The sequence below is a fragment of the Liolophura sinensis genome, chromosome 8 (assembly GCF_032854445.1).
Source record: "Liolophura sinensis isolate JHLJ2023 chromosome 8, CUHK_Ljap_v2, whole genome shotgun sequence".
Classification (NCBI taxonomy): domain Eukaryota; kingdom Metazoa; phylum Mollusca; class Polyplacophora; order Chitonida; family Chitonidae; genus Liolophura; species Liolophura sinensis.
The window spans coordinates 58,315,533-58,387,621 of NC_088302.1; the positions used below are offsets into that span (position 1 = coordinate 58,315,533).

The 72,089-nt window shown below is 41.8% G+C and overlaps 1 protein-coding gene across 1 annotated transcript; it reads left to right on the forward strand.

Moving 5' to 3' along the window:
• Positions 1-51,652: 51,652 nt before the first annotated feature.
• On the forward strand, positions 51,653-56,002 carry LOC135472230 (uncharacterized). The gene is made up of 5 exons (XM_064751626.1): positions 51,653-51,677; positions 52,074-52,271; positions 52,801-52,972; positions 54,310-54,403; positions 55,855-56,002. Coding segments are annotated over exons 1-4 (465 nt in total). The 5' UTR covers positions 51,653-51,675; the 3' UTR covers position 54,403; positions 55,855-56,002.
• The last annotated feature ends 16,087 nt before the right edge of the window (positions 56,003-72,089 follow it).

Consider the following 72,089-nt stretch of genomic DNA (forward strand, 5'->3'; position numbering starts at 1 on the left):
GATGACCGTGAACGTATGAGTTATCTTGAGCAATTTACCACTGGTGAAGCTAACAGGGTAGTGAGTGGTTTCAGCTATTTACCTGCCGAGATTGGGTGCAAGTCAGCCGTACAAAAACTTGAAGAAAGATATGGCGAACAAGTTATTCCCAATGTATACATTAACAAGGCGATAAATTGGCCACATATCAAACCTGATAATTCTAAAGCTCTGGATGACTTTTGTATTTTTCTGACAGAATGCCAAAACGCAGTTAAGAGCATTGAAGCTGTCAGAATTCTTGAGTACTCGGCAAACTTGAAACGGTTGGTGGCCAAGCTTCCCATATATTACCACGACAAATGGCGAAACATCGTGGACCAAACAAAGGCAAGAAAACAGGTGGTACAGTTTGATCAGCTGGTACAGTTTGTCAAACAAGAAGCAAGAAAAGCTGACCCAACATACGGTCGAGAAGCCATGAAATGCCTACCGGAAAACCACAAAACGGAAAGAGTAACCGACCTAGGGGTACATTCCACACCAAGATTACAGATGAAAACCAGGACAAACAAGACAAGACGTCTGCTTGCCTGGAGAGTGGGAATTGTCAACCTCATGGTACAAAAAACGAAGAAAGGCCTGAACCAAGCGGCACCGTCCTTTCCAAGCCATGTTTGTATTGTCGTCATGACAGTCATTGTTTGGAAATTGCCAGAAGATAAAAGCACTTTCATATCAAGGCAGAATTAATTTTCTGAAAACTAAGGGTATGTGCTTTGGATTTTTAATTAAAAGACACCAAAGGAAAGACTGTCACCGCAAAGCTACCTGTGGCATATGTCAAGGACAGCATCCCACCATATGCCATGCAGAGGACAAAGGTTCAAAACCAGACACTCCAGCATCCCCGGAAGTTAAAGGTCCAAGTGCATTTGCAACCCTTCCTGAAAGTCTGGGTACATATTTGGGGGCCAGTGATCGCTCTTGAAGAATGGCCATTATACCAGTTAAGCCAAGATGAAGAACGGCTTCAAGGCAGTGAATACGTATGCGTTTCTTGACCCAGGCAGCAGTGTGTCCTATTACACAGAAAGTTTCATGCAACAGATCGGCGGCAGTGGGAGAAAAATGAACATTACTCTTGACACGGTGGGTACTCCCCACTCCATGGGAACTTAAGCAGTTAGTGGCGTGCAGATATGTGACCTTCAGCTGAACACTGCAATCGAACTTCCTAAGGTTTACACCAAAGATAAGATGCCAGTATCTAAAGAGCATATCCCTACTCACAAATATTCTTATCTGCATGGTTGCACTTGAGAGACCTGCCTATCTCAAAGATTAATGCTAATGTGGGAATCCTCATTGATAATAATGTACCTGACGTATATACTGCATTTGATGTCAACACAGGCCCTAGTGCCACCAAATCACTTGGGTGGATACTGTGGAATGTGATTTGTAACAACCAAGAAAACACTGACTCGACAAATCACTGTAGCCAGACTGTGAATAGAGCTGCCATCATAGCCATTCGAGAATCCGAGCAGCTCAAGCAGTTAGACAATTTGGTCAGACATTCCATTAATCGGGACTTTCCTGAAAAGATGATAGACGATAACAAGGAGAACTCAGTCGAAGATGAACAGTTTCTGCAAAAGATGGAAAAATCCATGACTTTGGATAAAGGACATTACCAAATAGGTCTGCCTCTTAAAGAAGACAAGGTTCGGCTTCCAGATAATTATTGTTAAGCACTACAGCGGCTGAGCAATCTTGAGAAGATTAAACGTAACAAGAAGTTTCAAGAAGACTACAAAAGCTTTATGTCAAACATGCTTGATAAAGGTAGAACAGAATGAGATTGATCGTCAAGATGGCCGAATGTGGTACCTGTCACACCACGTTTTATCACCCGAAGAAGCCTGACAAGATTAGGGTGGTGTTTGACTGTTCAGCAGTGTTCGACGGTGTTTCATTGAACAGCCTTTTACTCCAGGGACAAGACCTGACAAATAGTCTGATTGGTGTTCTAAGATTTCGCAAAGAACGCATCGCCATTATGGGTGATATCGAAGCCATGTTCCACCAGAAAATTCCTAAAGAAGATCAAGATCTTCAAAGATTTCTGTGGTGGCCGAATGGAGATACATTTCTACATCCAAGGATCTACAAGATGGTTGTCCACTTATTTGGCGCTGTATCCTCGCCAAGCTGTGCTAATGCCGCTTTACGACAAACAGCTATTGACAACCGCTCAACATTTGAAGCAGTAATTGCTGAAACAGTCATGAACAATTTCTATGTGGACGACTGTTTGACTTCCGTTCAGGCGGAAGAGAAAGCCATTCACCTGATCAACAAGACAAGTGAGAAGTGTTCTAAGGGAGGGTTCAACTAAATGGGTGAGTAACATCCCACAAGTTCTGGAGTCAGTGCCCATTACTGACAGAGCTAAAGAAGTAAAATTACTGGACTTAGACAAGGACAGCCTTCCAACCGAAAGAGCTCTTGGTGTGTTCTGGGAGACCGACCATCTTGGATTCAGGATTGTGAGTGGTAATCGTTGTCCTACTAGACGACAGGTGTTGTCTGTAGTGAGTTCTGTCTATGATCCTCTGGATTTAGCAGCTCCATTTGTGTTTCCAGCAAGACAAATCTACAGGACGTCTGCCGTCAGCATCTTGACTGGGACGGAGAACTCTCTGGTGCCAGCTTACAAAAATGGAACCAACAGCTAAGTGAGTTGCCATGCTTAGAAAGTTTGACACTGCCGAGATGTTACAAACCGGAACACATTGGTCCAGTGGCTTCCTGCCAACTCCACAACTTTTCCGACACCAGTGACATTGGATATGGTACAGCATCGTATATGGTACAGCATCGTATCTTCGCTTGACCAACGTTGAGGGCAAGGTGCACTGCACTCTGTTGATGGGCAAATCAAGGGTTGCTCCATTAAAGACTGTCACAATTCCTCGTATGGAACTGACTGCTGCCACATTCTCAGTTCGTGTTAATCACATGATCCTGAAAAAGCTGCAGTATCTAGTGAACAAGGTATTTTATTGGACAGATAGCATGTGTGTACTTCGCTACATCGCCATCGAGAAAAGTCGCTTTCATACCTTTGTGGCCAACAGAGTGACACTCATTAGGGAAGCGTCCGACTTAAGCCAGTGGGGTTATGCGGATTCCAAGAACAATCCAGCAGACTCTGCTTCAAGAGGATCAAACATGGCAGATTCATTGAAAGTGAAACCTGGTTGAATGGACCCACATTCCTGTGGAAAGAACATGAATGGCCTCAGTGTCAAGAATTACAGTTAGCCCTCTCATCCACAGATCCAGAGGTACAGAAACCCGTGATGGCGGCAGTGTCTGATCGTAAATACGCTACGATGGACAGACTTCTGAATTATTTTTCCCCATGGCCGAAAGTGAAAGCAACAGTGGGCTGGGTTCTAGTTGCCATCAAAAACTTGCAAAGCACTGTGCAATTGCCCAAGGACATTGAGAAAGAAGCTCGCCTCAAAGAGACCAATCCTGTTAGACAGAAGGAGTTAATCGATGGTGAGTTAAATTCCTTAAAGATGGCCATGTTGTCAGCTTCCAAAGACGGCATCAAAGAAAACTTTTCATCAGATATTCTACAAAAGGCAGAGAACGCCATTATCAAGTATGTCCAGCGATAGAGTTTCTCCGAAGAGATGACAGCATTACAATCTGACCCACAAAAAGGTCACGCTATAATCAAGAAGTCCAGTGCCATGTACAAGATGGACCGGTTCGTGGAGGAACAGTTTCTTAGAGTTGGCGAACGGTTGAGGCGCGCCATCATTCCCTACGAGGAAAAGCATCCGCTCCTGTTACCGAAATCCTCTCCTGTGTCTCAGCTCCTTGTGCGCCACGCACACGAGACAGTTGGACATTTTGGAAAGAATGCCATACTCACCTCGCTCCGACAAAATTATTGGATCCTTAGTGTCAATTCTCTGATCAAGAGACTAGTTTCTAAATGTGTTGTGTGTCGCAAGTACCAAGATCGACCATGCCAATAAAAAATGGCGGATCTTCCCCGTGACAGGGTATCTGCTGGTGATCCTCCATTTACCCAAGTAGGAGTTGACTACTTCGGCCTATTCCAGATCAATCAAGGACGAAGCATCCATAAGCGTTATGGAGTGATTTTCACTTGCCTGGCAGTGCGAGCAGTCCACCTGGAAATTGCTGTTTCATTGGATACAGACTTGATGCAGTTTGGAGGTTCCTGTAAAGAAGAGGGCCCGTTAAGGTCATGAGATCTGACAATGGCAGTAACCTCGTAGGATCCGAACGGGAATTCCAAGAAGAAATCATCAAGTAGAACCAAAGTAAAATTGGGAAAACTTTGGCTCAGAAAGGTATTCACTGGGAATTCAACCCTCCTGCAAGCTCCCACCGGAGGTGTTTAAGAGAGAATTATCCGTTGTGTAAGGAAAGTGCTTTATTCTTTGCTGCATCAGCAGACAATCAAGATGAACGATGAAGGTCTTCAGACCCTATTTTGTGAGATCGAAGCAATCCTGAACAGCAGACCTATCAGTGTGACCTCTAGTAATCCAAGTGACATTGACGCTCTGACACCAAATCACCTCTTGGTGCTTATACCAGGAGAACAGATGCCTCCATCTGCGAAATATTCGTGTCAACGACGTGGTCCTGATTGCCAAGGATTCACCGAGGAACTCGTGGAACCTTGGACGTGTTCTCAGTGTTGTCCAGGATCAGAAGGGGTTCGTAAGGAGTGTGGAGGTCAGAGCCAAGGCAGGGACTCTGCGACGTCCAGTTGTGCTTGGTTCTTGAGATGGACTGTAGCCAGAAAAAATCTTCCTCGAATTAACATTCTGACATTCTGTGGATTTTTGTGTTTAATTGGCTTTTAATGACAAGACCGTGTAATTGTGGCCCGAAACTGACACAACTGGGGGCCGGTGTGTAAAGGCCAAAGAACATTTGTTGGCTCTCAATTATATGTTAATGTGGTCATGTATTATAGCGTGCAATGAGTCCGTTGTTTCGCTTTTATGGTTTTACATCAACCGGGAAGGTGTTGCGGCGCGATGTGAACTTTGACACTGACAGACAACATGTGGTCGACTTGTTGACATTATGAAAGCGGTGTAATGGTCTACAAAACGGTATTTCAAATGTACTGACATTCTATATGTTTCGTAAAGATATGTTCTCTCCTCACCTGTGATATTTGCACGCGAAAAACAACTATGTTCACTGAAAATTAAATAATGACCGCCTGGCGCCTACATTCTATGGCATATGTCAAAAGCGCGTACTAAGTGAAGACATCTTATGCAGATTTATGTTTGTTTTTTTGCAGTCAATCGAAAGTTTCCGAGCTATATGTGATCACAACAATATACGGGTTCAAGTCTTGTTCAACTGCTGTACCACGGTTCAAGCTTGTTCATTAAGATCGGTGATATTCTTGGAACAACGAATTGGCGTTAAGCTGTTACGTACAATACATACATACATACATACATACATACTTACTTACACACACATACATACATACACACACATAAATAAATATGTGTGTACACCCACACGCACACACATACACACCTACACATACATATACGTACACATACATACATATACGTGCACATACATACATACACAGACACATACGTACACATACACATACACACACATACATACATATAAGTACGCATACATACATACATACATATACGTACATATACATACATACACACATACATACATACGTACATACTTACGTGCACATACATATACATATACACATACGTACACATACATATACAAACACATACCACAAACATACATACATACCGTACACAAACATACATACATACATACACACACAAAAATAAATACGTACACACATATACCCCCGTGGGGTTTCCGGGGTGATAGGAATAGGACCTCAGCCCTCTAGGCAATCTTGTCGTAAAAGCAACCTAGAGCTCTCCTGTGTGCGCCCAGTCAATATAATAGGCTCACATCTTCTCGGTTGTGTGAGAGGCAACCGGAGAGCGACCTGCTTGCCGTGGGTTGCGGCTTGTAATCTATGAGGACAGGATCCTGGTGGCTGAGGGCGTGTAGGTCTTACGAGATCCTCACGTCCAACACGTCACTTTGGCCCTTTCTGATATATCTGTTTACACGTCCCCTCACCATTCCCTGAACAGCTGTCATGGAATCATTCGTGATATGGATGGTAATATAACTGCCTGACTGAGGAAGAAATTTGCCAAGAACGAAATTCACAGGGTGTTACCAGAGTGAAACCCTTTATTACGAAGAAATCTGGTAATCTGCTTAAACTTAATACATACCTACTCACCTTTACCTTCCGTCGTATATCTACATTGGCCCGTATAGGGTTAATGTGGATTTATATATCCCTAATCCTACACGTTGTTTTAATTCCCAAAGATTTGGTCAGGGCAAGGGATAGTGTAAGAATAAATTGATTTGTTTCAGATGCGGCAGTGAAGGGTATGATGGTTTCCACTGCAGTAACACAGTTAAGTGTTGCAACTGCAGTGAAGATCATATGGCCTCCTCAAGGGACTGTCCGCTTTTCGTTAAGGAAAAACAAATTATCCAGACACTTGAAAGTTGAAAACAATATCTCCTATAAGGACGCCCGGAAATTAGCTTCACTTTCTAATACTTCTCTACCGACTTCGTTTGCCAATGTGGTCAAGCGAGTAGCAACTGTTGCTACTCAAACCTCTTGGACTTGGCCCATTGGAAACGACAAATCTAGTTATGTTTCTGTGCGTTTTTTGTCTCACCCTTCGTTTAATTCTTCTTCAACTCAGGCTACTTCAAAAGAACAAATAAAAACAGTAAATAGTACTGTGCGCCCTGGTAAACCAGCTCAGCCAAATTGCCCTAAAAATAATGACAAAACAAGTCCAAAAACAAATCTCAAAATAATAATAAAATAATAACTAATGAACCTAGTTGCCCCACAAAGCGTCCCTCTAAGGCCACTTAGGATCCTATCTAAACTTTCAATAAGTTTGGATCGTTGGAGGACGTTTGTCTTTCAACATCAGATGCGGATGTGATGGATGTATCACCCGCACCAGGGAGATCTTCCAGCCGATCTCCATGGAAGGGCCGTCCTCGGCCCAAAAATAAAGAAAAATCTCCTATACGTCTTCCTCCAATTTCCGTCGGTGTTTCATTGTCTAAAACGATCACATTCTGTTCCGTGTATATTCCTCCTAGCATTTCGTTGTCAGCTTTGCAGTTACATAATTTAAAAGAACAATTGCCAATACCGTTTACACTAATGGGAGGTTTTAATTTCCATAACCCCCTACGGGGCAATAATAACATAAATAATAATGGCAAGGCAGTGGAAGACTTATTATCGAAGGAGGAACTGTTGTAGTTCAATGATGGTTCTGATACCTATTTACATCCGGGTAATGGCACTTATTCTGCTATCGATCTCACTATCACAGATCCATCTCTTCTTCTTGATTTTTCTTGTAAGGTTCATGATGATCTTTGTGGTAGTGATCATTTTCCTATAATCCTAGAGCATATCACTTCTAATTCTTTAGAGCGTGTAGCTAGATGGAAGTTCGACAAAGCAGACTGGATCGCATTTGAGATGTTCTGTGAGGTTGATATCTTTCCAGAGACTCTCAGTGCAGCAGATGATCCTATATTAAAATTTAATCAGCTTGTATTACGAGCTGCCGATAGAACTATACTTAAGACCTCGACAAATCCAAAACCCAAAAGTAAACCCTGTTACCACAATGACTGTCGTAAAGCCATCAAGGACCGTAAAAAGGGTGAACGTAGATTTAATCATTGTCCTACGAATAATGATTTAAACCAGGTTCGTATTTTTCCAGCTAAGGCGCGTCGATTACTCAAGTCTAAGAGACGATCCTCTTGGCGGAACTTTTTGTTTCGGGCATTACCTCAAAAACACACATGCGAAAGGTCTGGAACATGGTCCAGAAGATTAAAGGCAAAAATAACAAATCAAAATTCCAGCATTTGAAAGATGGAGATAATATATATGCATCTCCATCCGATATAGCTAATAAACTAGCTGAGACAATTTCCAAGAAAAGAATTCCAGCATATTAAAACGCAGAAGGAGAAAATTAAATTCCCTTTTTCTTCTAAAAATTTTGAAGATTATAATTGTCCTTTTAATATCGAGGAACTTAAAACTGCATTAAGAAAGGCCATGATATTTGGATAACTGGTAATTTTCCACCGTCATGGAGGGAGGCGTGTATTATCCTAGTTCCCAAACCGGGTAAGGGGCATACTGATCCAAATAATTACCGCCCCATGGCTCTTACCAGCTGCGTCTGTAAGAGTATGGAAAGGATGATTAATGATAGACTTGTTTGGTTTCTTGAAACCAACAATTTACTTTCTAATACTCAGTGTGGTTTTCGGCAAGGTCGATCTACCATGGATCACCTTGTTCGATTCGAAACTTTTCTTCGCGATGGCTTCATCAATAACGAACATGTGGTGTCGATTTCTTTAACCTTGAAAAGGCTTACTACACCACATGAAAATATGGTATTTTAAAAGACCTCGCGGATATGGGATTAAAGGTCGCTTTCCTTTACTCAAATCTGAATTTTTAAATGATCGTTAGTGTAAGGTGCGGGTTGGGTCCACTCTTTCTGACTCTTACGAGCAGGAGATGGGTGTACCTCAGGGCAGCATTCTATCACCAACTCTGTTTAGCATAAAAATAAATAGCCTAGCAAAAACATTAACATCTGCCTCAGAGGCTTCTTTATATGTTGATGACTTCCTTATATACTACCGGGCTCAGATTATAAATAATATCGAACGTCTGTTGCAGCTTTGTCTCAATGAAATCTAGAAATGGGCAACGTCTAAAACCGTCGGTATGCATTTTTGTAATAAACGGAAACTTCATCTTGACCCTGGGCTCAATTTTTGAGGTGAACAGATTAAATGTGTAGGAGAAACAAAATTTTAGGTATAATATTTGATAGTAAGCTATCTTATATACCTCATATAAAAATGCTTAAAGCTAAATGTACAAAGGCTCTCGATATAATTATGGTCGTGTCTAGCACCGATTGGGGTGCTGACCCATCTGTTTTACCTAACTTATATCGTTCTCTGGTGAGGTCTAAATTGGATTATGGATCCATCATTTACGGTTCCGCTAGAACGTCATATATTAAAATGTTGGATTCTGTTCATCACCAATGTTTGAGGCTCAGCCTTGGTGCTTTTAGAACCTCCCCAGTAGAGAGTTTATACGTAGAGGGTAACAAACCGCCTTTACATCACAGGCGTATAAAACTGAGCCTTCAAAATGGTACAAAGCTTAAAGCACATCCATCAAACCCTGCCTACGACTGTGTTTTCAATCCACTTTATGTAGACAAATATACTAAGTATCCTTCCTTCGGTGTTCGTGTTAGTGACCATATTGTGGAAGACACCATTAAACTGCGGGACATAGCTCCGGTTTCAATTCCGGAGTCCACGCCATGGCTTCTTCCACAACCCAAACTGATATTCGATCTACGTAAGTATAATAAATCCAGTATAAATCCTCTCATAATTCAGCAAGGTTTTGGACGGGGACAGCGTTGCGACTGTGGCTGTCATGGAGCAGCGAGTTTCTTCCTTTCGTATTTCAGTATTTCCTCTTCTTCAGTATTCTCTGCCGAGTCCAGAACTATACTCCTGGCCTTATCCTATGTTTCTTCTGGGCGTGCCCAGAGGGCAATGATATGTAGGGACTCGCTCTCTTGCCTTTTGGCATTACAGAATAATAAATTTTAAAATCCGTTGATCCTTTAAATTTTAGCCATACATTGGGAACAAATTAGAAGTAAAGATATTACCTTCTGTTGGATACCAAGTCATTCTGGTATCCATGGAAACACAGTCGAAGACAGGAAGGCGAAAATTCCCCTCAATAAACCTATATATCAGATTAAAATCCCTTATACTGATATGAAGTCCAATATTCTTAATTATATTCGTCGCCTTTGGCAGGGTGAATGGGAGTTGCAGGTTTATAATAAACTGTATGCTATTCATCCGGTCACTGGCTACAATAATTACACTAGCGAAAAGTCTCGTAGAGATCAAGTAGTTTTAACAAGGTGTGGTATTGGGCATTCTCATCTGACACACAATTTCATACTAGATGGGAGCAGTGCTCCCGAGTGTGTTGGATGTGATGTCCAATATGGCATCAAACATATCTTAGTTGACTGTGTAGACTTTCCCCGTGTTTGGGAGAGATTCTACACAGTCAATTCTATATATGATTTATTTGACAGCATCGCTGGCGATGTTGTCATCAATTATTTGAAGGCCATTAGCCTCTATCATAAAACATCATTTTAATTGTCATAAATATTTACAGATAAAAAGTTATATACAAAAAGTTCTCTAGTTGTACTATTTTTAAGATATGTTGGTTTTCGAGTTTTAACTGTTTTGGGGTTTTTGTTATCTGATTTTAAACATGTCTGAACTTTTTGTTTTATTTTTGATGTTCTCACTATCGTGTCAAAAGCCTTAACCTTGCTCTCGCCACGATATGGCTAAAATATTGCCGATGTGGCGTTAAGCCATAATCATTCATTCATTCATTCACATACACATACGGAATAAGAGATAGAGACTGGAGAGAGGTCGGACGTTTTGTTTAGTCGCTCAGTCTGTCTCAGTTAAATGTCAGCTGAAATTTAGCGAATTTATCGTTGCTTTTGCAATCAACAGTTGCGTCTAGGTGCGAGTATTAGTCTCGTACACTTTTCGTTGAGGCATTTCTTATTTTTGACCAGTTTATTGACATTTTTGTCTTAGATTCGTGTGGCTGTTTGGCCGGCCTGCGTGGCTTGGCTCAGACACCAGTTGTCGTGTGTCCTGTGTTACAGCAACTATACAGGTTAAAAGGACTATACGGGTTAAGGCATAGGACAGTGAACGAGGTCAGCCTGCCCAGTCGTAGTTTATTCAATCCTGGGTTAGCATAGCAGACAAAGAAAAGCGTTTAAGCTGCTGGTTGTAGGTTCGTGCATCCTTGCACGAAGTTTAGTTGTTCTCTAGACTAGTGGGTGAGGGGGGTTGTAAATAGAGTTAGTCCTTGGCTGGCCGTGGTGCTCTGTGCTCTCAGCTTTTGCTTAGTGGTCACCCAGTCTGAGCGTGGTGCGACATTACGTTCTGTCGCTCTTAGCGGCAGGACGTATTCACTAGCCTCTCTGTAAATAGCCTGTACATAGTTTAGTGCATTTCCACTTTGTAATATCGTATCTATTTTGCACTCGGCATCCACACTGTTCCAAAGGCATAGTTTTGGTCATCTCTTTAGGGTAGCAGTTCTCCCCCTGGCCCACAATGTTGTGGGCAGGACGAGTAAATAGACCCTTAAGCCTTAAGCTTGTAATACAGGGAGGTGTACAACCGGTTGATGTATACAAACGGCTAAAGGAGTTAGTGGAAATTGGGCCTAATGTCTTAAAGGGACTAATCAATGTCTCTAGGAAATGTCTGGAATGTTACAGTGGCTACACAAACTGTGAAGGAACAGCTGTTGGCTAGCGGCTTCACATTCAAAGGGGTAGATTGTCCAATATATGATATGGAGGAGCAAAGGCTCCTGGTTAGATCTCGATGACCGATCGAAATGCCTGATGACACTATTGGAGGTTTGATGTCCCGGTATGGCACGCTCCATCACGTCAGCCGGGAACATTACTTTTTGATAGGTCACTTGAGAATGGTATGCGCCGTATTTACATGAGTGGTGTGACGGAGATCATTCCACAATCAATTGCGGTTGGGAATTTTAGAATTCCTTTGTGGTACAGAGGTCAGGTCCGTGCCTGTCACATCTGTGATAGCACAGAACATTTCAATATAAGCGTCAAGTCCGACATTCCTATATCATTCGTAGTCCGTAAAGGGCGTTCCAGGTCGATAATCGCAAGATCCATTTCCACAACAACGTTTAACACGAACTCCCGAAGACTCTCCTTTAAAGGATAAATGCCTCAAGTGTATACAGACAGACCACTTTCAAAAGGACTGCCCGTTGAGCGATGAAAATGACAAAGGCGATAATGACGATAACGATTGCAGTGATGATGATGATAAAGATAGCAATGATTATTAAGTTGAAGGTGACAATAAAGATGAGAACGAAGGTCGAGGAGACGATGATGGTAATTATAGTGAGGGACGTGGGGATGATATGGAAATAGGGGTTTCTGGCGAGTCTGTTCCCCCCAGTCAACAAAATAAAGGGACTTTGGATAATTCTGCTGCTGACAACGAGGAAGCTGGAGAGTGGCAAGTTGTCACAAACTCCATGTCTTCCAGCAAAAAGATTCGAAATAAGCGCATTGATGCTACAAAAATAAGGTCCGGATGTTAAGCGAATCGCCAGTAATAGGTGGGCCCCAGAGCCTTTGCGAGGCATCTCAGGCGTCAAATAGCTCGGAGTGGGATGTCAGCATGAGTCAAATCTCGAATACCTCCTCACCACCTAGATCGTCAGAAATTTCGAATACTACGCCATCCTGCATTATGGAGACGCAATCCAGTGGCGTGACGCCCTCCAAAGGTGCACTTGGTAAGAGCCCGTCCTTATGGGGTAGCACGTTCAGCCCTAACCCGTCTACAATGTCACAGACACTAGAGATATAGCAGATTGTCTTGATTCTCAGGGCAGCTCTCAGCAATCTGATATGTCTAGGGCTGGTGGAGAATCCAATATGGAGGAATCTCTTTCGGAAATGGATGCACCCGAAGACTTGCCTGCCCATACCAATGGCAAAAGTGAGGTCTTGGTACCTGTCTCAACATCCCTGGGGTCGTATTATCGCACATTGCGACGTGATTGTAAAGTTGACAAGGTTAAAAAGAATAGGAAGTTGATAACGTTGTCACAGGAGGATTTTAAAGAGCGTAGGGCAGCGATGTATAAAAAGTCCAGAAAAAATATTAATAATGGCTACAACAAAGATCTACAGTGGAACTGTACAGGATTGAGGTGTAACCTCAATGATCTACAGTGGAACTGTACAGGATTGAGGTGTAACCTATAGCTTTTAGCTTGCAGGAAACTCTAATGACTGATACTAGTTATCAATGTCGAGGTTATGCATCTCATCACGCTGTTGCCACGTCTACGAATGGAAAGGCATCAAGCGGTTCTTCTCTTTTGATCAGGCAGAGTGTAATACACAATACACTAGCACTGAAAACCAGCTTGCAGGCGTTGGCGGTGCGTATCACACTGGGTATAGTATTAACAATCTGCTCTATTTATATACCTTTTTCTTCTACTCTTCACCAATAAGACCTGCAAAATTTATATGACCAATTACCTAAAGCGTGTCTTATTTTGGGTGACTCTGAACGTAACCAGAAGGGCTCTGTATTGGAGGATTTTATATCTAATAACTCTCTGTGCGTATTAAATGATGGTACACATACTTACCTTCATCCTGCAAAGGGCACTTATTCGGTCCTTGATTTAGCCCTGGCTGATGCAGGGCTAAGATCGGAATTCAGCTGGAGCGTCCATGATGATCTTTGCGGAAGCGACCACTTCCCCTCCTTGAGGAGCCGGTATCTTCCTCCCTTCCACGCTTTAATTATGATAAAGCAGACTGGCCCCGCTTTGCTGTTCTGTGTGGTGAAACACTTACTAGCGATCTTTTTCTTGATGCAGTTGGTCCTATCCAGTTATTCTCGGATCAGCTAATCGATATAGCCTCCAAATGTATCCCGAAATCATGTGCGGCTCCCCGAATTAAGAAACCGTGGTTCACGTAGGACTGTAAACGAGCTAGGCGTTTCAGGAAATGTGCTGAGCGAATGTACCGATGTGGACCATCTCCCGATAATTTAGACGATGTTAGGCGTACTCGAGCTAAAGCCCGTAGCACTATAAAACATTCCAAACGTGACTCTTGGAAATGTTATGCTTCAAAGATTAATCATCGTACCCCTATGTCAAAAGTCTGGAATACGATCCAACGCATCAAAGGCAAGGGATCCAATGTCACTGTCAATCATCTTAAAGACGGGAATAATTCTTTGACAGAAAAACTTGACATAGCCAATAGGTTGGGCGCTTCTTTTGCGCACCATTCGTCTTCAGATAATTACTTGCCTCAGTTCCAGCGTAAAAAGGAACGGACCGAGACAACTCCTCTTGGTTTTACATCCTCAAATGAAGAATCCTACAATGCTACATTTTCTCTACATGAACTATCCGCATCCCTGAGCAAAGCCCATGACTCAACTCAACAAGGCAAGATGATATCCATTATCAGCTTTTACGACAACTTTCAGATTCTTCCTTGAGGGTGCTTCTTGGAATTTTTAATACCATTTGGATTTCCGGGAATTTTCCTGCCTCATGGCAAAACGCTATTATTGTCCCCATCCCAAAATCCAGAAAGGATTCTACCGATCCAAATAACTATCGTCCTATTTCCTTAACCAGTTGTGTATGCAAGACTATGGAGAGGATGATTAACGATCGCTTAGTCTGGGTTTTGGGGACTAACGAGTTGATAAGCGACATTCAATGTGGATTTCGAAAGAATCGCAGTACTGTCGATCATCTTGTTCGTCTAGAATCCTTTATTAAGAACGGTATCGTTCATCGTGACCATGTTGTATCTGTCTTTTTTGATCTGGAAAAGGCATATGACATTACTTGGAAATATGGCATTATGAAAGATATGCATGGATTTGGACTTAGAGGTAGGCTTCCTGACTTAGTATGAATGCATCCCTTTTTGTGGACGATCTTGGTATCTCTTGTCGAGGCAAAGGTATGCACACTATTGAGAGACAGCTACAGCTTTGCCGTAACAAAATCCATGCCTGGTCACTGAAGGGCGGATTTAAGTTCTCCAAGTCGAAGACTAACTGTGTACACTTTTGTCGGAAGTACTTCCCCCATGAAGACCCCAAGGTATTTTTAGATGGGTCCCCCATCAAGGTTGTGCCGGAGGCAAAATTCCTCGGGGTGATCTTCGATAAGCACCTGACATTTAAATCTAACATTAATTATATTAGAGCCAGATTCCTAAAGGCGCTTCATATTTTGAAGGTTGTCTCTAGTGCTCGATGGGAGGGGATCATGAAACCCTACTTCACCTCTATCGAGCACTGATTCGTTCTAGGCTAGACTATTCCTGCAGTGTTTATGGAGGTGCGCCACGCTCCCAGTTGAAGAAACTCAATACTGTACACGAGGCCTTACGGTTGTGCTTAGGTGCTTTCCGCACCTCTCCTGTGGAGAGTCTGTATGTTAAGGCAAACGAGCCTCCCCTTGAGCTTCGAGGAACTAAACTATCCTTACTTATCACCAAACTTAGAGCCAATCCATCTAAACCAGCCTTTGACTGTGTCTTCCATCCGGAATTTGAAGACTTATATGCCGCTGCCTTGGGCCCAGAACCACTTCAACTCGGTTTCCAAATTCCTGTTCTGTATTTACTGCGGAAGCCATAGCAATGATGTGCTCACTTCGGTCCATCCCAGAGCTCGGAGGTAGCAGATTTCTCATCTGCTCTGACTCCCTTTCCTGCCTCCAGGCAATTCGGGCTAGTTCGCCTGTACATCCAGACATTCTGTCTATCAGGGAGATGTTTAAACGACTTAATGAAGATTTTATCAGTCTTTTGTTGGGTGCCCGAGCATATGGGTATCCCAGGGAATACTGCTGCAGATGAAGCCGCGAAGGCGGCTTTGCATTCTGTTACTACCCAAACTGACGTTCCATATTCGAACTTGCGTTCACTTATTTGCTCTAATATCAAGCGCTTGTTTCAGGCTCAATGGGATAACCAGACAACCAACAAACTGCACGATATTCGTCAGTTTGTTGGTCCAGCACCTTCCCTTTCACGGCATCGTCTCCGCTCTTGCATTTTGAGGAGGTGTCGTATCGGTCACACACGTGCTACGCATGGGTATTTGTTGAAAGGAGAAGATGCTCCTCATTGCTTTGCTTGTAATCAACGGTTCACAGTCAAGGACATATTGCTTGACTGTGGCGACTTTGCTCCTGCACGATATTCCTTTTATCACTTGAGCTCTCTTTCAGAACTTTTCAATTCTGTAGAAAGTGATACTATTTTTGATTTTCTCTCTACCATTGGTATGGTAGGAAAGCTGTAATTTTAAACTCCCGTCTCAGTTTGTTATGTGACTTCGGATGTCATTTGTTCGCTGACTGGTAAATGAATTATCCGTAGTAAATCGACAGCTTGACGTTTTGTTGTCGCGATAAAACTGAAATATTTATAAAACGACGTTAAAACTTTCACTCACTCACTCACTCATACACATACATACATACACATACATACATACATACATACATACATACACAATTCCGCACGCACACATACATATATACCTACAAAAGTTCATACATACACATATATATATATATATATATATATATATATATATATATATATATATATACACACACACGCACTCACACGCACATACACACGCCCTCACACGCACATACCTGAACTGGGACCTCCGTGGCTCAGTTGATTAGCGCGCTAGCACAGCGTAATGACCCAGGAGTCTCTCACCAATGCGGTCGATGTGAGTTCAAGTCCAGCTCATGCTGGCTTCCTCTCTGACCGTGTGTGGGAAGGTGCGTCAACAACCTGCGGATGGTCGTGGGTTTCATCCGGGCTCTGCCCGGTTCCCGCTCACCATAATGCTGGCCCCCGTCGTATAAGTGAAATATTCTTGAGTACGGCGTAAAACACCAATCAAAAAAAAAAAAAAACATACATGAACACATACGTACACATACATACCTACATATACGTACACACCCATACATACATACATGTACACATACATGTACACATACATACATACATACATACATGTACACATACATACATACATACATGTACACATACATACATACATACATGTACACATACATACATACATACATACATGTACACATTATACCGGCCCGGATAGCACAGTTGGTAGAGCGTCCGCTTCGGGACCGGTAGATCCAGGATCAATCCTTGATCGAGTCACACATAAGACTTTAAAAGAGGAAGTTGTAACTTCCTCGCTTGGCGTTCAGCATGAAGGGGATAGTGCAACGACTGGTTGACCCGTATCAGTATAATGGCTCGGGCGGGGCGGCTTACTTGCCTTCGGTAAGTCGTCTCAGTGATGCAGCACTAAATAAAAGAGCGGTGGAAATCCGTCCTGCAACAACATATGACTGAAAAATTGTTGAGTACGACGTTAAACCCCAAGCACTCACTCACTCACATGTACACATACACACATACATACATACATGTACACATACACCCATACATGTACACATACACCCATACATGTACACATATATGTACATATACATACATACATACATACATGTACACATACGACGATTTGATATGGAGACTGCAGAGAGGTCGGACGTGTTTGATTGCTCAGCCTGTCTCAGTTAAATTTCAGCTGAAATTTAGCTACTTTGTCGTTGCTTTTGCAATCAACAGTTGCACAGAATTGCGAGGATTAGTCTCGTATACTTTTCGTTGTAGAATTTCTTATTTTTGACCAGTTTATAGACATTTTTGTCTTAGATTTATGTCTCTGTTTGGCCGGCCTGAGTGGCTTGGCTCAGGCGCCAGTTGTCGTGTGTCCTGGGTTACAGCGACTATACGGGTTAAGGCATAAGACAGTGAACGAGGTCAGCCTGCCCGGTCGAGGTTTATTCAATCCCGGGCTAGCGGAGCAGACAAAGAAAAGCGTTTAAGCTGCATGTTGTAGGTTCGTGCATTCTTGCACGAAGTTTAGTTGTTCTCTTGGCTAGTGGGTGAGGGGGGTTGTAAATAGAGTTAGTCCCTGGCTGGCCGTGGAACAAGCCTTTGCGCTCTCAGCTTTTGCTTAGTGGTCACCCAGTCTGAGCGTGGTGCGACATTACGTTCTGTCGCTCTTAGAGGCAGGACGTATTCACTAGCCTCTCTGTAAATAGCCTGTACCTAGTTTAGTGTATTTCCACTTTGTAATATCGTATCTATTTTGCACTCGGCATCCACACTGTTCCAAAGGCATAGTTGTGGTCATCTCTTTAGGGTAGTAGTTCTCGCCCTGGCCCACAATGTTGTGGGCAGGACGAGTAAATAGACCCTTAAGCCTTAAGCTTGTAATACAGGGAGGTGTACAACCGGTTGAAGTATACAATCGGCTAAAGGAGTTAGTGGGAAGTGGGCCTAATGTCCTAAAGAGACTAATCAATGTCTCTAGGAAATGTCTGGAATGTTACAGTGGCTACGCAAGCTGTGAAGGAACAGCTGTTGGCTAGCGGCTTCTCATTTAACGGGGTAGATTGTCCAATATATGATGTGGAGGAGCAAAGGCTCCTAGTTAGATATCGATGTCCGATCGAGGTGCCCGATGGCACTATTGGAGGTTTGATGTCCCGGTATGGCACGGTCCATTACGTCAGCCGGGAACATTACCTTTGTGATAGGTCACTTGAGAATGGTATGCGCCGTATTTACATGAGTGGTGTGACCGAGATCATTCCACAATCAGTTTCGGTTGGGAATTTTAGAATTCCTTTGTGGTACAGAGGTCAGGTCCATGCCTGTCACATCTGTGGTAGCGCAGAACATTTCAAGGCCGACTGTCCTTTAAAGGATAAATGCCTCAAGTGTTAACAAGCAGGCCACTTTCAAAAGGACTGCCCGCTGAGCGATGAAAATGACAATGGCGATAATGACGATAACGATTGCAATGATAATGATGATGATGATAAAGATAGTAATGTTGAAGGTGACAATAAAGATGAGAATGAAGGTCGAGGAGACGATGATGGTAATTATAGTGAGGGACATGGGAATGATATGGAAATTGGGGTTTCTGGCGAGTCTGTTCCTTCCAGTCAACAAAATAAAGGGACTTTGGATAACTCTGCTGCTGACAACGAGGAAGCTGGAGAGTGGCAAGTTGTCACTAACTCCATGTCCTCCAGCAAAAAGATTCGAAATAAGCGCATTGATGCTACAAATCAGGTCCGGATGTTAAGCGAATCGCCAGTAGTAGGTGGGCCCCAGAGCCTTTGCGAGGCATCTTAGACGTCAAATAGCCCGGAGTGGGTTGTTGGTATGAATCAAAACTCGAATTCCTCCTCACCCCCTAGATCATCAGAAATTTCGAACACTACGCCATCCTTTATTACGGAGACGCAATCCAGTGGCGTGACGCCCTCCAAAGGTGCACTTGGTAAGAGCCCGTCCTTATGGGGTAGCACGTTCAGCCCTAACCCGTCTACAATGTCACAGTTAGACACTAGAGATATAGCAGATTGCCTTGATCCTCAGGGCAGCTCTCAGCAATCTGATATGTTTAGGGCTGGTGGAGAATCCAATATGGAGGAATCTCTTTCGGAAATGGATGCACCCGAAGACTTGCCTGCCCATACCAATGGCAAGGGTGAGGTCTTGGTACCTGTCTCAACATCCCTGGGGTCGTATTATCGCACATTGCGACGAGACTTTAAAGTTGACAAGGTTAAAAAGCAGAGGAAGTTGACAACGTTGTCACAGGAGGATTTTGCTGAGGGTAGGGCAGCGATGTACAAGAAGTCCAGAAAAAAGAAAAAGAATAAATAAATATTAATAATGGCTACTACAAAGTTCTTACAGTGGAACTGTAGAGGATTGAGGTGTAACCTCTCAGAGCTCCAGATGTTAGCTCAAGACCTTAATCCTGTAGCTTTTAGCTTGCGGGAAACTCTGATGACTGATACTAGTTATCAGTGTTGAGGTTATGTATCTCATCACGCTGTTGCCACGTCTACGAATGGAAAGGCATCAGGGGGTTCTTTTCTTTTGATTAGGCAGGGTGTAATACACAATAGAATGGCACTATACACCGATTTGCAGGCGGTGGCGGTGCGTATCACACTGGGTATAGTATTAACAATCTGTTCTATTTATATACCACCTTCTACTACTCTTCACCAACAAGACCTGCAAAATTTATATGACCAATTACCTAAACCGGGTCTTCTTTTGGGGGACTTTAATGCCCATAGTGTTCTCTGGGGTGACTCTAAACGTTATCAGAAGGGCTCTGTATTGGAGGATTTTATATCTAATAACTCTCTATGCGTCTTAAAAGATGGCACACATACTTACCTTCATCCTGCAAAGGGAATTTAATCGGTCCTTAATTTAGCTCTGGCCGATGCAGGGCTAAGATCGGAATTCAGCTGGAGCGTCCATGATGATCTGTGCAGAAGCGACCACTTCCCCACCATACTTACCCTTGAGGAGCCGGTATCTTCCTCCCTTCCACGCTTTAATTATGATAAAGCAGACTGGCCCCGCTTTGCTGTTCTGTGTGGTGAAACACTTACTAGCGATCTTTTTCTTGATGCAGTTGATCCTATCCAGTTATTCTCGGATCAGCTAATCGATATAGCCTCTAAATGTATCCCGAAATCTTGTGCGGTTCCTCGTATTACGAAACCGTGGTTCACGTAGGACTATAAACGAGCTAGGCGTTTCAGGAAACGTGCTGAGCGCGTGTACCGATATAGACCATCTCCCGGTAATTTAGACGATGTTAGGCGTACTCGAGCTAAATCTCGTAGGACTATCAAAGAGTCCAAGCGTGACTCTTGGAAAAGTTATCTTTCTAAGATTAATCATCGTACCCCTATGTCAAAAGTCTGGAATATGATCCAACGCATCAAACGCAAGGGATCCAATGTCACTGTCAATCATCTTAAAGACGGGAATAATTCTTTGACAGAAAAATTTGACATAGCCAATACGTTGGGCGCTTCTTTTGCGCACCATTCGTCTTCAGATAATTACTTGCCTCAGTTCCAGCATAACAAGAAACGGACCGAGGCCAGTCCTCTTGGTTTTACATCCTCAAATGAAGAATCCTACAATGCTACATTTTCTCTACATGAACTATCCGTATCCCTGAGCAAGGCCCATGACTCAACTCCAGGGCCAGATGATATCCACTATCAGCTTTTACGACACCTTCCAGAATCTTCCTTGAGGGTGCTTCTTGGAATTTTTAATACCATTTGGATTTCCGGGAATTTTCCTGCCTCATGGCAAAACGCTATTATTGTCCCCATCCCAAAGCCCGGAAAGGATTCCACCGATCCAAATAACTATCGTCCTATTTCCTTAACCAGTTGTGTATGCAAGACTATGGAGAGGATGATTAACGATCGCTTGGTTTGGTTTTTGGAGACTAATGAGTTGATAAGCGACATTCAATGTGGATTTCGAAAGAATCGCAGTATTGTTGATCACCTTGATCGTCTAGATAAATTTATTTAGAACGGTATCGTTAATCGTGACCATGTCGTATCTGTCTTTTTTGATCTGGAAAAGGCATATGACACTACTTGTAAATATGGCATTATGAAAGATATGCATGGATTTGGACTTAGAGGTCGGCTTCCTGACTCTATTCGTAAATTCTTAGACCATCGTCACTTCCAAGTTCGTTTTGGGGCTACACTATCTGACTACTTTGAACAAGACCAGGGGGTTCCTCAAGGCAGCATTTTATCAGTTACTCTCTTTAGCATTAAGATTAATAGCCTTGCCAGAGTTTTATCTCCTAGTATGAATGCGTCCCTTTTTGTGGACGATCTTGGCATCTCTTGTCGAGGCAAAGGTATGCACACTATTGAGAGACAGCTGCAGATTTGCCTTAACAAAATCCATGCCTGGGCACTGGAGAACGGATTTAAGTTCTCCAAGTCGAAGACTAACTGTGTACACTTTTGTCGGATGTACTTCCCCCATGAAGACCCCAAGGTATTTTTAGATGGGTCCCCTATCAAGGTTGTGCCGGAGGCAAAATTCCTCGGGGTGATCTTCGATAAGCACCTTACATTTAAATCTCACGTTAATTATCTTAGAGCCAGATTTCTAAAGGCGCTTCATATTTTGAAGGTTGTCTCTAGTGCTCGATGGGGAGGGGATCATGAAACCCTACTTCGGCTCTATCGAGCCCTGATTCGTTCTAAGCTAGACTATGCCTGCAGTGTTTATGGAGGTGCGTCACGCTCCCAGTTGAAGAAACTCAATACTGTACATCACCAGGCCCTACGGTTGTGCTTAGGTGCTTTCCGTACCTCTCCTGTGGAGAGTCTGTATGTTGAAGCAAACGAGCCTCCCCTGGAGCTTCGAAGAACTAAACTATCCTTACAGTATATCACCAAGCTTAGAGCCAATCCATCCAACCCAGCCTTCAACTGTGTCTTCCATCCGGAATTTGAAGACTTATATGCTCAGAAGCCATCCATTGTTCCTCCACTATGTGTCCGCATCCAGGAACATGTGCAAGCAGCTGGACTTGGACTAGATACTATCACCCCCATACGCATCCAGGAAGATCCACCGTGGTTATGTCCTGAGCCTCAGGTTGATACCTCGCTCTCCTCCCTGAAGAAATCTTCCACCAACCCTTTAGTATACCAACAGGAGTTTAGTAATCTGTGTTCAAAGTATCCATTTTATCACCGTATATTCACTGACAGTTCCAAGAATGATGATGGCGTGACCTCTGCCGCTGTCCTTGGACCCAGAACCGTTTCAACTCGGTTTCCAAAATCCTGTTCTGTATTTACTGCGGAAGCCAAGGCAATTTTGTGCGCACTTCGGTCCATTCCAGAGCTAGGAGGTAGCAGATTTCTCATCTGCTCTGACTCCCTTTCCTGCCTCCAGGCAATTCGGGCTAGTTCGCCTGTACATCCAGACATTCTGTCTATCAGGGAGATGTTTAAACGACTTAATGAAGATTTTATCATTGTCTTTTGTTGGGTGCCCGGGCTTATGGGTATCCCAGGGAATACTGCTGCAGGTAAAGCCGCGAAGGCGGCTTTGCATTCTTTTTACTACCCAAACTGACGTTCCATATTCACTTATTTGCTCCTATATCAAGCGCTTGTTTCAGGCTCAATGGGATGGCCAGACAACCAACAAACTGCATGATATTCTTCAGTTTGTTGGTCCAGCACCTTCCCTTTTACGGCATCGTCTCCGCTCTTGCATTCTGAAGAGGTGTCGTACGTGCTACGCATGGGTATTTGTTAAAAGGAGAAGATGCTCCTCATTGTTTTGCTTGTGATCAACGGTTCACAGTCAAGCACATATTGCTTGACTGTGGCGACTTTGCTCCTGTACGAGATTCCTTTTATCACGTGAGCTCTCTTTCAGAACTTTTCAATTCTGTAGAAAGTGATACTATTTTTGACTTTCTCTCTGCCGTTGGTATGGCAGGAAAGCTGTAATTTTAAACTACCGTCTGTGTTTGTTATGTGACTTCTGGTGTCCTTTTTGACTGAATAGTAAATGAATTATCTGTAGTAGATCGACTATTTGACGTTTTATTGTCGCGATAAAACTGAAATATTGTTGAAATCGACGTTAAAACTTTCACTCACTCACTCACTCACATGTACACATACATACATACATGTACACATACATACATACATGTACACATACATACATACATATATACATGTACACATACATACATACATGTACACATACACACATACATACATGTAACCGGCCCGGATAGCACAGTTGGTAGAGCGTCCGCTTCGGGACCGGTAGATCCAGGATCAATCCTTGGTCGAGTCACACCTAAGACTTTAAAAGTAACTTCCTCGCTTGTCGTTCAGCACGAAGGGGATAGTGCAACGACTGGTTGACCGGTATCAGTATAATGGCTCGGGCGGGGCGTCTTACTTGCCTTCGGTAAGTCGTCTCAGTGATGCAGCACTAAATAAAAGAGCGGTGGAAATCCGTCCAAGGAGGCACATTACACGTGCATGCACCCTAATGATTCCTTCGTCGTCATATCACTGAAAAATTGTTGAGTACGACGTTAAACCCCAAGCACTCACTCACTCACTCACACATACATGAACACATACATACATACATGTACACATACTTACATGCTCACATACATATACACATGCACACATACATACATGTACATATACATGTACACATACATACATACATAGATACATGTACACATACGTATACATACATAGATACATGTACACATACATATATACATACATACATAATACATACATGTACACACATACATGTACACATACATACATACATGTACATACATGTACACATACATACATACATACATGTACACATACATGTACCCATACATACGAGTGAGTGAGTGATTGTTTTAACGCCGCTTTTTACAATATTTTTAGTTTTAGAGAATAAAACTTCATGTAGTCGATCTACTACGGATAATTCATTTACTATTTAGTGAAAAAAAACACCAGAAGTCACATAACAAACACAGACGGTACTTTAAAATCACAGCTTTCCTACCATACCAATGGTAGAGAGAAAATCAAAAATAGTATCACTTTCTACAGAATTGAAAAGTTCTGAAAGAGAGCTCAAGTGATAAAAGGAATCTCGTGCAGGGGCAAAGTTGCCACGGTCAAGCAATATATGTTTGACTGTGAACCGTTGATTACAAGCAAAGCAATGAGGAGCATTTTCTCCTTTTAACAAATACCCATGCGTAGCACGCGTGTAACCGATACGACACCTCCTCAAAGTACAAGAGCGGAGACGATGTCGTGAAAGGGAAGGTGCTGGACCAACAAACTGAAGAATATCATGCAGCTTGTTGGGTCATCCCATTGAGCCTGAAACAAGCGCTTGATATTAGAGCAAATAAGTGAACGCAAGAATATGGAACGTCAGTTTAATAACGTAATACAGGGTAATAACGGAATGCAGAGCCGCCTTCGCGGCTTCATCTGCAGCAGTATTCCCTGGGATACCCATATGCCAGGGTACCCAACAAAAGATAATGATAAAATCTTCTTTAAGTCGTTTAAACATCTCCCTGATAGACAGAATGTCTGGATGTACAGGCAAACTAGCCCGAATTGCCTGGAGGCAGGAAAGGGAGTCAGAGCAGATGAGAAATCTGCTACTTCTTAGCTCTAGAATGGACCGAAGTGGCTTCCGCAGTAAATACAGAACAGGAATTTGGAAACCGAGTTGAAGTGGTTCTGGGCGCAAGGACAGCGGCAGAAGAAACGCCATCATCATTCTTGGAACTGTCAGTGAATATACGGTGATAAAATGGATACTTTGAACACATATTACTAAACTCCTGTTGGTATACTAAAGGGTTGGTGGAAGATTTCTTCAGGGAGGAGAGCGAGGTATCAACCTGAGGCTCAGGACATAACCACGGTGGATCTTCCTGGATGCGTATGGGGGTGATAGTATCCAGCCAAAGTCCAGCTGCTTGAAGATGTTCCTGGATGCGGACACCTAGTGGAGGAACAATGGATGACTTCTGAGCATATAAGTCTTCAAATTCCGGATGGAAGACACAGTTGAAGGCTGGGTTGGATGGATTGGCTCTAAGCTTGGTGATATACTGTAAGGATAGTTTAGTTCTTCGAAGCTCCAGGGGAGGCTCGTTTGCCTCAACATACAGACTCTCCACAGGAGAGGTACGGAAAGCACCTAAGCACAACCGTAAGGCCTGGTGATGTACAGTATTGAGTTTCTTCAACTGGGAGCGTGACACACCTCCAAAAACACTGCAGGCATAGTCTAGCTTAGAACGAATCAGTGCTCGATAGAGGTGAAGTAGGGTTTCATGATCCCCTCCCCATCGAGCACTAGAGACAACCTTCAAAATATGAAGCGCCTTTAGGAATCTGGCTCTAAGATAATTAACGTGAGATTTAAATGTAAGGTGCTTATCGAAGATCACCCCGAGGAATTTTGCCTCCGGCACAACCTTGATGGGGGACCCATCTAAAAATACCTTGGGGTCTTCATGGGGGAAGTACTTCCAACAAAAGTGTACACAGTTAGTCTTCGACTTGGAGAACTTAAATCCGTTCTCAAGTGCCGAGGCATGGATTCTGTTTTGGCAAATCTGCAGCTGTCTCTCAATAGTGTGCATACCTTTGCCTCGACAAGAGATACCAAGATCGTCCACAAAAAGGGACGCATTCATACTAGGAGATAAAACTCTGGCAAGGCTATTAATCTTAATGCTAAAGAGAGTAACTGATAAAATGCTGCCTTGAGGAACCCCCTGATCTTCTTCAAAGTAATCAGATAGGGTAGCCCCTAACCCTAACCCTAACCCAATACGAACTTTGAAGTGACGATGGTCTAAGAATTTACGAATAAAGTCAGGAAGCCGACCTCTAAGTCCAAATCCATGCATATCTTTCATAATGCCATATTTCCAAGTAATGTCATATGCCTTTTCCAGATCAAAAAAGACAGATACAACATGGTCACGATTAACGATACCGTTCTTAATTAAGGATTCTAGAGGAATAAGGTGATCAACAGTACTGCGATTCTTTCGAAATCCACATTGAATGTCGCTTATCAACTTATTAGTCTCCAAAAACCAGACGAAGCGATCGTTAATCATCCCCTCCATAGTCTTGCATACAGAACTGGTTAAGGAAATAGGACGATAGTTATTTGGATCAGTGGAATCCTTTCCGGGCTTTGGGGTGTGGACAATAATAGCGTTTTGCCATGAGGCAGGAAAATTCCCGGAAATCCAAATGGTATTAAAAATTCCAAGAAGCACCCTCAAGGAAGATTCTGGAAGGTGTCGTAAAAGCTGATAGTGGATATCATCTGGCCTTGTTGAGTTGAGTCATGGGCCTTGCTCAGGGATGCGGATAGTTCATGTAGAGAAAATGTAACATTGTAGGGTTCTTCATTTGAGGATGTAAAATCAAGAGGACTTCCCTCGGTCCATTCCTTGTTACTCTGGAACTGAGGTTAGCAATTATCTGAAGACGAATGGTGTGCAAAAGAAGCGCCCAACCTATTGGCTATGTCAAATTTTTCTGTCAAAGAATTATTCCCGTCTTTAAGATGATTGACAGTGACATTGGATCCCTTGACTTTGATGCGTTGGATCATATTCCAGACTTTTGATATAGGGATACGATGATTAATCTTAGAAACATAACATTTCCAAGAGTCACATTTGGAATGTTTAATAGTCCTACGGGCTTTAGCTCGAGTACGCCTAACATCGTCTAAATTTTGGGGAGATGGTCTACATCTGTACACGCGCTCAGCACGTTTCCTGAAACGCCTAGCTCGTTTACAGTCCTCCGTGAACCACGGTTTCTTAATTCGGGGAACCGCACATGATTTCAGAATACATTTGGAGGCTACATCGATTAGCTGATCCGAGAATAACTGGATAGGATCAACTGCATCAAGGAAAAGATCGCTAGTAAGTGTTTCACCACACAGAACAGCAAAGCGGGGCCAGTCTGCTTTATCATAATTAAAGCGTGGAAGGGAGGAAGATACCGGCTCCTCAAGGGTAAGTATGGTGGGGAAGTGGTCGCTTCTGCACAGATCATCATGGACGCTCCAGCTGAATTCCGACCTTAGCCTTGCATCGGCCAGAGCTAAATCAAGGACCGAATAAGTGCCTTTTGCAGGATGAAGGTAAGTATGTGTACCATCATTTAATACGCACAGAGAGTTATTAGATATAAAATCCTCCAATACAGAGCCCTTCTGGTTACGTTTAGAGTCACCCCAGATAACACTATGGGCATTAAACTCACCCAAAAGAAGACACGGTTTAGGTAATTAAACATATAAATTTTGCAGGTCTTGTTGGTGAAGAGTAGAAGAAAAAGGTATATAAATAGAACAGATTGTTAATACTATACCCAGTGTGATACGCACCGCCACCGCCTGCAAATCGGTGTTCAGTGCCAGTCTATTGTGTATTACACTCTGCCTAATCAAAAGAGAAGAACCGCTTGATGCCTTTCCATTCATAGACGTGGCAAAAGCGTGATGAGATACATAACCTCAACACTGATAACTAGTATCAGTCATCAGAGTTTCCTGCAAGCTAAAAGCTATAGGATTGAGGTCTTGAGCTAACATCTGGAGCTCTGCGAGGTTACACCTCAATTCTCTACAGTTCCATTGTAAGATCTTTGTAGTAGCCATTATTAATATTTATTTATTCTTTTTCTTTTTTCTGGACTTCTTGTACATCGCTGTCCTACCCTCAGCAAAATCCTCCTGTGACAACGTTATCAACTGCTTTTTAACCTTGTCAACTTTAGAATCACGTCGCAATGTGCGATAATACGACCCCAGGGATGTTGAGACAGGTACCAAGACCTCACCCTTGCCATTGGTATGGGTAGGCAAGTCTTCGGGTGCATTTATTTCCAAAAGACATTCCTCCATATTGGATTCTCCACCAGCCCTAGAAATATCAGATTGCTGAGAGCTTCCCTGAGGATCAAGACAATCTGCTATATCTCTAGTGTCTAACTGTGACATTGTAGACGGGTTAGGGCTGAACGTGCTACCCCATAAGGACGGGCTCTTACCAAGTGCACCTTTGGAGGGCGTCACGCCACTGGATTGCGTCTCCGTAATAAAAGATGACGTAGTATTCGAAATTTCTGACGATGTAGGGAGTAAGGGGGTATTCGAGATTTGACTCATGCTGACATCCCACTCCGAGCTATTTGACGTCTGAGATGCCTCGCAAAGGCTCTGGGGCCCACCTGCTACTGGCGATTCGCTTAACATCCGGACCTTATTTGTAGCATCAATACGCTTTTTTCGAATCACTTTGCTGGAGGACATGGAGTTAGTGACAACTTGCCGCTCTCCAGCTTCCTCGTTGCCAGCAGTAGAGTTATCCAAAGTCCCTTTATTTTGTTGACTGGAAGGAACAGACTCGCCAGAAACCCCGAATTCCATATCATTCCCATGTCCCTCACTATAATTACCATCATCATCTCCTCGACCTTCATTCTCATCTTTATTGTCACCTTCAACTTCATAAACATTACTACCTTTATTATCATCATCATTATCATTGCAATCTTTATCGTCATTATTGCCATTGTCATTTTCATCGCTCAACGGGCAGTCCTTTTGAAAGTGGCCTGTCTGTATACACTTGAGGCATTTATCCTTTAAAGGACAGTCGGCCTTGAAATGTTCTGTGCTAGCACAGATGTGACAGGCATGGACCTGACCTCTGTACCACAAAGGAATTCTAAAATTCTCAACCGAAATGATCTCGGTCACACCACTCATGTAAATACGGCGCATACCATTCTCAAGTGACCTGTCAAAAAGGTAATGTTCCTGGCTGACGTAATGGACCGTGCCATACCGGGACATCAAACCTCCAATAGTGTCATCGGGCACCTCGATCGGACATCGATATCTAACTAGGAGCCTTTGCTCCTCCACATCATATATTGGACAATCTACCCCTTTGAATGTGAAGCCGCTAGCCAACAGCTGTTCCTTCACAGTATGCGTAGCCACTGTAACATTCCAGACATCTCTAGAGACATTGATTGGTCCCTTTAAGACATTACGCCCATTCCCTACTAACTACATTAGGCGATTGTATACATCAACCGGTTGTACACCTCCCTGTATTACAAGCTTAAGGCTTAAGGATCTATTTACTCGTCCTGCCCACAACATTGTGGGCCAGGGCGAGAACTACTACCCTAAAGAGAGGACCACAACTATGCGTTTGGAACAGTGTGGATGCTGAGTGCATATTACAAAGTGGAAAAATATGTACAGGCTATTTACAGAGAAGCTAGTGAATACGTCCTGCCTCTAAGAGCGACAGAACGTAATGTCGCACCACCCTCAGACTAGGTGACCACTAAACAAATGCTGAGAGCACAAAGGCTTGTTCCACGGCCAGCCAAAGGGTAACTCTATTTACAACCCCCCTCACCCACTAGCCAAGAGAACAACTAAACTTCGTGCAAGGATGCACGAACCTACAACAAGCAGCTTAAACGCAGTTCTTTGTCTGCTGTGCTAGTCCGGGATTGAATAAACCTCGACCGGGCAGGCTGACCTCGTTCACTGTCCTATGCCTTAACCTGTATAGTCGCTGTAACACAGGACACACGACAACTGGTGTCTGAGCCAAGCCACGCAGGCCGGCCAAACAGCCACACGAATCTAATACAAAAATGTCCATAAGCTGGTCAAAAATAAGAAATTCTACAACGAAAATTATACGAGACTAATTCCCGCAACTCGGCGCAATTGTTGATTGCAAAAGCAACAATAAATTCGCTAAATTTCAGCTGAAATTTAACTGAGACAGACTGAGCGACCAAACAAAACGTCCGACCTCTCTCCACCAGTCCACATACATACATGTACACATACATACATACATACATACATACATACATACATACATACATACATACATGTACACATACATACATACATACATACATGTTCACATACATACATACATACATGTACACATACATACATACATACATGTACACATACATACATACATGTACACATACATACATACATGTACACAAATATAAATACATTTATACATACATGCATACATGTACACATACATACATACATGCATACATGTACACATACATACATACATACATACATGTACATATACATACATACATACATACATACATCCATACTTGTACATATACATACATACATGTACACATTCACACATACATACATAAATGTACATGTACACATACAAACATACATACATTTACACATACATACATACATTTACATACATGTACAAGTACATACATACATGTACAAGTACATACATACAAACATACATGTACACATACACACATACACATATACATACATGTAGATACACACATACAGACATGTACACTCACATACATGTACACATACATACATATACATACATACATACATATACATACATACATACATACATACATGTACACACATACATACATGCATACATACATACATACTTGTACACATACATGCGTACATACATGTACACATACATACATACATACATACATATGCAAAGAAATTGCAGGAGTTACAATTGTTTTTCGACGCCAAGAGCTCTTTGCCCCGGTTGAAGTCATAATTATTCGAAAGCAAGTTGCATGTTTGACAATGGGCGTGGAGATTAATTTGTTTTACAGTAGCTGCACCACAAGCAGTTGAATGAATGAATGAATGATTATGGTTTAACGCAACATCAGCAATATTTCAGCCATATCGTGGCAAGAACAGGGTGAAAAAAAAGAGGCGGTTGAGGCTTTCGATATGGTGGTGAGAACAAAAAAAAAACGAAACAGAAATGTTCGGACATGTTTAAATTCAGATAACAACAACCAAAAAACAGTTAAAAGTCGAAAACCGGCATATTTTAAAAACAGTATATTAAGAAAGCTTTATGTATACATAACTTTTTCTCTATAAATATTTATGAGAATTAAAATCTACATCTTATGATAAAGGCCAATAGCCTTCAAATAATTTATGACAACATCGCCAGCGATCCTGTAAAACAAATCATACATGTAGATAGAGCTTACCGTGTAGAATCTCTGCCGAACATGGACAAAGTTTACACAGTCAACCAAGATATGTTTGATGCATATTGGACATCACATCCAACACACTCGCGAGCACTGCTCCCATCTAGTATGAAATTGTGTGTCAGATGAGAATGTGCAAGATGACACCTCGTGAAAACCATTTGGTCCCTACGAGACATTCCACAAATACAGGCATTGTACCCAATGGCGGGATAAACAGCATACAGTTTATTATATACCTGTAAGATTCATTCACCCTGCCAGAGGCGACGAATGTATTTTAAAATATTAGATTTTATGTCAGTATACGGGATTTTAACCCGAGATACAGGTTTGTACGGGGCAGCTTTCGTTTCTCTGTTTGTAACTTGGTATCCAACAGAATATAATATCTTTACCTCTTTTAATTTGTTTTCTGTGTTTGGCTATTATCTCAAGTATCAATGGATTTTTAAATTTATTGTTCTGAATTGCCAAAAGGCAAGACAGCTAGTCGGTGCATATTGCTGCCCTGAGGGCATGCCCAGAGGAAACATATGATAAGGCCAGGAGTATAGCCCTGATCTCTGCAGAAAACATAGAAGATGAAGGTGGAAGATGAAGAGAAGTGACCCGCTGATCTAAGACAGCGACAGCCGCAACCCTGTCCCCATCCTTTGACCCGTCAGTATATATAAATTTATGATCCATATAATCAGCCTTGATTTCAGCAAAACTTTGCTGAATTATAAGAGGATTTGAATTTGATTGATTATATTTACGTAGATGAAATATTAGTTTAGGATGTGGAAGGCGCCAGGGAGGAGACTCCGGAAAAGATACCGGAGCTATATCCTCCAGCTTGATGTTAGCTTCCGCAATATGGTCCCGTATACGAAGACCAAACGGAGGGATCTTGTTAGGACATTTAGTATATTTGTCTACATATAATGGATTGAAAAAAACAGCCGTAGGCAGGGTTTGTTGGATGTGCTTTAAGCTTTGTAGCATATTAAAGGCTCAGTTTTATACGCTTGTGATGTAAAGAAGGCTCGTTAGCCTCTACGTATAAACTCTCTACTGGGGAGGTTCTAAAAGGACCAAGGCTGAGCCTCAAACCTTGGTGATGGACCGGTGCCAACATATTATTATACTACTCCATAGCGGAACCGTAAATGATGGATCCAATTTAGACCTCACCGGAGAACGATATAAATTAAGTGAAACGGATCGGTCAGCACTCTAATCGGTGCTAGACACAACCATAATTATATCGAGAGCCTTTCTACATTTAGCTTTTACCATTTTTATGTGACGTATAAATGATAATTTTTCATCGACTATGACCCCTAAACATTTATTTTCTCCAACAATTTTCACTAGCTCACCACAAAAATTAAGTTCAGGGTCTAGATGAAATTTCCGCTATTTACAAAAATGCATACCGACGGCTTTAGGCGTTGAAAATCTAAAACCATTAGCAAATGCCCATTTCTCGGTTTTATTGAGACAAAGCTGCAACAGGCGTTCGATATTATTTATAATCTGAGCTCGGTAGCATTTACGGAAGTCAGCTACATATCAAAAACCCCTCAGTGACAGATGTCAATGTTTTAGCCAAACTATTAATTTTTATGCTTAACAGTGTAGGTGAAAGGATACTGCCCTGGGGCACACCCATCTCCTGCTCATAAGAGTCAGAAAGAGTGGACCCCACCCTTACCTTGAACTGACGATCAGATAAAAATTCTGATATAAATATTGGTAATCGACCTTTAAGGCCCATGTCCGCAAGGTCTTCCAAAATACTATATTTCCATGTGGTGTCGTAGACCTTTTTAAGGTCAAAAAATATCGACACCACATGTTATTGCTGAAGCCATCTTCAAATTCGAATCGAACCAGGTGATCCATAGTGGATCTACCTTGACGAAAATCACATTGAATATCAGATAAAAGCTTGTTGGTTTCATGAAACCAAACAAGTCTATCATTAATAATCCGTTCCATAGTCTTACAGACACAGCTGGTAAGAGCTATGGGACAGTGATTAGACGGATGAGTATGATCCTCACCCGGTTTGGGAACCGGGATAATACATGCCCCCCTCCACGACGATTGAAAATTACCAGTTATCCAAATATCAAGCCCAAGCAAGCCCAAGTTCTTCGGTGCCTCATGTGGTAAATGATTCAGAAACTTATAAGTTTCAGTTTTAAGTTCATCGATATTAAAAGGACAATTATAATCTATAGAAAGGTGCAATTTAATGTTCTTCTGGTTTTTAATATGTTGGAATTCTGAAGTATAATTCTCAGAAGATTTCTTGGAAATTGTCTCAGCTAATTTATTAGCTATATCGGGTGGAGAAGTTAATATATTAAGTCCATCTTTTAAATGCTGAAGTTTTGCTTTATTATTTTTACCTTAAGTTTCTGAACCATGTTGCAGACCTTACGCATGGGTGTTTTTGACGTAATGTCCGCCAACAAGATCGTCTCTTGAACTTGAGTAATCGACGAACCTTAGCTTTAAAAATACGAACCTGGATTAAGTTAATATCATTAGGACATATATTAAAATTTGGCTCGGCCTTTTTGCGGTCCTTAATGGCTTTGCGACAGTCCTTATCATACCAGGGTTTACTTTTGGATTTTGGATTTGTCGAGGTTTTAGGGATAGTTCTATTGGCAGCTCGTAACTAGCTCGTTAAATTTTAATATAGGATCATCTGATGCATTGAGTCTCTGGAATATCCGCCTCACAGAACATCTCAAATGCAATCCAATCTGCTTTATCGAACTTCCATCTAGCTGCACGTTCTAAGGATAAGAATTGATATGCTCTAGGATTATTGGGAAAATGATCACTTCCACAAAGATCGTCATGCACCTTCCAAGAAAAAATCCGGGAGAAGTGACGGATCCGTGATAGTGAAATCGATCGCAGGATAAGTGCCGTTACCCGGATGTAAATAGATATTAGAACAATCATTAAAATAACATAGTTCCTCCTTAGATAAGAAGTGTTCCACTATCTTGCCCTTATTATTTATTTCATTTCTACCCCAAAGGTGGTTATGGGAATTAAAATCTCCCAGTGTTATAAACGGTTTAGGTAATTGTTCTTTTAGATTATGTAACTGAAAAGCTGACAAAGAAGTGTTCGGACGTATATACACCGAAAATAATGTCACTGTTTCATGTAATGAAACACGAACGGCCACAGCAGAGCAAAAGGGCTGTGGATAGTACTATTAATTATGCATATCGTGGAGCCGCCAGCAACTCGCTCATCTTCAAAGAATAAGTGCTACAAAGTGAATAATTTTTACGAGTTATTTTATCTTCAGGTGGTGTCTTCAGGTGAGTTTCCTGAAGACACAGGGCAACTGGATTTAAGGATTGAACTAGCTGTGTTATTTCAATAAAATTTGAATTGACCTCGACAATTCCTCTGTATAATTTTGTCTAAAGATATTAAGGAGGAAGGCGTATGGGGGATTTATCTTTATGTTTGGACCGAGGACGACCCTTCAGTGGAGATCGGCTGGAAGATCTCCATGGTGCGGGTGACGTATCCATCACAAACGCATCTGAAGGAGCAACGTCCTTCACCGATCCAAGCCTATAAAACGTTTGGACAAGATCTCTGATGCCCTTAGAGGGACGCTCCGTGGGGCCACTAGGTTTATTATTTTCATTATGACTTCTGTTTCCACTCTTAGTTCTGGCAGTTTTGTTTTGATCATGTTCAGGTTTATCATTTTTTGTGTAATATTCACTTGTTTCACTTGCTGTAGTATAGTGGTCTGAGTTGAGCAGGAATTACGGGCAGGTTGAAAAGATATAGAACTAGGTTTGTCGTTTCCCATGGGCCAAATCAAGGAGGTTTGTAGCAACAAATGCTACTCGCTTGACTACACTGGCAAACGATGTCTGCGGAGAAGTATTAGAAGGTGAGACTGATCTTCGAGCTTCCTGACATGACATATTGTTTTTGTCTTTCATATTGATTATTTGTTTTTCCTTCACGTCTCTAGACGAAGCCATGTGATCTCCACAGCAGTTGCTACACTTAACTGTGTTGCTGCAGTCAAAACCATTATGACCCTCACTGCCGTACATCCCTTGCCGTGGCCAAATTTTGGCTTATTGATTAGGCATTAGGGATGTATAAATCCACTTTAACCCTATACGGGCCAATGTTGATATGCGACGGTAGAGAGCTATTGTTAAATGTGAAAAGGTAGGTATTTAATTTGATGATGTTGCCAGCTTTTTTTGTTGTGAAACGTTTCACTCTGGTAACACCTTTTGGCTTTAATTCTGTACAGATTTCTTCAGTTATGTCTATGACATCACCGTCCCTATCACGTATTATTCCCTGACAGCTGTTCAGGGAATTGTGAGGGGATGTATAAATAGGTATATCAGATATTTTGTGTAATGATGATAAATTTTTAGATTGTTGTTTCCGGAAACATTCGATCAGAATGTCTCCGGATCGTAGTTTTTTAACAGTTTCCAAAGTTCCTGCTGCTCCTTCTTATGCCCTTTTTAACTAAAAGGATGGATTTTTGAGGCCCGCTTTTGTTCACGCCTAGTAGAGAGGACGATAAAAGGCCAATTGTCCTGTCTATTATCAAATGAATCAGATAAAACTTCCAACTTCCTCTTTTTATCAGCACCTGACGTGGGATGAGAGACAGATCGGATAGATAGATTAGAAACGTTTGATGAAAGGTTAAAGGAAGTCATAATAAATATTAAATACGAATTTACCCCATGTGTTCCCCAGCTACCACGGAGTGCCAACAAGGGCGATGCCTGAACCTGGGGATACCCAACAGGAGATAGACCATAGACTTCACATGACGTATACTCGAATAGATGGCCTTAATGAGCAAACCCCATCAAGTTAATAAGGTCATACATCAGACACATACTACTCGACTGACCCATGAGCCACCGCCTCAAAACATAGCCCCACAGCCAAAACTTGGAAGGAAACGGTTATTCTCAAAGGATTGATGTTATCGAGAAATGTTTAGGACCAAGCAAAGGCAAGACATGACCAAGCCGATTGATCGGACCGGGCCCATCCGACCTCCCGTCTCTCTCCAAGTAAGGGCCAAAGTGGCGTGTTGGGCATGAGGATCTCACAAGACCAACACGCCTTCAGCCACCAGGATCCTGTCCTCGGAGATTACGGGTCGCAACCCGCGGCAAACAGGTCGCTTCCCGGTTGTCTCTCACACAACCGAGAAGATATGAGCCTATTCTATTCACCGGGCTCACACAGGAGAGCTCTAGGTTAGTCGTCTTTTACGACAAGCTTGTCTAGCGGGCTGAGGTCCTATTCTTATCATCCCAGAAACCCCAAGGGGGACAAGCAGTTGGAACAAACTCCACACATTAACATAGCAAACACTACCGTCTCTGCGAATAGACAACATCGGTTTAATTTCATAACATCCATCTCTAAGACCACAATGCCGTTAGATCATATACTACAAGAGATAAAATAAAAATCATTTATAAAGATTCTATTATACTAAAACCTTTAAAGAATTTTAAAACATGGCAATGCGAATTTTTACGGTCAATAGTCAAAGTCAATAGCAGTATCTTCAACGTGTCACCCTTCGTTGAAATATGTTAGACTCCACCCAATATCCAAAATGCAACAATAATTAGGACTTTAATATTATGAATCACGAAAAGTGTTCTAACTTCATTTTCCTTGCAAGAATACGAACTTCAAACATATACATGTGTAGAGCTGGTGTTGTGACGTGTCACTGGCTATAGGCAATTTTGGTAGCGGGTTCGACTGATTTTACAGAGAGCTGAATATAGGCGACTGGTTGAAAGATATAGACTATAGATACATAAAAAAAGAGACGTTTTAATCACTCAGTAAGTCAATAATTCACTTTTAGAAATTGTTTTCAAGGCAGACATTAAAAGCGAGGGCATAACTGTGCAAGGCATTACTCGGATGGAAACACACAGTATTGTGATAGGGATTTACTTATTTAATTGGTGTTCTACGCCGTACTCAGGAGTGTTTCGCTTAAATACAACGGTGGCTTGTCCTACTGATAGATTGAAGTCGAGTGAAATCGAGTGAAAACAGGAGAAAATGTCTGTGGACACTAATATTTGTCGTAGCACAGTGTTACACGTAAACCTATTCGGCTGTCTAGTGTGTTTTATTTGGATTTGTTTGATGGAAGTATTCTGTTTTGATGTCGAGCTGAGAAACACATAAACGTTATCTCATAACGAATGCATGCAAAAGGGCATAACTTGCAACATAAACTGATATTCATATCCTTAAAGCTGACAGAAGCTGGCCTGTCTCTTCCTGAACGCTTCGCTGTCTTCTTCCTCCGTATAGGAGAATGAGACATGACTGTTCGGGTGAGGTGTCATGCTTGGTGCCTTAGTCATGTTGATGCACTGAGTCGAGTGTAAAATATGACGGAATTGGGAGATCTCTCAGTTCCAAGTGGCGGTTGAAGAGTGCTGAGTCTGCGGTAGGGAGGGATGGAGGGGCGTCATTCAGCTCAAAAACAGGCGAGAAATTGAGTACAGGAAACCAATTACAAATATATATCTGGTAAAATATGTACATGTACCTACTCGGAGAGAAACCGTAGACTTAGACTACAGTAACTCCGAAGGACAATGTGTAAGCTACAGGTAGGTCTGTCTATCTATTAAAGCAACTGCCACGTTATTTCACAAAGCCGTATTGGAATGAATGAACGAATGAATGATTATGGCTTAACGCCACATCGGCAATATTTCAGCCATATCGTGGCGAGAACAAGGTGAAAACACGAGGCGGTTAAGGTTTTCGACACAATAGTGAGAACATCAAAAATAAAACAAAAATAAAAAAATCAGACATGTTTAAAAGCAGATAAGAAAAAACCCAAAACAGTAAAAACTCGAAAACCAACATATCTTAAAAATAGTACATCTAGAAATCTATATGTATATAACTTTTTATTTGTAAATATTTACGACAATTCAAATTATATACTTGGCGCCATTAAAAACGCACGGTCGTTAGCTATTGACATATTGTGAGAAATGCCAGTGGGAACCAATTGTGAATACGTTTATATTGGAAAACAAGGCAGCGGTCGCAACGGGACAACGAATCAACCAACTGTGAAAGCCGATTGACGTTTATTCCTCACATCGAAATCACGAGTACAGAAAGTGAAATTGACATTTAATAATGGGTATGTCCACCTCGGGCAGCAATGCAAGCCGTACATCTGCGACGCATAGAGCTGACAAGTCTCATTATTCTCTGCTGTGGGATCAGATCCCATTCGCCCTGCAGTACCTGGATCAATTCACGTCGGTTGCGTGGCGAAGGTTGACGTTGGGCCACGGCAGACTTCAGGTGGTCCCACAGGTGCTCAATGGGCGATAGATCCGGGGAGTAGGCCGGCCACTCCATGACGTCGACATCATTCTGTCGCAAGAAGTCTTGCGTTAATCTGGCAGAGTGTGGGCGGGCATTGTCTTGCTGAAACGTCGTCACGGCAGCGTTGGCATGGAGAAATGGAAGCAGCACCGGCCGAAGAATGTCATTCACGTACCGCTGAGCATTCAGGTTGCCATCAACAATGACACGGGGAGTCCGTCTGTTAGAGGTGATGCCTCCCCACACCATAACACTAGCGCCACCCCAGCGATTTCCTTCCCGCACGCATACGTTTTCGAAACGTTCACCACGTCTGCGCCACACATGTCGACGTCTGTCAGGACGATGAAGGCAGATACGACTCTCGTCAGAAAAAAGGACAGAGTTCCAATCATTTACACGCCATCGTTGATGACCCTGAGCACAGCGCAATCGATTTCGGCGTGCAGCAGGTGTCAATATGGGCTTGGTAGGGGATGCGAGCATGCATCCGTATTGCTCGGAGACGGCGTTGTATGGTGTTGGGGCTCACCCTGGGCCTCCCAGTCCCCACTGTCTCACGAGCAGTCTGTGTGGCGGTGCGGAAACGGTCACGTGTGTGCTGCAATGCGTTGTACCGATCTTGTCGTGCCGTAGTGACTCTTGGCCTACCGGGGCGTGGACGGTCGGCAACAGTGCCAGTTTCATGCTCCCTGGTAATGAGGCGGCTAATTGTAGAGGGATGACATTGCATGTGACGTGCCACTGTGGCACGACTGAGTCCCGCACGTAACATGCCAATTGCACGTTCTCTTTCTTGAGCCGTAAGTCTGGGCATGGTACCGTTTTTTTGAAATGTTGTTCGTCTTTGTGGTTAACGTGGTGTAACGTATTGAGCACACCACAACTGTGCAGTGACATGTGCTCTCAGCGCTGACACTGCACTCAATGGCCGATATTCCGCACTGTTACGTAACGCACACAAAGGGTGCGTCGGAATAACACACGGTCGTGCACTACCCGCAACTCAACCTTCACAAACCATGAACCACGCACAGTCACTGAACAATCGACTTTTGTGGCGCACGGATACAATTTCAACCGTGCGTTTTTAATGGCGCCAAGTATATTTTATGATAGAGATGCTGTCAAATAAATCATATATAGAGTTAACTGTGTAGAATCTCTCCCGAACATGGGCAAAGTCTACACAGTCAACTAAGGTATGTTTGATGCCATATTGGGCATCACGTCTAACACACTTGGGAGCACTGACCCCATCTGGTATGAAATTGTGTGTTAGATGAGAATGCCCAACACGACACGTTGTTAAAACTACTTGGTCTATACGAGACTTTTCCCTAGTATAATTATTGTACCCAATGACCGGATGAATGACATGCAGTTTATTGTAAATCTACAGATCCCATTCACCCTGCCAAAGGCGACGAATATATTTAAGAATATTCGACTTAAAATCATTGTATGGTATTTTAATTCTTGACAAAGGTTTAGTAAGGGCAGTTTTAGCCTCCCTGTCTACGACTGTGTTTCCATGGATACCAGAATGACTTGGTATCCAGCAGAATATGATATCTTTACCTCTTTTAATTTGTTTTCTATGTATGGCTAATATTTTGAGGATCAACGGATCTTTTAATTTATTATTCCTAATTGCCAAAATGCAAGACAGCTAGTCGCTGCATATCACGGCCCTCTGGGCATACCCAGAAGAAACATATGATAAGGCCAGGAGTATAGCCCTGGCCTTTGCAGGCCAGGGCTAATGAAGAGGTTGGAAGAGGTTGCTAAAAAGACTGATGAAGAGGTTGGAAGACGAAGAGAAGCAACTCGCTGCTATAAGACAGCTGCAGCTGGGGGTCTGTCACCATCCTTTGACCCATCAGTATATATAAATTTATAATCCGAATGTTTAGCCCTATTTTCAGCAAAATCTTGCTGAATTATAAGAGGATTTGTATTGGATTTATTATATTTTCGTAGATCGAATATCAGTTTAGGTTGTGGAAGAAGCCATGGTATAAACTCTCTACTGGGGAGGTTCTAAAAGCACCGAGACTGAGTCTCAAACCTTGGTGATGGACCGGATCCAACATTTTAATATACGACTTCCTAGCGGAACTGTAAATGATGGTTCGATAGTCCAATTTAGACCTCACCAGAGAACGATATAAATTAAGTGAAACAGATCGGCAGCACCCCAATCGGTGCTAGACACGACCTTAATTATATCGAGAGCCTTTGTACTTTTAGCTTTAAGCATTTTAATATGAGGTATGAAGGATAATTTCTTATCAAATATAACCCCTAAAAATTTATTTTCTCCAACAATTTTCACTGGTTCACCATGAAAATTAAGTTCAGGGTATAGATGGAATTTCCGTTTGTTACAAAATGCATACCGACGGTTTTAGACGTTGAAAATCTAAAACCATTGGCAACTGTTCATTTCTCGATTTTATTGAGACAAAGCTGCAGTTGCCTCTCGATGTTATTCATATTTTTAGCACGGTAGCATATAAGAAAATCATCTACATAAACTACCAGGCAAAAGAAAGGTTTCACCGTATTTTTTGTCATAAAAACAGTAAAAGCGCGGTTCCGGGTTTGAGTCTAAGCAGGACTTCGTTTCCTCTACCAGAACGCATCGTCACGAACGCAGCAATTGGAATTGTGAAATTGCGACCACATGCAAAATGTCCTTTTGAGGCATGGCTTGTGATGCACGTCGAGTAATGTTGCATAAATACTCTTGCTCGAAAGAGCAGACATTCAGTGACCGAAAAAACACAAACAGTATGCCAAGACAACGCAAGCGCAACGAGACCAGGCCATCGGTATGTCCACCATGGGAGTCTCGCAACGTCACATTGCAAGAACGTTCAACTGCAGCCAAACCACCATCAGGAGGTTGTTGATACGCTATCAGCAGACAAGCCAGACCCAAGACAGACCAAGATCGGGAAGACCGAGGGTAACAACTGCGGCTGAAGATCGCTACATCCGGCAGATCCACCTCCGAAACCGACTCGTCACGGCGACGTCAACAGCGGCGACGGCACTAGGCCATGTCATCAGCCCCAGAACAACACTGCGTCGTCTTCGTTCAGCTGGTTTACGACTTTACCGCCCCTTCCGTGGGATGGCCTTGACCCTTTTACACCGTCAACGCAGATAGCGATGGGCACGTATTGTATGTCGGTGGCAGCGACGTGACTGGGCGAGAGTGCTGTTTACTGACGAGAGCAGGTTCTGTCTATTCAGGAACGATGGCAGAGTTCGAATTTTCCGACGAAGAGGCGAGCGTCTCGCGCCAAACTGCGTAAGAGAGGTTTATCCGTTTGGAGGCGGAGGCGTCATGGTTTGGGGAGGGATTTGTGACCAAATGAAGACGCAGCTGGTTATTGTGCAAGGTAATCTGACTGGCCAGCGATACGTTGATGAGGTACTGAGTCGTTCCTTTCCTCCAACGACAGCCAAGAGGATCGATCTTGCAACACGACAACGCAAGACCTCACACTGCCCGCGTTGTTACAGACTACCTCAAGGCCGCAAACGTCATCGTGTTGCCCTGGCCAGCCAACTCACCAGACATGAACCCCATTGAGCATCTCTTGGATCACCTTGACCGCCGTTTGAGACAGCTGGTGCCTCCTCCAACTAACCAACAGGAACTTGAGCAAGCTCTATTAAACCTATGGAACGTTATCCCTGTTGACGTCATCCGGCGACTGACGACGTCAATGCGGAGGCGTGTGCTTGCTTGCATTGATGTCTAGGATGGCCACACTCGCTACTGATGACTGTAGTCCTTCATTTCTGTGGATACTGTGACTTTACATGCACTTGCCAGTTAACTTTACATTTGTGTAATTTTTTCTTCTGACCCCTTTTCTCTTTCATTGTGTTTTGTGGCCAATTGAATGCCAATATTTTAAAGCTTTTTTGAGATAATATTTCACAATGATTCTTGTTCATAAACCAATCTTCTTAATTCTTATATCTGCCTTTGTTTTTGTTTTATGGGCTCAAGAAGTGGGTGAAACCTTTTTTTTGCCTGGTAGTATATAAAGAACCCTCAGTGCCAGATGTCAATGTTTTAGCCAAACTTAATTTTTATGCTAAACATTGTCGGTGAACGGATACTACCCTGAGGTACACCCATCTCCTGCTCATAAGAGTCAAAGACAGTGAACCCCTACCCGTACTTTAAAATTACGATCAGATAAAAATTGAGATATAAATAAAGATAAGAGTCATTTTAATCCCATATGTAAAAGGTCTTTCAAAATACCATATTTCCATGTGATATCGTAGGCCTTTTTAAGGTCGAAAAATATGGACACCACATGTTCATTATTAAAAAACCATTACGAATAAAAGTTTCGAATCGAACAAGGTGATCTCAAGTAGATCGACCTTGACGAAAACCACATTGAATAATAGATAAAAGCTTGTTGGCTTCAAGTAACCAAACAAGTCTATCGTTTATCATCCGTTCCATAGTCTTACAGACACAGCTGGTAAGTGCTATAGGACGGTAAATATTTGGATTGGTATGATCCTAAACCGGTTTAGGAACCTGGATAATACACGCCTCCCTCAATGACGATGGAAAATTACCAGTTATTCAAATATCATTAAGCAAGTCCAAGAACCTCAAGTTGTTCAGACGGTAAATGGTTCAGAAACTTATAATATACATGTATATTATCTGGGCCGCATGCAGTATCATGTGCCTTTTTCAATGAAGTTTTAAGCTCCTCAATCGAAAACGGCTGATTATAATCTTCCACATTATTAGAAGAAAATGGTAATTTTATTTTCTCCTTTTGTTTTTTAATAGGCTGAAACTCAGAAGTGTAATTCTCTGCAGAAGATTTCTGAGATATTGTTTCAGCTAATTTATTTGATATATCAGACGGAGATGTTAATAAGGTGTCTCCACTTCTTTAATGCTGAACTTTGGCTTTATTGTTTTTGCCCTTAAGTTTCTGAACCATATTCCAGACCTTACGCATGGGCGTTTTTGAGGTAATGCCTGAAACAAAATTTCGCCAACAAGATCGTCTATTGGACTTGAGTAATCGCCGAGCCTTAGCTCTAAACACACGAACCTGGTTTAAGTTGTTATTATTAGGACAATGATTAAATCTGCGCTCGGCCTATTTGCGATCCTTTATGGCTTTGCGACAGTCATTATCATACCAGGGGTAACTTTTGGACTTCGGATTTGTCGAGGTCTTTGGTATCGATCTATTGGCTGCTGTTAATAAATTCATTAAATTTTAACAAAGGATCAGCAGAAGCACTGAGATTCTCTGTGGTGATATCAGCCTCACAGAACATCTCAAATGCCACCCAATCTGCTTTATCAAATTTCCACCTGGCTACACGTTCTAAAGAATTAGAAGTGAGATGCTCCAGGACAATAGGAAAATGGTCACTAGCACAGAGATCGTCATGCACCTTGCAAGAAAAATCCGGGAAAAGTGATGGATCCGTGATAGTGACATCGATAGCAGAATATGAGCCATTACCTGGATGTAAACAGGTATTAGAAACATCATTGAAATAATACAGTTCATCTTTCGATAAAAAAAATCCAATATTTTGCCTTTATTTATATTATTACTACCCCATTAGGGGTTATGGTCATTAAGATCCCCCATAATGGTGAAAGGGGATGGCAGCTGTTTTTTCAAGTTGTGTAATTCACAGACTGACAAAGAAGAATGAGGAGGAATATACAGCGGACATAATGTAACTGTTTTCGACAAAGAAACACGGCTACAACCTGAAGCTCAGTAACGAGATCAACAGGGCTGTGAATGATATTAATGTTTACGAAAATAGAAGAGCCGCCACAAGCTCGCTCTTCCTCACAAGAATAATTGCTGTAAAGTGTATAATTTTTAAGAGATAGTTTATCTGTGTCAGATTTCTTCAGGTGAGTTTCCTGAAGACACAGCGCTACTGGATTTAAAGCTTGAACTAGCTGCGTTATTTCAATAAAATTTGCACCTGGGAGATCTACTAGGAGATCTCCCAGGTGCAGATGATGTATCCATCAGGTCTGCACATGAAGGATCAACGTCCTATAACGATCCAAACTAATTATACGTTTGGATTGGGCCCTTAGTGGCCTTAGAGGGACGCTCCAAGGGAGCACTAGGTTTATCCTTTTTTATGATTTTTGTCTGATTTATTTTTGTTATCCGTTGCTTTCTGTGAAGGTTCTACTGGTTTATGGGATTTTAATTTATTAGGACATGGTTTGTTTTCGGACACTGCAGGAGAATTCTGTTTTTCAGGAAAGTTTAAATCGGTTTGTGCTGATGAACTGGTCGTGTCACCCAAGTGTTTCATGACCAGTTTCTGTGGCTATTCTTTGTCAATGGGCTAAGTAAAAGTTGTTTGGGTCCCCACAGAAACAGTGGTTTTCCTTATTTGCATTTGCAGATGTAGTAAGGCCATGCGTGGCAGAGACCAGACGCTTCGCTTCCTGATATGATATACATGTATTATTTTTACATTTTATGGCTATGATTTCTCTTTTTTGAAGAGAGGGCAGTCATTTGAAGAGGCCATGTGGGCTCCACTACAATTTACACATTTTACTGTTTTTGTACTGTCGAAGCCCTCGTGACCTGCATCCGCACACCTAAAGCAGACCAGTGTATTAACTCCTGCCATGGCCAAACCTCTGGCTGGAGAAACACCGGGTGGGGTTAGGTACAAATAACTCCACCCTTACACTATACGGCCCAATAAATATAGATGACGGAAAGGATGTTTCATTGAATGTTAACATATAAGTGTTCGTTTTTATCAGATTCCTGTCTTTTTTCATTATGAAGCGTTTTACCTTTATTACACACTGGTGTTTTAGTTCTTCAGTTATTTGTTGTTTCGGTAAGGTCCTGGTCTCTGTCACGAATTATACTATGACAGCAGTTTAATGTTTCATGAGGGGAAAGAGAAACAGGCAGCTCTCCTATATTTTGAATTTTTAGTAAATTTACATATTGTTGTTTTCTGGAACATTCTAACACAATGTTTCCAGATTTCATTTTTTTAACTTGTTTTAAAATTCCTGCGTAACTTTCTATTGTTTTTTAAATACAAATGGATTTATTTTCATTTTGCCTTCATTTTTATTAGATAGTACTAAGAAGGTAGGAAATCAATTATTTCCTCCTTCAGTAACTAGAGGAACTTAATTTTTTCTTTTCTTAGCAGCCACTGTTATAATTTCAGGGGAAACCATGATATAATGTTATTAATTTCATCTCACGTGCCCCCACCCGCTACGAAGTGCCAACAGGGGCGAATCTAGGAAAACCTCTAGGTTAGTCGTCTTTTACGACAAGCTTGCCTAGAGGGCTGAGGTCCTATTCTTATTACCCCGGTAACCCCAAGGGGGCCGTATTGGAGATACTGCACAGATGGGGTAGAACATACATGTGTGGACAACAAACACGGAAGGAAAGATTAACGTAACGACTGTTTTGTGAAATGAGAGAAAAGGTGACTAATATATACAATTTTCGTCTGTCTATATGGGTGATTTGTTTCCCTAAGAGTTGCGACATGCCATCAAAAAAATAAATATTCTTGAGCGTAAAGCACCTGTCAAGTGAATAAATAAAAACCAGAATTACTTCGATGATCACGTTAGGTTTTAGCTGTGTTTTCCTGTAGGATTCCTTCTCTCCCTCCCCTCACCGCCCCCCCCCCCCCCAAAAATACCACCATACGAGCGCTCTGGCTAAAACACACAACTGATTGGGCCAAATTTAGTTTGAACTGAACATAATTTGAGTAAATGGATTGTCTTCTACGGGAACACAACAACAACCACAATAGGCCCTACATCTATACATCACGGACATATTTGTATCAACGTTTCCGAAATGGATTGAAATTTGATTGTACAATATTCTCAGGGTATTTATCAATGTTAAGTTTGTTACTGTTGCCTACTAACTCTTTAATATCGCCACAAAGCTAAATAGGCTATATCATCTGCACTGTCACTTATGTTTATGTAATTGCAGGCGTCCACACGACCATGTGACAATTCGGCACTCAGTAGTTTAGACCAATGCATCAATCGGCACTAATGAGTGTGACTGTAAACTGTATTTCAACTGTTGCCGGGATATACTTAGTAACACGATTGTAAATGGTGGATTGTAAACAGCGCTCAAATCAACTTAGCCATGCTCTAAATCGAGAAAATTGAAGTCCCAAAAGCCAAAATGTTCCGCGAAAACACGTCCCAGACATCCCTTGATTGACTGAGACGGTAAATGGCTTCCCTACTACCGCAAAACTGGAGTTATCGGGCAGCATGAAGCGGAAGTCAGCGCCGGCAAAGAGGGTCTGCTTGTAATCAAGGGACAGTACTTCTTAAATTGCAGTATCTAGAGTATTTCCCCCTGAAATATATGACTGGCTTTGCGTTTGGTAGCTCCACACAGATAACAAAGCTTAAGGCCATGGTAAAAGAGACAAATTGTTGAGCGGCGTCAGGAACAGAGACATGAAAACTTGACGATAAACATTACCCATGTCCACTTCTTTGTGACAAAGCGTCAAGTGAATGTAAATTATCTACCAAGCAGATGTAGAAGAGTCTGCCACCATACAGCCTCTCTTGTCTTCAAAATTATAACCTATCACTTAATCTGACACAGATAATTTAATCAACGAGAAAAGAAATTTGGGGCTGTCCATCAAAGGCAAAATGATAAAAAAAAAATGCTTTAGCTTATGCAATACTAAGACATTTATCTATACTCTAAACGATTACATGGAATGTATTATGTGGTCGTGAATTTCTAGATTGGATCATTCCCATAGTCTTGACCTAATTCCAACCAAGAAATAGGTTTGAGGGATTTGAGTTACCCATACACTTATAAGGTCCACTGTTTATACTATAGACAATATTTGTTGTGACCAAATATTAAGGAATAATTGGCTTAAATTTCTTTAAAATCGATTTTGGGTTAAAAACCATCTTAAATCAGATCAGAAACCAGATGGCGTTTTTTTTATCTTCGTCAACCCATAAAAATATTGTAATTTTGTAGTAAAGTATCCTTAGGTGTCTATAATCTTGTACATTCGGTTTTTTTTCTGCTTTTCTGCTCGATGTCAGTGATCTACACATGTAGGCCTACATTTACGTATTCCCCCGATTGATAATATACACAAGTAACTTAGTAAAGCAGCATAGGTTTAACCGATTTTGTAAAAGCTGCTGAAATGTGGAAACATTACTCTTAGAAGGTGTTCATGTCTAAATTGTGTAAACTTCATGTCTAAACTGTGTTCTTAAAAGCTCTTAAACCGAATCACTGACAAGAGCTCACACTCACATGGATCAAATGCGCCACTGCCACAGTATTTCTCCCCTAGCTCTTCAGTATTACGTGGGCTGTGTGACAGTGATAACCTACAGAATGCAGATGGTCATTGTAAGAAATGGGTTGTACACATTGTAAAAGTCTGGTTGTACGATATGAAAGAGTGAGGTTGTATGCCCTATCAGAATTAGGTTGTACATGTTGTAAGAGATTGATGTTGTACAGCATGTAAGGCTATTACACCGGGTGAAACAGGGCTACATACCCTGTGTGGGGTTGTACGTCTTGTAGGAGTGAGGTTGTTCACCTTGTAGGAGTGGGGCTGTACATTCTGTAATGGTGAAATTGTACACCTTGTTATAGTGCGTTGCACACCTTGTAGGAATGGGGTTTGTACACCTTGTGCGAGTAGGAATGTAAACCTTGTAAGGCTGGGGTTGTACACCTTATAAGAAGGGTGTTGTGCACCTTACAGGAGTCGAGTTGTACACCTTGTAGGAAGTGTGTTATGCACCTTATAGGAGTTGGGTTGTTCACTTTATATGTGTTGGGTTGTTTACCCTGTAACAGTGGGACTCTACACCTTGTCAGAGTGGGATTGTACACCTTGCAAGAGTTGGATTGTACACCTTGTGCGAGTGGGAATGTAAACCTTGTAAGCGTGGGACTGTACAACTTGTAGGAGCGGGGTTGTAGGCCTTGTACGACTGGAGTTGTACATCTTGTACGAAGGGTGTTGTGCACCTTATATGCGTCGGGTTGTTTACCTTACTGGAGTGAGATTGTTGGAGACACCTTGTAGGAGTGGGGTTGTACACCTTGTACGAAAAGTGTTGTACACCCTGTATGCGTTGGGTTGCTTACCTTGTAGGAGTGAGGATGTACATTCTGTTATAGTGAGATTGTACACCTTGTAATAAATGGGTTGTACACCTTATAGGGGTTGGATTGTATACTTTGTAAGAGTGGTGTTGTAAACCTTGTAGGATAGGGGTTGTAAGAGTAGGGTTGTACACCTTGTAGGAGAGGGGTTGTAAGAGTGGGCTTGTACATCTTGTAAGGGAGGGTTATACATCTTGTAGGAGTGGGATTGTACACCTTGTAGGAGAGGGGTTATGCACCACATAGAAATGGTGCTGCACACTTTGGAAGACTGGGGTTGTACACCTCGTACACTGTGTAACAGTGAGGTAGTAAATCTTGTAAGAGTGGGCTGTAGACTTTGTAAGAGTGCGATTGGACACCTTGTAGGAGTGGGATTGCTGTGCACATTTTGTGGCAGAGAGCATGACCTCAGTCAATTGCAGAATGTGCTTAGCATTTGATAAGCGGGCCAACGATAAATCATGGACAGAAATGTCAGCATTACAGCGTCCCTTTACAGCGTGGTCTTCATTGTTATTTCCACCCATTTAAACCGACTGCTAAAATGTTACGTTAAAATGACGGGGTACCATATGATGCGTAACAATATACAAATAAATATAAAGGCATTTTTGTACAGTGATTGATCAAAAATTAGACAAGGGTGTTGATATATAGGATCAGGGTTTCTGCTTCAGACACCTGCCAAAATATGGCTGCTGTGAAATGTGACAACTTCACTGCAGCCTAAAATCCGTGTAACAGCCACTATTTTGACGTGCCACTCTCGCTGCAATGCGTTGCCTCAAAGATTAGTGCGAAAGGTCAAGATAGCCCTCACGTTACCACTGTCCCCGTTTTCATTTAGCGCATTTTTCAAGATATCACTCAGGTTACCATTGCCGCAATGTGCATTTAGCCAATGGTCGTGATACTACTCACATCACCATTGTCCCAGTGTGCACTTAGACTGGTCAAGACACCACTCACATCACCACTGTCCTCGTGTGCACTTAGAATGTTATGATAGCACTTACTTCACCACTGTCTGCGTCTGGATTTAGCGAATGGTCAAGATAGCACTCACATCACCACTGTCCCCGTGTGCATGTAGCTAATGGTCAAGATAGCACTCACGTCACTAATGTTCACATCTGGATTTGGCGAATAGTTACGATAGCACTCAAGTCACCACTGTTCCCGTGTGCATGTAGCTAATGGTCAAGATAGCACTCACGTCACTAATGTTCACATCTGGATTTGGCGAATAGTTACGATAGCACTCAAGTCACCACTGTTCCCGTGTGCATTTAATGTACAATTAATCACCTGACTGGCTTAGAATGGTTTGCTGCTCTGGGTATTACCGAACCATCCACAGTTAAGAACCTGATTTACGGGAAGAGGAACAAAATTGATTGTATGTTTTGTAAATGCTCACCTAGTTTAAATCTTTCACTACTTCTATTCTCTTTAAACTGTACAAAATAATAATGTAAATCACTTTATCTCGGGCCGAAAATTAGTACTTGTTTTGGAATAGGTCTTTATATTCATGGGTGAAATCTTTTTTCACATAAACAACGTTAAAATGTTTTCAATCAGAATGGAGTATTTCACGATAATTTTTATAAGTGGATTTTCTGATCAACTTGGCTGATATGGACGCCACACGCTTCGTGCAGTACTGCCTAGTAATCTTCAGATTAGGTTCCCGGTTTTAAAACCTTCGTCCCTTTTGGCTCACGGCTGTCATACAAATGTATGTTTCTTCTCACCCGTTCCTGTAAACGTAATTTGGCACTTCTGTGATGTATAAGTCAGTCAGGTGAAACACTTTGACATTTCTGCGACGCATACGGCAGTCAGGTGTAAGACTGGTATTTCGGTATTTTGTTTATTTGTTTATTTTTTTAAACAATTATAACGTATATTAATTATGTAGCTCATCTGACAAGTAAAATATGCCTGGTCAGCACATCTCGTTAAAAGCCTATTGGTGAGCGAGAATTGTTTTTGAGGCCCTTTTTGTTGCTTTTAACTATATCATTTGAACGGAGCTGTTAAAAGGCTTGCTGAACGTTACACGTTAACACTTAGCATCATTTCCACGTGTTTAAAATGCTCGGACTACGCCTCCCGGCTAATCACGAGAATCTAAAACCAGTGACTACTTTATGTGTTACTAATACTGACCCGGACGGCGTGGCCGAGCAAAAGTCTTATTATAAATCATTACTAACGCAAAGGTATATCTATATCTGTCATTTATCTCCTTTCCAAAAATAACTTAAACATGAAATTTCACTTCCATCCCTGCCAGTGGTGGCAGATAGTGGTCAAGCTTTAGATATAAAATAAGAGTGTCCGACACTCGAGTAGCTATTTGGATTCACAAGAGAGGCTCAACTGAAATACGACAAAATGTAAGTACTTTTAACAGTCTATTACCCTGAGTTCGAAAACTTGGGCGGAAATCCTTGCTTTTTTATATCAGCGGTGTTTTTGTACAACAATATTTAAACACTATTCATGGAACTATTGTTGTTGTTTTGCTTTTGTATTTAATATTTTGTGTCGTTGGTAAAATTTTGCAGTACCTGCAAGATCCTAACCTATAAATTAAACTTTTGTTTTCAAACGCAATTTCAGACACCGAAATGGAAGTAATATAAGAGTTGAAAGGATGACAATCTTACAAGTGACTGAAGAAATTGTTCATTTAAAGTCGCCTATCACAACGAGATACAAATCCAGAAGAATGAACAGTATCAGCCCCTGTCTTTGGTTCATGTCCAGTGCTTTATATTTACTGTTCACAGGGGTTCGCGCAAGTATTTGTTCATGTGCGTGTGTGTCCTCTGTATGGTTACATCGACCGCCCTTCAGCCCCGGCTTCCCTGTGCAGCTCAACTTTTTGGCTGTGGCCTCGACGTGGGCTTTGACTTCCAGAATGACTGTTGTGAATGCTTAGAGTTTTTCCCGACAGACGAGAGCTTGAGTATAGACATACTCTGCGCGTAAGTTGAAATGCTGACGTACATCACTTGTGAACAATGAAAGCCATTTCTGCCTTTACGGCTTCAAAATACCCACCTTTAAAGCAGACGCCATTTTACAAAGATCTTAGACATAGAAGCAGTAATGCTGTGTTTGTAACATGCACAAGAAACAGGCATTTAATGTCAATGATTTCCGATTTTGGACATGAAACCGAAATCAAATAGGCGCATCTCGGTAGCATAGGCTCTTCATGGCTATGACTGCAGGCATCGTTCAAACATAACGATCATACTTATCTCAAGTTGAACCGAGCTATGACTTTACCATTGTGGTTGAGATCTCATCTACATGTAATGTTTTGCACATGGATTTGACGGATGGTCATTCAGCGTATCCTCGAACCATTCTCAGCTGAAGCAAACTGATGGCTTTGTTTCAAAATTGTCTTAATCCACCATGCTGTTAGATGGTCTGAGAAAGTAAATGCTGACTGGCAGATCTGGAGAAATGAATGATACTGCTCCATGTATATCTTTGTCTCTATAGCGCACTAGAAGACACTCCATCCTGCTGCCCATGTGCGCAGACGGCACTTACCCAATCACCTCCAGAAAGAGATTGCTCGGATTGCCCGCAAGAGAAACTAGAGGATCTGGTCGACATATTCGAAAAACTGGAGAAAATTGCTCGTCGTATTGCTCGTCTTGAAGAGAAGGGGGTGAGAATACTTCCCCTTACATTGCAAATGTACGAATCGCACGAGGGCCACTTGCATAAAGTGATCGTTGGCTAAGTGGATTTTGTCTATCATGGCAACATATGTTTTGCCATGTGCCTCCATGGTTGTTACAATCATCTTAGCCTACCATCACTTTGGTCAAGTGTCCTCTGAGGTATGTGTTCAGCACGAACTCGCCTTGATACATATGGTTAGTAGGTTTCCTGATGGTTACTGGTCATGGCTACAACTAGTCATGGTTACTACTGGCTGTGGTTACCACTGACTATGGTTGCTACTCAGTGTGGCTGCTACTGATTGTGGTTACTTCTGATCATGGCTACGACTTACTGTGGTTACTACTGGTTGCGGTTACTACTAGCTGTGGTTAATACTGATTGTGGGTCATCTTTACAACCAGCCATGGTTACTATTAACTATCACTATAAATGATGCATAAAAGTAGGATTGTCTACCATTCAGTAAAACTGGCAAAATATAACAACATTTAAAACGACGATATTTTATATCAGGAAAAAGGGTATGACTACAATCCCAGAGCTGGCCTAGACCTCTCCCGGATGAACAACATAAGTGCCTCTCACGCTTAGGTCCTCCTTGTAGGTAACATGACTCTGTCATTACTAAGGGCGTAGCTTTGCTGGATGTAATCTCCCGTTTGGACGCGGTGAACAGAATAAATGCCCCTTACGCTTAGTTCCTCCTTCTAGGTAACATAACTCTGTTTGGGGAAAGTGCGTAGCTTGGCAGGATGTCATCTCCCGTATGGGTCCCGGTGAACAGAATAAGAGCCCCTCACACTTAGGTCCTTCTTGTAGGTAACATAACTTTTTCTGGGGAGAATGTATAGCTTTATTGAATGTGATCTCCCGTGTGGGTCCGGTGAAGAGAATAAGTGCCCCCCACACTTACGTGCTCCTTGTAGGTAGCATAACCATATCTGGGGTAAGGGCGTAGCTTTGCTGGATGTGATCTCCCGTGTGGGCCGGTGAGCAGAATAAGTGCCCCTCACACTTTGGTCCGCCTACTGGGGTCTGGGTAAGGGCGTAACTGGGGTGGATGTGCAAAACTATGACATTTTAAAGATATAAAGATATTCTATACAAGCTACATGTACGGTAGTTTTCGAATATTCAGTAATATTTGTGTTTTTTCCCTTTTTGTCCTGATTCTTTTGTTATCATTCTCGTTTCGAGGGGATAACTGTTCCCAGGCTTTTTCATCAGAAGTATATAGTTATTTTTTTGTAACTATGCCACATCAATTTATTATATCACTTATAACATTATATATTTGCTGGCTATTTGTTTTGACAGAAACACGACCGTACTGACAGACTAAAGAAACGACGGGCAAGACTTGTGAAAAAAGGCGTCCGTCTCATTGATGAGCTAGAAAGAGAGTGCTAACGTAAGTGATCCGGCGTAATGAGCGCTTTACCTATAATATTACAGACGTCCCGGAGTAATGGTTATCCACGGAAAATCACCACCTCATTTATAACTGGGTCACTGTCAACCAAGATACAGCGGCAGAAGAACTCAAAAGATTTCTGCACTCAACTCGTATAGCAAAGAAAATCTTTTGATGGACGCAGAATCACAGGCACCAACGTATAGATATATTGGGAGCCGTGGCGCACCGCTGAAACCGATCCAAGTTGATTACAATGCGCCTCGTGGGTTTCGGTACGCCTTACATGTCCTGACGCCTCGTAGGTTTCGGTATGCTTGCATGTCTTGGGGTATCGCGAATTTCGGCACGCCTGCCATGCATTGGCGTCTCGTAGATTTTGGTACGCCTTGAATGTCTTGTTGCATTGTGGAATTCGGTGCGTTTTGCATGTCTAGGCACGTGGTTGATTTCGGTACGCCTTGCATGTTTTCGTGCCTCGTGGGTTTCTGCATGCATAGCAAGTCTTGGCGCCTCATGGATATCGGTACGCCTTCCATGTCTTTGAGATAACGCAGTTTGCGCAGTAATGAGGTTCCGTGTTCCAATCCTGATTTCACTATTTCGCTTCAAGTGAGGATTGTCACACTCTCGTCGCCCTCTGTGCTGTACGTCTTAATTATATCGTCAACTTCTTGACGGAGATCGGTGGTTTGAAACTGACATTCCATTTTCATTCACACATAAACATGACCGATGTCATAAAAGTGAAAACGCCTTTAGCACGGTGTTAAACACAATTCATTAAAACAAGTGAGTCACACACAACTGGATCACACACAACAACTGAATCACTCTCAACAAATGAATCCCATTCAGCACATCAATCACACACAACAAACGAATCTCAAAAAAGAAGCCGGTGGCTCCAAGGTGCCCTTGCCACACCGTTCACTGTACGACCCCTACAAGAATCACCAAGCCATCCACGCCTTCATGTTCATGCCCACCCTCCTCAGATTGCAGGATGTTGAAGATAAACAACATGCAAACTAGGAAATTGTGTTGAGTATTTTAGTTGGAAGTCACTGAAATTCACCAGAACAAGTGAATCGAAATTACTTGAGAGTGCTAAACTGGTTGTCATTTATATACGTTTATATTTTGACTACACTTAGGTTCACAAGAAACCCATTATACCCTTTTAATCCATATGAAAATTGATAATTCGTCCTAAGGAACCGCATGGTTTGCCATTTCGTTTAAGAGAGAAAAATATAAACAAAATCATCTGAGGTAGATCTTCAGTTTGTTACTTTTCCTTTCTAACTGTGTTAATTTAAAATGCCATTATCAAACCACGCCTCAAAAACGTTTCAGATTTAGCTGTTGCCAAAAACACCAGGCCAGAAATATGCTACGCCTGGCTGTGTAATTTCAACATTTTTCTTTATTTTCTAATTTTCCAGACTGACGTGGGTCTTTCAACACAAAAACAGAATACGTGACTATGGGCGAAAGCTGGAGCCACAGAAATTAGCCTAATAGATAGCTTTATGTCATGTCTGACATACACATTGGTATATTGATAGTGAATACAGCAATGCATTAAATTGGGCCAGGCGCACTTAAAATAAAAAAAATATGTTCAAGCTCTTTTATTTTATATTCAGTTTTTTTATTTATTTGATTTACGCTCACAAATCATTTTGTTCATGCTGGTTTCCGGCTATCTGCCGATAGTCGTGGGTTTCCTCCCACTATAATGCTGGCCGCCTTCGCGTAAATGAAATACTCTTGATTATATATTTATATATTTATCAAAAGAAATATTCATTACTACGACGTAAAACAACAATCAAATAAATAAATAAATCAAACACATATATATGTAGGAAAAAAATAAACGCCTTCTCAACTTCTGTTACATTTTGTTACATTCCAACTGCATTTTCAAACCTCGTGATATTTTCAGGGAACATATTCCTTAAAAACAACATGAAGTTTGATCCATGAAAATGACATGAAGTTTGAAACTGCAGTTTAATACATGTATGACAGAAAGTAGCTATATTTCAACCAGTGGCCTGCGTGGCTCATTCGGTTAGAGCGCTAGCGCAGCGTAATGACCCAGGAGCCTCTCACCAATGCGGTCGCTGTGAGTTAAAGTCCAGCTCATGCTGGCTTCCTCTCCGGCCGTACGTGGGAAGGTCTGCCAGCAACCTGAGGATGGTCGTGGGTTCCACCCCCCTGGGTTTCCTCCCACCATAATGCTGGCCGCCGTCGTATAAATGAAACATTCTTGAGTACGGCATAAAACACTAATCAAATAATCAAATATTTGAGCCATGTCGTGATGGGAAGAGGTGAAAACGCGAGCCGGTTGAGGTTTTTGGTATGGAAATGAGAACATCAAAAACGCAACAAAAATATTCGGACATGTTTAAAATCAGATAAAAACAAAGCGAAACAGATAAAACTCGAAAACCATTACATTTTAAAAAATAGTTTATCTAAAATACTGTATACGTATTTTTACATGTATATAATTAAAATTTCTATCTGATAATAAAGGCCACCGGCCGTCAAATAATTCATGACAACATCGCCATCGATACTGTCAAACAAATCATATATAGGGTTGACTGTGTATATTATTTGCCGAACATGGGCAAAGTCCACAGAGTCAACCACGATATGTTTGATGCTGTATTAAGCATCACATTCAACACACTCGCGAGCACTACTACCATCCAGGATAAAATTGTGTGTTAGACAAGAATGCCCAACACAGCACCTGGTTAAAACGACTTGGTCTCTTGGAGACATGCGACGAGTATAAGAATTATAGCCAATGTCAGGATGAATAGCATGCAGTTTATTATGGATCTTATTAAGTCCCATTCATCCTGCCAAATGCGACGAATATATTTAAGAATGTTAGATTACAAATCAGTGTATGGGATTTTAACTTTTAATATGGATTTATTCAGGCAAGCCTTCCTGTCCACGATTGTGTTTCCATGGATAACAATAAGACTTGGTATCCAACAGAATGTATCTCGACCTTTTTAAATTAGTTTTGTATGGAAGGCTAATATTTCAAGTATCAGCGGATTTTGAAATTTATTATGCTGTATTTCCAAAAGAGAGCGATTCAGTGCATATTATTGGCTCCTGGGCACGCCCAGAAGAAACATATGATAAAGCCAGGAGTATAACATTGGCCTCGGCAGAAAAGATTGAAGATGAGGTTAGAAGACGAAGAGAAAAGACTCGCTGCTCTACGACAACCTCAGCCGCAACCCTGGCCCCATCCTTTGACCCGTGAGTGTATAAAATTTCATAATCGATTTAATTAGCCTTAATTTCAGAAAAACCCTGCTGACTTATAACAGGATTTGTATTGGATTTTTTATATTTACGTAGAACGAATATCTATTTAGGATGTGAAAGAAGTCAGGGAGGAGATCCGGAAAAGATACCGGAGCTATTTCCTCTAGCTTGAGGTTAGCTTCCACCATATGGTCCCGTGTACAAAGACTAAACGAAGGGATTTTATTGGGACATTTATTAAATTTATCTACATGTGATGGATTGAATATAAGCGTTATGTCCGACATAACCATTCGTAGTCCGTAAAGGGCGTTTCAAGTCGATAATCGCAAGATCCACTTCCAAAACAACGTTTAACACTAGCTCCCAAAGACAAAGGTATGTCAGAAATGATACAAATAGGAAATAAAGCCGGTAACACACAAGAGAGAAGCGGTCATCAGTTTTCAATGATGCTGGGCAATCAGCAGATATTCCAGGCATGAATTCCATATCAAAGTTCAAATTCGTAGTTCAAGAATGAGTTACAGGTCAAGTAACAAGTCAACAAGGTATCCCAGTCGCGCTTTGATTGCAACTCTTCATCACGGCATCCTGCAGATGTAATGAGCATGGCTGCCTTTACGGCCCCTAACCCCAGATTAAGCGGTATTAGATACAGTTCGAAAATGACGAGTGTTGCAGACCTTCACGGAACAGATTGTGATTCAAAATTAACGGACGATTACGTCTTTCCCGTTAATATGTAAGGATCTCATACTACAAGAGGCGCCATCTGTGATGTTACACATGACATGCTGGTGTACAAGATAGACGGTTGCACTGGGTATCCAGCGCCATCTATGTTGTTAAATACTATGTACGCGATAGATCTGTACATAAGGATAACAGCGCCGTCTATGTGGTTAATCACAATGCAGATCGCCAGAGATTCTGAACGCTCTGTCCATACCTGCCAACGGCAGCGTTATACTCATGGTAAAATTTGAGAAACTTAGAGTGAAGGCGTTTGATGGAGTATCCTTGACAAACTAGTTTTTGAACTAACAACTTGTGACGCAGATTAAAGTCATCACAATTAACGCAAAATTTGACAAATCCTACAAGGCGAGATATGTATACGCCATATGCAGGACCCTTTAGTATATTGCTATCCAAATAAGGATAATATACAATATCAAAATTGAAATTATCCCTTTTGTCGTAAAGGCGGCGTGAAAGTAGACCTTGTCCGTCTTTGTACAGATATAGATCCAAGTAAAATGTACCATCAGGACTATCTATTGTCTCCTTTAAGTCCAATGAAGGCGGATAGATTTCCGTCACCGCTTCAGCAAAATGGGGGTTATTTAACGCCAGTAGATCATCAATATACCGCTTGGTGAATAAAAAGGATCGAGTTTTAAAGATATTACTTTTAAGCAATTTCTACATATAGTCGTATTCATATGAAAACAGGTATAGGTCTGCCAAAAGAGGCGCACAATTGGTACCCATTGGAATACCTATGCACTGTTGGTAAATGGTATCTTCGAATTTCACATAAACTACCGGGCAAAAGAAACGTATAACCTTGTTCAGCACCACAAGAAAGAGAAAGAAAGACAGACAGTATCAACATGATAAGCATTATATTGCAATAAACCATTTTCCAAGTTCTGTTCAAAAATTCAAAGTAATATAGATATTACACTTGCTGTCAGGCCGAGTAAAGAAAGCATGGGGTAAATCTGAAAAATTACACAAATGCAAGTAAAGGGACTCCTTTAAAAAGGTGTACCTAACGTCCTATCATGTCATAAGACAGATCGTTAGTACCATGTGTGAGCACCCATTGCATCAATTAAAGCCAAAATACGTCTCCTCATGGAAGTCGTCAGCCGCCGGACGACGTCATCAGGAATTCTGTCCCACTCCTCAAATAAAGCCTGTTCGAGCTGTTGCCTGTTTTGTGGGGGAGGGACGCGTTGTCTCAGACGTCGATCAAGATGATCCCACAGATGCTCTAAGGGATTCATGTCTGGCGATCGTGCTGGCCAAGGCAGTACGTTGACATCAACGGTGTCCAGATAATTTAGTACAACTCTGGCGGTATGAGGTCGTGCATTGTCCTGCTGCAAAAGGATACCCCTTTGCTGTTGATGCACGAATGGCACCACAACAGGTTCCAATATTTCATCTCGGTATCTTTGGCCAGTCAGATTTCCCTGGATCATGACCAATCTTGTTCTCACCTGTCCACAAATTCCGCCCCATACAAGCACCCCACCAGCACCAAAAGGGTGGACATTCTGAATGCAGTTTTATGCCAATCGCTCTCCCCTGCGTCAATACACACGAATTCGACCATCATTTCTGAAGAGGTTATATCGGCTTTCATCAGTGAACAGCACCCTTTCCCAGTCTCGTCGCTGCCATCGACGTACAACTCTTGCCCAACGCAGCCTGTTTTGACGGTGTAGAGGAGGCAATGCTATTCCACGGAAGGGGCGATAGGCTCTGATACCACTCACGCGGAGTCGTCGTAAGACTGTGCGTCTGCTGATGGGGTGTCCCAATGCCGTTTCCGCCGTTGACGTCTCCGTCACAAACCGGTTACCCAGGTGGATTGTGCGGATGTACCGGTCTTCGCCAGGCGTTGTAACACTTGGCCTGCCCGATCTTTGACGATCTTGTGTCCTGCCTGTTAGGCTGTAACGACCCAACAGTCTGCTGATGGTGGCTTGACTGCAATTGAATGTTCTGGCAATGTGGTGTTGGCTGGCCCCCATGTGGGACATACCAGTGGCTCTATCACGTTTTGCTTGTCTCGGCATCTCTTAGATGTTTTTTATGGTATTGCACCCTTACCATGTGCTACATCGATATTTATACGGCGGTCATTATCGAGAATTTTCAACAGGGCCCGAAACTCTGTTTTTCCGATGTTTCATGATGTCTTACATCAATTTCAATGAATCTCGTTAAAAAGTGACGTGTACATAGGGTGCTTATGTGCAAACGTATTCGCACAACGTTCAAACTTATTCAACTTATATTTCCATAGAAAAAAACTACATTTAAAAGTTATACGTTTCTTTTGCCCGATAGTTTAGATGTTATTAACGAGAAATTCAAGTAATTCAATAAATAATGTAACATCCCATGAGTGGTAACCATTATAAATAGTAGAATTAAAGAAAGCCTTATTGCTTCTAAACATATTAATGTTTTTGCTAGGCTATTTATTTTTATGCTTAACAATGTAGGCGATAATATACTGCCCTAACACCCATTTCCTGCTCATAAGAGTGAAAGTGGGCCTAACCCGTACTTTAAGGTGACGATCAGATAAAAATTCTGGTATGAACATTGGTAATGGGCCTTTAAGGCCCATATCAGCAAGGTCTTTTAACATTCCATATTTTCATGTGGTGTCGATAAAACTATCGTACTTTATTGATAAATCCATTCGGTGTAAAGGTTTCAAATCGGACAAGGTGATCCATAGTAGATCTACCTTGCCGAAAACCATACTGTATATTAGAAAGTAACTTGTTGGTTTCTAAAAACCGAACAAGTATATCATTTATCATGCGTTCCATAGTCTTACAGATACAGCTGGAAAGAACTATGGGACGGTAATTAGAGAAATCAGTATGATCCCTACCCGGTTTTGGAACCGGGATAATACACACCTCTCTCCATAAGGGTGGGAAATTACCAGTTATCCAAATATCCTTAAGCAAGTCCAACAGAGTCGCAATTGGCTCAGGTGGTGTATGGTTTAGAAACATATAATATACGTTATCAGGACCGCATGCAGTATCGTGTACCTTTTATAATGCAATTTAAGTTCATCGATAGTGAAAGGGCGATTATAATCTTCTAAGGGCCGAATTCATAAAAGTCGTTTAAGGTGTGTGCAGTTAAAATGCGCTTATCTTTTACAGGGAGGATAAAACAATATCGTCCGCGGACAGCTAAACGACTGTCAAAACGATAAGTCAGGAGCTTTGATGATCGTCCGTTTAGCTGTCCGCGGATTACTTGTGAATGAATGCCTGTCGTCTCATTGTTCGGTACGGTATGCGTGGTGTAAGACGTCATAAAAGTAAATATAATACAAATAGATAGCGGGAATGAAAGATACTCAAACAGCGCCAACAGTGTGATGTTTGAAATATGGTCACACTAAAACGACGATACCACGCTGAATGTACTGTGCATTTCCAATTCATCCAAAATGTTAGGAAAGAAGAGAGGGGAAAATTTTTCCTATGAGCAGTGAATGGGTCTCATTGAGATAATTAAGGTCGACCACACTGTCGTAGAAGATAAGAGTTATGACACATCGGCCAACAGAAAGAAGCAGGCAGCATGGGAGAAAATCTCCAAAGAAATGTCTGCTAATTTTCCCGAGCGACCAAAATCGTCTGCGAAGGATCTACGAGAGTTGTGGAGGAGGATGAAAACAAAGGTAAAAGCGATGGTTCGAGCGAAAAAAATCGATCTGCACAAGACTGGTGGTGGAGTGGCTGATGTTGGTGAACTTGGCCCTGAAATCATGGCTATCTTGGCAATCATTGCTGCGGATCTGGAGCAAATACATAACGATGTAGAAGATGATGCAATGCCAATGTTTGAAGGATTGGCACAAACACAAACAGACATCAATAATGTTACAGCATCGACTAGCACGGCGGACTTACAAGAAAAGTATTTCAAAACTTTTCATCGCAATGTGGTATCTTGCTAGTACAGTGATTATTACAGCTTTTATTTTCTGACTTATCCAGCAACGGTTGTGTGCCTCATAGAACTGTCTGCAGTATAATTTTCACTGTAAACCGGACCTTATGTGCAGATTGTATGGTGAATCAGGAAGGAAAAAATATTCCAAAGTGTTAAATTCCGAACAATAAATGGGTACCATAGCAGGTTTTTCTTCTTAAAAAATTCTTATTTATTCTTTAAATAATCAAAGTATATATATCATTGTTCTATTACAGGGCAAATCGAGAATATTCCGAGAACATTTCTTCTGCCGAAGAACACGAGGAACTAGAAGGTCGTGGCGCCCTTAATATAACGCAGAATACCCAACCATCCAAGCCTACTATCAACTGGGTAAGATGTGTTTCTTAAAGGGTTGCACTTCGCACTTGAGTTGCTGTCATCTACATTGTTCATATGTATTCCTTATTGCACTTTTCAGGAAAAAAAAGACATCCTCAACAGCTACAGGTCATGAGTCGGGACCGGTACTGCAGAAGACGACTGAAGGACTGTTTTACCTAAAAGAGGAACATGAAGCAAATATGGCGTTGATTGAACTTCAAAAAGAGGCAGCAATATGCAAACGAAAAGCCTAGGAAGCGAAATCTCATTACTACAAAGAAAAACTTAGACGCAAGCGTATTGATTTGTAAAATGATTTCTATCTTTGAATTAGATAAGGCATTGTCCAGAAACTGTTTGCTTTGTTTTGCTCACTGATTGAAACGTTGCACAACGAATCTCTGTCGAAATAGGTTGCCTCGTAAGTCCGCTTCAACCGCGTTCAGTGGTCTAATTGGTTTCTCAAGGTTTTGTCTCGGCGGGTCTGGCTCAGGCTCATGCAGAGGATCATGTCGTCGTCTTGCCAGGCTATGTAAGCAGGCAGTTGCAACTATAATAGCCATGTTGTGATCCAGCTGAAATTGAAGCGGCGATTAATGTACACGTATTGAAATCTAAGTACTGTATATGAAATAAAGCTGAAATAAAAGTGACTTATGTGAGGGAACGTTATTATTTTAGTGTCGTCAGAAAATGTTCTACGTCACACCCGACTAAACCACCGTGTTATAATGGATTCTACTTTGAAACAATTTTAGAACTCCTTTCATTCATGAAAATATTAAGCAAAAACGGATAATATTTTTTCAATGATTTCTAAACAGTTTCTGCGGACAAATCGTTTATTATGGTTTTGTGAAATAAGCTGACATTGAATTTACTTACTGAACACGTCAGATGCATTCCCTTGGAAATGCATGGAAATCTTTTCTTCCAAATCCCAAATGCTCTTTCAATCACTCCCCTTGTTCTTCTCTTAGCAGTATTGTAACGAATCTCTGCTGGTGTCATCGGATTGGGAATAGGAGTGAGCATGAATTGGCTACACGTGTACGCTGGATCCCCAAGCAAAATACCTTGGCATTCTTCTGTCTGGAATTTACGGAATAGTTCCGACTCCTCAAACACCCGAGAGTCATGTGCTGAACCATATCATCTGGCAACAACGTTCGTGAAGATAAGTTGATGGTCACACACAAGCTGACAGTTGAGGCTGTAATATCCTTTCCTGTTTATAAACCGTAAAGCATCCCTGCCACCAGGATTTACAATTGCTACATGGGAGCCACCGATAGCGCCAATAACACCAGGGAAATGCGTAATCTCATAAAACCCCTGTGTAACAACTCGTCTTTCTTGCAGTGTGTCGGGGAAATGAATAAACTGCCTTTTCCTGGCACAAATCGCGGCAGTGACACGATCAATAGCCCTGCAACACGACGCTTGTGACACTCTACACGTCCCCAACATCCATCTGAAACGATGCTCTTGCATAGAATCGTAATGCAGCTGTCAACTGTTGAAGAGGAGTTAGTGCATGATTCCTCCTGGTTGCAGGCAGCAGGTCATCTTGTAATAAATTCAGCATCCAACGAAACGACTCTTTGGAGATCCTGTAACGTCTGATGAATGTTGTATTATCGTATTTCTCTAAGGGATTTATTCTATTCTCAAAAACCCTGACGGCATGCCCATGATCAAGGCGCATCTGTACCTCTTCCCCTGCCACGTCCTGAGCAAACTCTTACACTGCTAGGGCATCCATGTCAGCACCGTTCTGCACTAAACTTAGAGCGATTCCCTATGTAAAGTACTTAGTCGGAGCAGTTAAACATACCCCTCACTGACGATTAAACATTCCTTTGTTGTTTAGACGCGTGTGGTTAAATTTTGATCGGGTGTCATTTAATCACATCTTGTGAATCGGCGACTAAGATTAAATAGGCGATGATGCATGATTAGTGCTTTTACACGCGTGTAAACTTTAAAACACCTTTATGAATTCGGCCCTAAATATTTAGAAGAAAAGGGCAAATTAATTTTCTCCTTCTGGTTTTAATAAACTACCAGACAAAAGAAAGGTTTCACCGTATTTTTTGTCATAAAAAAGTAAAAGCGCGGTTCCGGGTTTGATTCTAAGCAGGATTTAGTGTATGACTGCATCGTTTCCTCTACCAGAACGCATCGTCACGAACGCAGCAATTGGAATTGTGAAATTGCGACCACATGCAAAATGTCCTTTTGAGGCATGGCTTGTGATGCACGTCGAGTAATGTTGCATAAATACTCTTGCTCGAAAGAGCAGACATTCAGTGACCGAAAAAACACAAACAGTATGCCAAGACAACGCAAGCGCAACGAGACCAGGCCATCGGTATGTCCACCATGGGAGTCTCGCAACGTCACATTGCAAGAACGTTCAACTGCAGCCAAACCACCATCAGGAGGTTGTTGATACGCTATCAGCAGACAAGCCAGACCCAAGACAGACCAAGATCGGGAAGACCGAGGGTAACAACTGCGGCTGAAGATCGCTACATCCGGCAGATCCACCTCCGAAACCGACTCGTCACGGCGACGTCAACAGCGGCGACGGCACTAGGCCATGTCATCAGCCCCAGAACAACACTGCGTCGTCTTCGTTCAGCTGGTTTACGACTTTACCGCCCCTTCCGTGGGATGGCCTTGACCCTTTTACACCGTCAACGCAGATAGCGATGGGCACGTATTGTATGTCGGTGGCAGCGACGTGACTGGGCGAGAGTGCTGTTTACTGACGAGAGCAGGTTCTGTCTATTCAGGAACGATGGCAGAGTTCGAATTTTCCGACGAAGAGGCGAGCGTCTCGCGCCAAACTGCGTAAGAGAGGTTTATCCGTTTGGAGGCGGAGGCGTCATGGTTTGGGGAGGGATTTGTGACCAAATGAAGACGCAGCTGGTTATTGTGCAAGGTAATCTGACTGGCCAGCGATACGTTGATGAGGTACTGAGTCGTTCCTTTCCTCCAACGACAGCCAAGAGGATCGATCTTGCAACACGACAACGCAAGACCTCACACTGCCCGCGTTGTTACAGACTACCTCAAGGCCGCAAACGTCATCGTGTTGCCCTGGCCAGCCAACTCACCAGACATGAACCCCATTGAGCATCTCTTGGATCACCTTGACCGCCGTTTGAGACAGCTGGTGCCTCCTCCAACTAACCAACAGGAACTTGAGCAAGCTCTATTAAACCTATGGAACGTTATCCCTGTTGACGTCATCCGGCGACTGACGACGTCAATGCGGAGGCGTGTGCTTGCTTGCATTGATGTCTAGGATGGCCACACTCGCTACTGATGACTGTAGTCCTTCATTTCTGTGGATACTGTGACTTTACATGCACTTGCCAGTTAACTTTACATTTGTGTAATTTTTTCTTCTGACCCCTTTTCTCTTTCATTGTGTTTTGTGGCCAATTGAATGCCAATATTTTAAAGCTTTTTTGAGATAATATTTCACAATGATTCTTGTTCATAAACCAATCTTCTTAATTCTTATATCTGCCTTTGTTTTTGTTTTATGGGCTCAAGAAGTGGGTGAAACCTTTTTTTTGCCTGGTAGTATATAAAGAACCCTCAGTGCCAGATGTCAATGTTTTAGCCAAACTTAATTTTTATGCTAAACATTGTCGGTGAACGGATACTACCCTGAGGTACACCCATCTCCTGCTCATAAGAGTCAAAGACAGTGAACCCCTACCCGTACTTTAAAATTACGATCAGATAAAAATTGAGATATAAATAAAGATAAGAGTCATTTTAATCCCATATGTAAAAGGTCTTTCAAAATACCATATTTCCATGTGATATCGTAGGCCTTTTTAAGGTCGAAAAATATGGACACCACATGTTCATTATTAAAAAACCATTACGAATAAAAGTTTCGAATCGAACAAGGTGATCTCAAGTAGATCGACCTTGACGAAAACCACATTGAATAATAGATAAAAGCTTGTTGGCTTCAAGTAACCAAACAAGTCTATCGTTTATCATCCGTTCCATAGTCTTACAGACACAGCTGGTAAGTGCTATAGGACGGTAAATATTTGGATTGGTATGATCCTAAACCGGTTTAGGAACCTGGATAATACACGCCTCCCTCAATGACGATGGAAAATTACCAGTTATTCAAATATCATTAAGCAAGTCCAAGAACCTCAAGTTGTTCAGACGGTAAATGGTTCAGAAACTTATAATATACATGTATATTATCTGGGCCGCATGCAGTATCATGTGCCTTTTTCAATGAAGTTTTAAGCTCCTCAATCGAAAACGGCTGATTATAATCTTCCACATTATTAGAAGAAAATGGTAATTTTATTTTCTCCTTTTGTTTTTTAATAGGCTGAAACTCAGAAGTGTAATTCTCTGCAGAAGATTTCTGAGATATTGTTTCAGCTAATTTATTTGATATATCAGACGGAGATGTTAATAAGGTGTCTCCACTTCTTTAATGCTGAACTTTGGCTTTATTGTTTTTGCCCTTAAGTTTCTGAACCATATTCCAGACCTTACGCATGGGCGTTTTTGAGGTAATGCCTGAAACAAAATTTCGCCAACAAGATCGTCTATTGGACTTGAGTAATCGCCGAGCCTTAGCTCTAAACACACGAACCTGGTTTAAGTTGTTATTATTAGGACAATGATTAAATCTGCGCTCGGCCTATTTGCGATCCTTTATGGCTTTGCGACAGTCATTATCATACCAGGGGTAACTTTTGGACTTCGGATTTGTCGAGGTCTTTGGTATCGATCTATTGGCTGCTGTTAATAAATTCATTAAATTTTAACAAAGGATCAGCAGAAGCACTGAGATTCTCTGTGGTGATATCAGCCTCACAGAACATCTCAAATGCCACCCAATCTGCTTTATCAAATTTCCACCTGGCTACACGTTCTAAAGAATTAGAAGTGAGATGCTCCAGGACAATAGGAAAATGGTCACTAGCACAGAGATCGTCATGCACCTTGCAAGAAAAATCCGGGAAAAGTGATGGATCCGTGATAGTGACATCGATAGCAGAATATGAGCCATTACCTGGATGTAAACAGGTATTAGAAACATCATTGAAATAATACAGTTCATCTTTCGATAAAAAAAATCCAATATTTTGCCTTTATTTATATTATTACTACCCCATTAGGGGTTATGGTCATTAAGATCCCCCATAATGGTGAAAGGGGATGGCAGCTGTTTTTTCAAGTTGTGTAATTCACAGACTGACAAAGAAGAATGAGGAGGAATATACAGCGGACATAATGTAACTGTTTTCGACAAAGAAACACGGCTACAACCTGAAGCTCAGTAACGAGATCAACAGGGCTGTGAATGATATTAATGTTTACGAAAATAGAAGAGCCGCCACAAGCTCGCTCTTCCTCACAAGAATAATTGCTGTAAAGTGTATAATTTTTAAGAGATAGTTTATCTGTGTCAGATTTCTTCAGGTGAGTTTCCTGAAGACACAGCGCTACTGGATTTAAAGCTTGAACTAGCTGCGTTATTTCAATAAAATTTGCACCTGGGAGATCTACTAGGAGATCTCCCAGGTGCAGATGATGTATCCATCAGGTCTGCACATGAAGGATCAACGTCCTATAACGATCCAAACTAATTATACGTTTGGATTGGGCCCTTAGTGGCCTTAGAGGGACGCTCCAAGGGAGCACTAGGTTTATCCTTTTTTATGATTTTTGTCTGATTTATTTTTGTTATCCGTTGCTTTCTGTGAAGGTTCTACTGGTTTATGGGATTTTAATTTATTAGGACATGGTTTGTTTTCGGACACTGCAGGAGAATTCTGTTTTTCAGGAAAGTTTAAATCGGTTTGTGCTGATGAACTGGTCGTGTCACCCAAGTGTTTCATGACCAGTTTCTGTGGCTATTCTTTGTCAATGGGCTAAGTAAAAGTTGTTTGGGTCCCCACAGAAACAGTGGTTTTCCTTATTTGCATTTGCAGATGTAGTAAGGCCATGCGTGGCAGAGACCAGACGCTTCGCTTCCTGATATGATATACATGTATTATTTTTACATTTTATGGCTATGATTTCTCTTTTTTGAAGAGAGGGCAGTCATTTGAAGAGGCCATGTGGGCTCCACTACAATTTACACATTTTACTGTTTTTGTACTGTCGAAGCCCTCGTGACCTGCATCCGCACACCTAAAGCAGACCAGTGTATTAACTCCTGCCATGGCCAAACCTCTGGCTGGAGAAACACCGGGTGGGGTTAGGTACAAATAACTCCACCCTTACACTATACGGCCCAATAAATATAGATGACGGAAAGGATGTTTCATTGAATGTTAACATATAAGTGTTCGTTTTTATCAGATTCCTGTCTTTTTTCATTATGAAGCGTTTTACCTTTATTACACACTGGTGTTTTAGTTCTTCAGTTATTTGTTGTTTCGGTAAGGTCCTGGTCTCTGTCACGAATTATACTATGACAGCAGTTTAATGTTTCATGAGGGGAAAGAGAAACAGGCAGCTCTCCTATATTTTGAATTTTTAGTAAATTTACATATTGTTGTTTTCTGGAACATTCTAACACAATGTTTCCAGATTTCATTTTTTTAACTTGTTTTAAAATTCCTGCGTAACTTTCTATTGTTTTTTAAATACAAATGGATTTATTTTCATTTTGCCTTCATTTTTATTAGATAGTACTAAGAAGGTAGGAAATCAATTATTTCCTCCTTCAGTAACTAGAGGAACTTAATTTTTTCTTTTCTTAGCAGCCACTGTTATAATTTCAGGGGAAACCATGATATAATGTTATTAATTTCATCTCACGTGCCCCCACCCGCTACGAAGTGCCAACAGGGGCGAATCTAGGAAAACCTCTAGGTTAGTCGTCTTTTACGACAAGCTTGCCTAGAGGGCTGAGGTCCTATTCTTATTACCCCGGTAACCCCAAGGGGGCCGTATTGGAGATACTGCACAGATGGGGTAGAACATACATGTGTGGACAACAAACACGGAAGGAAAGATTAACGTAACGACTGTTTTGTGAAATGAGAGAAAAGGTGACTAATATATACAATTTTCGTCTGTCTATATGGGTGATTTGTTTCCCTAAGAGTTGCGACATGCCATCAAAAAAATAAATATTCTTGAGCGTAAAGCACCTGTCAAGTGAATAAATAAAAACCAGAATTACTTCGATGATCACGTTAGGTTTTAGCTGTGTTTTCCTGTAGGATTCCTTCTCTCCCTCCCCTCACCGCCCCCCCCCCCCCCAAAAATACCACCATACGAGCGCTCTGGCTAAAACACACAACTGATTGGGCCAAATTTAGTTTGAACTGAACATAATTTGAGTAAATGGATTGTCTTCTACGGGAACACAACAACAACCACAATAGGCCCTACATCTATACATCACGGACATATTTGTATCAACGTTTCCGAAATGGATTGAAATTTGATTGTACAATATTCTCAGGGTATTTATCAATGTTAAGTTTGTTACTGTTGCCTACTAACTCTTTAATATCGCCACAAAGCTAAATAGGCTATATCATCTGCACTGTCACTTATGTTTATGTAATTGCAGGCGTCCACACGACCATGTGACAATTCGGCACTCAGTAGTTTAGACCAATGCATCAATCGGCACTAATGAGTGTGACTGTAAACTGTATTTCAACTGTTGCCGGGATATACTTAGTAACACGATTGTAAATGGTGGATTGTAAACAGCGCTCAAATCAACTTAGCCATGCTCTAAATCGAGAAAATTGAAGTCCCAAAAGCCAAAATGTTCCGCGAAAACACGTCCCAGACATCCCTTGATTGACTGAGACGGTAAATGGCTTCCCTACTACCGCAAAACTGGAGTTATCGGGCAGCATGAAGCGGAAGTCAGCGCCGGCAAAGAGGGTCTGCTTGTAATCAAGGGACAGTACTTCTTAAATTGCAGTATCTAGAGTATTTCCCCCTGAAATATATGACTGGCTTTGCGTTTGGTAGCTCCACACAGATAACAAAGCTTAAGGCCATGGTAAAAGAGACAAATTGTTGAGCGGCGTCAGGAACAGAGACATGAAAACTTGACGATAAACATTACCCATGTCCACTTCTTTGTGACAAAGCGTCAAGTGAATGTAAATTATCTACCAAGCAGATGTAGAAGAGTCTGCCACCATACAGCCTCTCTTGTCTTCAAAATTATAACCTATCACTTAATCTGACACAGATAATTTAATCAACGAGAAAAGAAATTTGGGGCTGTCCATCAAAGGCAAAATGATAAAAAAAAAATGCTTTAGCTTATGCAATACTAAGACATTTATCTATACTCTAAACGATTACATGGAATGTATTATGTGGTCGTGAATTTCTAGATTGGATCATTCCCATAGTCTTGACCTAATTCCAACCAAGAAATAGGTTTGAGGGATTTGAGTTACCCATACACTTATAAGGTCCACTGTTTATACTATAGACAATATTTGTTGTGACCAAATATTAAGGAATAATTGGCTTAAATTTCTTTAAAATCGATTTTGGGTTAAAAACCATCTTAAATCAGATCAGAAACCAGATGGCGTTTTTTTTATCTTCGTCAACCCATAAAAATATTGTAATTTTGTAGTAAAGTATCCTTAGGTGTCTATAATCTTGTACATTCGGTTTTTTTTCTGCTTTTCTGCTCGATGTCAGTGATCTACACATGTAGGCCTACATTTACGTATTCCCCCGATTGATAATATACACAAGTAACTTAGTAAAGCAGCATAGGTTTAACCGATTTTGTAAAAGCTGCTGAAATGTGGAAACATTACTCTTAGAAGGTGTTCATGTCTAAATTGTGTAAACTTCATGTCTAAACTGTGTTCTTAAAAGCTCTTAAACCGAATCACTGACAAGAGCTCACACTCACATGGATCAAATGCGCCACTGCCACAGTATTTCTCCCCTAGCTCTTCAGTATTACGTGGGCTGTGTGACAGTGATAACCTACAGAATGCAGATGGTCATTGTAAGAAATGGGTTGTACACATTGTAAAAGTCTGGTTGTACGATATGAAAGAGTGAGGTTGTATGCCCTATCAGAATTAGGTTGTACATGTTGTAAGAGATTGATGTTGTACAGCATGTAAGGCTATTACACCGGGTGAAACAGGGCTACATACCCTGTGTGGGGTTGTACGTCTTGTAGGAGTGAGGTTGTTCACCTTGTAGGAGTGGGGCTGTACATTCTGTAATGGTGAAATTGTACACC

Bases quoted from the DNA above. Each gene is read 5' to 3' on its own strand.
- LOC135472230 (XM_064751626.1), top strand. The intron at 52,272-52,800 runs GTAAGTTGAAAT...TTGTCTCTATAG, and splicing joins AGTATAGACATACTCTGCGC to CGCACTAGAAGACACTCCAT. The intron at 52,973-54,309 runs GTGAGAATACTT...TTGTTTTGACAG, and splicing joins CTCGTCTTGAAGAGAAGGGG to AAACACGACCGTACTGACAG.